Raw genomic sequence first — 72,089 nt, 5'->3', positions numbered from 1 at the left:
ATTATTCAATTTGATCTTTTCATTAAGGGTATTTGGTACACACATTAGTGAACAAATGAAATAGCTTTTTAAAATTTATTTTTAATTTATGGACCACTTTATTGTAGAATGATTGATACATAAAAGCTGTACATGTTAAAGAATAAACTTGATGAGCCTTAGGGTCAAGTGGACACCAAGGATCCCCATCTCCATAATCCACGCCATAAATCTACTCATCCCATTGAAATGCTTCCTCTGTTTTTGTAACACTTATTATCATCCTTTGAGCAAAGTTTTAAGTACACAGTGCAGGACAGTTAACTGCGATTGTTGTCCTGTAAAGGATAGGGAGCTGACAAGGATAGCAGTGACAGCCACGTGGGGCCACTGGCTTGGCATGTTTGTAACCAAGCTGTAGTTGACACTTTTTGCTGCTGCTGCTAAGGGTACCATCTGTGTTTTGTGGAATGCTTGGATAAAGAAACAAATGAATGGAGCAGCTTTGCTTGGCATTGGAAATGCTGTGTCCCTAGCTACAGAAAACCTTGAGTCAGATTTGAGTCATAATTCTTGAGGTTTCCTCTCTTCACACCCAAGCTTTTAAATAGTAGACAAACAATGCCAAATCGGTGAGGAAGTGCTGCATGAAGCACAGGAACTGAACAAGAAAAGTACAGAGAAGAGAAAAATGGAAGAAGGGGACAATAATTAAGGTTGGCTAATTTAAGGGACAGAAAAGAATTTGAACAAGATGATGATGTTAGTGTTTGAAAAACACTAACTAGATGTAAGGATGTAGCTCAGTAGCAGAGCGCCCTCTTGGTTTGTACAAAGACCCCAATCCAATGCCCAGCACTGCAGTAATTCTATCATACGAACAGAAGCAAAGAAAAAAAATGTACATGAAGGAGAGTGGGTTGGACATTCCTAACTGGAGTCACAGTCTGAGCCAAACACGGGGATGTATGCCCTATAGACCAAAGGAGGATGTGAGCTTCAGAGCAGAGTTCAGAGGCTGAGTACAAGTTAAAAGTCAGGAAAGGCAATTTGGAGAATCTGGGGGACTATTATGAATTTTAAGCTAGAAGACAGTGTGATTTTTGTTTTAACTTGTTTTAACGATAAAAATAAAGTGAAAGTGTTAGGAATATTTCCTATGTGAGCGCTCTGATGATGCAAAAATTCCTAATCAAGCCAAATCAAAACAAGCCAAATTAAGAAATATCCAGGTATAATGAGAGATCTGCGCTCTCGGATGCCAGGAAGCCGCAGGAACGCAACCCCCGGGTGGGGTCAGGACCACTCCCCAGGGTACTTAAGTGATCCCCCCAAAAGACTGTAGCTGATCTTCTGATTCTGTCTTAATTCTTGGGGATCCTGATAAACGGTTGGATAATTCAGCACAAGGGACCATCTTGAGTGATGATGACATATTTCCCCGGTATGGCCAACTCTTTCACATTTTAAAATCTTCATGGTGGGCGGGCGAGGCTCCTCCACTCTATTTTGGGCAAAAATTCTGCTTTCTTATCATTTTCCTTTGACTTGGGTTTTTTATTTTTTTATTTTTGACACCTGATATACGTTTTGTTAGGAAGAGAAGGATGTACCATCCCCGTCTGGGGAAAACAGGCTTTGGATACACATGCTGCTGCTGCAGCATTTTCCGGAAGCTTCTGTTGGTGCTGCTTGGTTTTAACTGTGCAATGGTTTCTTCGTAGGGGAGTGTTCTAACAATGAGCATGCCAGCGACAGCCCGTTGGAGCTGAAAACACCAGCCCACTTGCCAGTGCCCCCTCCAGCCTTCTCTGAAGCCATCCTGTGGACTTTGTCAGACTCACAGCCAGAGACATGCTAAACCTGGATTCTGTTTGCATGAAGGGGCTTTGTCCAGCAGCAGGCTCCCTAAGAGAGGGTTTATTTTGCTTTCTGTTATTACAAAACAAAAATGTCAGAAATGTTTCAGTCACATTCAGAGGTTGGGGAGAACTTGTCATGAATGCAAAGAGGAAATTAATATTCTACTCACGGACTGCAAGCAGTTTATTCTGAAGTTCATTCTGAGGAGGTAATGACTAGGAAAATGACAAAGAAAACTGTTACTGACCATTAGTGAGCAATCACCCTGTCATATTACGGAGATAATTTAGATAAATGTGGGGTTTCGCTGTCTCCCGGGGAGACAAGCTGCTGACGTCTTTGATAATGGCAACCTACTTAAGGCTGCTTTTGACAAAAGCATCGCTTTATCACACAGATGTGAAACAGACATGCCCATGCCTGCTTTTTGGACACAGTAACAGCACCCACCCCTTTTCCCTCCCCCAAGTTTTTCAAGAAGGCTGTCAATCATGCTCCCAGGGACAGGAGCTGCACCGCCCCCAGGAAGGCTTTACATCCGCCTGTTTGGAAACAGAAGGTAGTTAACACATGACTGCCGTGCATACCATATTTTTGTTCAATTGACTTCTATTATTTTAGCAGCTGCTAATTACACACTGTGGAAATTTGGAGGTCGGGAACAGGCTCTCTGTTCCATCTGGGCACTCGGTTTTCCAGAATGGACTGTGCCCCAGTCTGATGTTAGGACTTAGGGTACCTCATGAAGAGGACGATAGTCTCATCCAAATGAGAGGGCTAGCTGGAAAGAGTTTTCAAGGAGGAAGATGAATTTCCTTCAGGTATTCACATTTTTTTTTCCTCTCCTACATGTGCAGCGTCGAGAATCAAATCCAGGGTGTTCTACACACTGGCAAGTACCCTACCACTGCTTTCCAAGCCAGCCCCTATTTTATCTTTGATGTCTCCGGTGCCGTCTATGTCATTTAATTCCAAGAGAAAAATGGGAGCTGCTATGCTCATTTGCAGCAGGGATAATGGGTGTGCGAGTTCTGAGACTATTTTATCTTGAGAAAATATGGAGCAAGGATGACTATCTGCATCACAGTTTAAGCAGCCCCAAGAAATGACTCGGTGTAGTAGTCAAACGGGCTAAGGCTGGGAGAACGGGTGAGAGCCTCCACCTTTACGTCAGACGCGAGGCTCAGCGCTGGACGCGCAGTGCTGTAGTTGCACAGGTGGGTATGGAACTGGCCTTCATCAGAGGTAAAGGGATGATAGCATCAAAATTTTCAGACTGTTGTGACAATGTCGTAGGTAAAGAACATGAAGCTGCAGTGTGATGATTATGATTAGTAACGACAATTCTAAGAGCTACAGACCTCGTTTTGAAATGACCAAACAATATGTTATATTTATTTGAGCGAAAGCAGGCAGGTTCTCTTTTGCTCCTCGTCCAAATGGACAGTAAAACGGTATGTATAAACGACACAGTAGGCTAAGAAAATTGAGTTTAAATGCTCTGCAGCACAGTTTGGTGGTCACCAGAGACAAGAACAACTTACTGTTATATCTAAAAATAGCTAGAAGAAAAGATTTTTATTGCTCCCAACACAAGGAAAGGACCAGTGGTTTGAGGTAATGAATATGCTAATTATCCCGATTTGATGGCTGTGCATTGTTTTCATGTTTAAAAAAGCTGCTGTGCATCCCGAGTGAGTATAGTCATTATGTACCAATTAATGAAGAAGCCTAATTGTCACCTATTGTTTTGCACAATTTGCTTTTTAATATGCTCTTATTTTAATGTGACTAATTAATTAGGGACTTCCCAAGGAGATGAGTGGCCTCACACAGGGACCTGGAAAAGAACAGGGTTTGGTATGGTCAGCCCACTCACTACAAAGGTAAGCTCTATGGCCATAAAAAGGAAATAATTTCTTAGTGACAATTCAATGTCCACTTTTACAAACTACTAACAAACAATAAATTAAATAAAAAATGAGGAATTTCCATAGTCCAGCATGTTTGAAGTAGAGATCTCATTTACACAGAAAATATTATATATTCATAGTTTAGTGCTATTCCTGGTTTCAGGCTCTCTCTGCTTCCTTTTCTACCAAGATATAAGAAGGCAAGGAATCCAAGCATCATGCTTTTGCTGACATAGAGTCAGGCATAGCTATGGATTCTCCACCATGATGAATTGTATCTCAATGAAACTCAAGCTGAAATAAAGCATACCTCCTTTTAGTTGCTTCTTGACAAGTGCTTGGTCCCAGTAAGGAGAAAAGTAACTAATATAGAAAATTGGTTCTGGGAAGTGGGGGCATTGCTGTTGCCATGAGTAACCTGATTGCATGGTTCTTAGGCTTTTTTTGAACTAGTTGATATGGGGAATGTGGAAGAGTTTGGGACTATGGACTAGAGGACCCCAGAATGTTTTAAGTGCACACAGCTCAATAGACTATTCTGGTGCAAGTTTGGAAGACCAGAATGCCACTAAAATGGAGAAAATAAAAGGACTGTGCTAATGAGGCTTCAGCTGAGAACAAGGATGACACCGGGAATCAGACTAGTGGTCATTCCTGGAAAAGAATATGGCTTCGCTTGCTATTGAACTGTGTGAAGCTAAAGTCAAATGGTCAAAGGAATGGACTTCGTTGATTATGAGAGAAAATTTGGTCAAGGCAGAATAATATCCAAGCTGTGACATGGTCACTACTCTCTTCTTTTAATGGAATTTACCGAGACAGAGGGAAGTTGGGAAGAAAAGACGGCAGAAAAGAGGAATGGGAGATCATAAATATATGAAAATTGTGCATAGAAAGAGCATGAGCATAGTTAAGGTTGCAGACAAGGTAGATTTAGTGGGGATGCTTGTGGAAAATTTAGAGATATTGAGAGAAAACAGAGTGCTTTGCCCTAGGACAATAGGAAAGTTGCCCTTAGAGTAAGAACTACCAATAGGGATAAGTAACAACATACAGCCATTTGAAAAGTTTTCTTATAAAAGGAGAAAGCCTGAGCAAAGAGATCCTCCAGAATATTCTACTTGGGCAGAGCTGTCTAGGGCAATGTTTTCTCAGATTCAGGTAGGCAAGTAGCCAGAGGCCATGCAGCTGGATTCCAGGTTAAGTCTATACCTCCTGCTATCCGCAGAACGTGGGAGCATCATCCACACAGTTCTTGTTCTGCAGGTGTACAGGATGCAAAAATGAGAGGGTCACTGAGGTCTATACCAAGCGCTCAGAAAGCCAATGTGTCTGTACAGAGATTCTGAGCAGGTATTACATGTGGCTACAAAGGTGAAACCCAAGTTACCATGGAGACCTAGGATATTGAAGATGCCATCAATGCAGGGTACTCCCTGAGGTGAGCTTCTGGTAATAACTCAACATGGCCCAAGATAAAGGCCACCATTACTGCTTGTAACAGAACGGAAGGAATGGGGCCACCCAAGCCTACCAGACCCAAATGCCATCCTGAATCCCAAATGTCAATAGGAAACTTGAGGAAGTAATCTTTACCTTGCTGGGTTTTGACCTTGTTTTAGTGACATCTTTATTTGCTGTGCTCCTTTCTCTCCATTTTGAAATAGAAATACTTGCCCCAAGTCCTTGCGTGTTAGAAGCACCTGACTTGTTTTGTTTTACTTTCAGAAGGACTCGCAGTTGACAGGTTGAAGGGTTGAGGTTCAGAAGATATTATGAACTGAAGCAGAGTTAGGCCTATAAAATCTCAGAGGACTCCTAGACAGTGAAACACAATTAATAATAACTCACAGAGAGAAATTGGGGTTCAACCTGAATGTTCGAAAAGCAAACCAGACAGTCACTGGCTCTTAACCCTACCTCAGTTTGAAATGGCAAACCTGCCTCCAGGAATCTTCGAATAAGACTGTGACTAAGAACTGTTTCCTCCTGTTTTATAATGCTCTCTAGGGCTGGGATTAAAGGTGTGCATCACTGGGATTAAAGGCTTGCACCTCCTGGTTTCTATGACAACTAATGTAGCTACTGGGATTAAAGGTGTGTGTCACCACTGCCTAGTCTGTAAAGTTGACCAGTGGGGCCGTTTTACTCTCTGATCTTCAGGCAAGCTTTATCTGTTAAGATACAGATGAAAGGCTACTACAAGACAGACGAAATGCAATTTTCACTCTGAGATGGCCTCAAGACCATAGGGTTCTGGGCAAAGCATTAGTGGTTTGAATGTGAAATTTCCCCATGGGCTCATATTTTTGCATGCTTTTTCCCCTGTTAGTGGCTCTGTTTGGGAAGGCTGGGTAGCCTTTAGCAAGTGGGATCTAGCTGAAGGAAGTGCATTGCTGGCGTAGGAGGGGTTGAGGCTTATAGCTCAGCCCTGCTTCCAGCCCCAGTTTCTATATCCTGTTCAGTAGGTTGGGAAGAGATGAAGAATCCCAGCTGGATGCTTCCACAGCTTTGGAGCTACTTGCTGCCATGCTGTGGTAGGCCCAATAGACTGCGTCCTCTCAAAACATGAGTCAAAATAAATAATTTGCGATTGCTTCTTACCAGGCAAGTTGGTCACAGTGAAAAAGAGATAATATAGGTATTATGATTGACAGTTATTGTCTGTTTCAAAATACCTAATGAGATTTTGAATGCTCCCCAAAGAAATGATAGAAGTTGGGTGTCATAATATGCCAGGTATACTGATGGCAAACCGAGCATGTACAGGAATCTCACACTCAGCCCCCTAAATGTGAGCAATGACTATGTATGTATATGTCCATTAAAATTTTTAAATAAAATTAAATTTAAAAGCATATAATGCAAATTTCACCAATCGTGGTGCCACAGGTTTATTTTTTTCCTGTGGTTTTTGTTTGTTTGCGTCTGCTTTCTAAAGGCAGTCTTGATCTCTTCTCAAGGTCGCTCTGAGGACAACTTCCTGACAACATTACTAGGCTAGAAAAGTACCCTACGGGCTCTAGTTCATTATCAGGATTGATGGCTTATTCAGTGATTTCCAACTCTGTCCCAGCTGCATTAAGACCAGCACTTAATTTTTATGAAAATAATGAAATCACAACACAATAAAAAGAATTCCACAAGCATTCTGTGAAGGCAGCAACACTGCTGAAACGGAATGATCGACCTGCACAATTGTCACCTAAAATGATCCCCGGTCACTGGTGAATGGAAGATTAATTCTTTTATGACAGCCTCAAAACACCAATGGCTCCCACCTTACTAAGAATAAGAGGTAAGCTTCCTGCAGTAGGCCATGAGATCTATGTCCTTTTTCTTTTACGTCTCTGAAAAAATCAACTCTTCTCTGCCTTGTTCACCTCTGCCACACGTATTCCTCCCTCTCTTCAGGGTAAAGAGCATGTGTGCTCCTACCTGTCAGCCTTTTTATTAACCATCCCCACCCCTCTTCCTAGAATGGTTTATGTCAGATACCCAAGTGCCCAGAGTCCCACTCCATCCTTCCAGATTTTTCTTTTCTTCTTCTTCAAGTGATACCTTTACAACCAGAGCTCCTCCAATTCTCCACCTAGAGGTTTAAATCCATACCCTCTGATCCTCTACCCCATCTGATATCTATTGACCTAGTGGATTTTTTCCTCCTACAGAGTTTTTCATTTTCCTGTATACTATATAAATTCTTCCATTATTATGTTAATTGTTAATGACTAGTCTCCTACTTCTGTTATGCATGTTCCAAAAACATAACTATCTTGATTGTGTATTTTCCCAGTACATTTCACTCCCACGTGTGGGACAGGAGATTAAGGTCTTGTGAACTTTCCCGCTCCTTTGTATGTCTTAGGATAACTTTGAACTTCAGATAATTCTATCCCCTCTCCTCTCTTCCCTTCTCCTCCCCCTCCCTCTCCTTAGTGCTGGGATTATAGGTATCTACATTATACTCAGTTTGTGATACTGGGATTTGAACCCAGGGTTTCTTTATACTCTGCAAGCATTCTACTAACTGAGATAGGTGTGTGTGTGTGTGTGTGTGTGTGTTAGTGTACACATATATTCTCAACCCTCAGTTGTCTTCCATGCACTTGGCAAACAGTAACCATTCAATACATTGTTTTTAAATGAATAAATGAAATATCTCTATGGCCTTTTGACAAGCACATCCTATACTTATTTTAGGTTTCTGGAACCCTGACCTCTAGTGCACCATATCCCTGTTCTCTAAGCCTGTTAGGCAGACATGGAAGACAGATCATAGTGCACAGCCAGTATTACTCTGCTTCTCCTATTTCATTGCTAATACAGAAATTAAGGAAAAACAAACTAAATTACCACTCACAGATGGAAATCATTAGGCCCACAGTTTTTAAAGATATCCCATAATTCTCAGTTGCTTGGTTGTGATCTGTCTTATGTCTTGGATCTTGTTTTTTTCCAGCAGAGAAAATCTTCCTTTATGGAAAATTTTTTTTAACTCTTAAGATGTAGAAAATAGCAATGACTGGATGTTGCTCAGCATTTCGATTGTAGCTCTCATTTCAACATTATTCCAGACAAAAATTCCCATTAAAAGATTTATTTATTTATTTATTTTTGTATTTTTTTTCAAGACAGGGTTTCTCCGTAGCTTTTGGTTCCTGTCCTGGAACTAGAGACCAGGCTGGCCTCGAACTCACAGAGATCTGCCTGCCTCTGCCTCCCAAGTGCTGGGATTAAAGGCGTGTGCCACCACCGCCCGGCTAAAAGATATATTAAAATATTAAAATATTTCTGTTGGTTGCAGTGGTCCACACTTGTGATTTCAGCCTCCAGAGGCAGAACTGTGAGGATTGTGAGTCAGACCAGCTGGGGCTGCATGACATGATCTTAGAGAAGCAAGGATGGATTTCTCATCTTCATTTTAACCCAGATGTGATGGAGGCAGAACTCAGCATCAGCATCAGCCTTCATGCCCATCACTTTGAGTTAACAGCTCTTGCCTCACCTTGAGCTCCTAGCCCACATTCATCCCAAGGCAGTAGCCCCACAAGTTTTGAGCAGCGAAATCTGCCCTCTCAGGTGAGTAAAGCCTGCCTTGAATGTTTGTTTTGTTTATTTTCCTTTTTCTCATCAACAGCATGAGGAAGGGAAAATGATATCAAAAAAGCAGTTGGCTTTTCCTGGAGCTTTCTAATTTCAGTATGTGTTTTTAGGAGGAAAAAGCTGTCATATAAACCCATCGTAAGCAATAAGAATAATAGAGATGAGATTGTAGCCAAGGTGGATGGCTTCGAGTACGTATAGTCTTTACTCCCTTAGATTCGGCACTTTATAGAAACCTTTTAGTGAAATTGCAAAGCTTTCATGTTGCCCTCCCTTATTTGTCTGTATATGAAAGAAGAGAGAAGAAAATTATGAGTAGCTATGAGATATTGACTTTTCAGTCTCTGGGTTTCTGGAGAGGTTTTTCTCTCCCTCTCTCTTTCATGTATTTTATTTGCCTGTACTCTTCATATTTCACCTAATTTGCTGGAAGTGGCTACTCAGAGAATGATGGGAAGACTAGGAAGGCCGAAAGCACTCTTCTTATCAATGAAATGGAAATGAAGATGAGCCCCATTATCTGTGCAATAGCCCCTGGGAAGATCTGGCTCTTGGCTGAGTGGTAACAGCTGGGTGGGCAGGACTCTGAAAGAAGTAGAGGTCACACCACATGTGGCTCTTGAAGGCTAGCACAAAAATGGGCAACGAGTGCCTTCAGCTGTTGCCTTGGCATGTGGTAGGGAAGCCACCCAGCTGCTCAGATTGAAAAGGGAGCTTGAAATCAGTCAACTCATATATATACAGATGGGAGGGTCTTGTTCTTCAGGAAGAGTGATTGGGACCCATTCCTCCCATTTTCCAGTGACATCTGAAAGCCCTTGTGATCAATAAGAATCTTGCCAGTGAGCCTGGGACGTGTTGTTCTCCCATCATGAGTCTATTCCTCAGTGGACTGCTTTTTTTTTTTGCCAGGGTAGGAATCTTACTGCACTTGAATTAGAGCCAGTTTCAAAGATTGACTTCAAACCATTTTGTTTGTTATCATTCCTTCTCAGAGAGTTGTTAATGATCCACTCTCTTGCCATGTCACTGCACAGCCAGTAAAGGATGTTGCACATGAGGAAGTCTCTGATTATGTCTCTTGAGTCATTATTGTACAGCATCATCTGCTTATCCTGTAGCGGAAGCCACAAAGTTTCGATTGAATCTGTCACTAGATAAAGTCTTCCGTCAATCTCCAAAGTCCTGCAGGTGTTTCCTTTTCTACCCCAGTATTCAAGCAGGTCACATAGTGCCTGAACACAAACATCTCACAGATGGTGTCAGGGGACAAGAATCATGACAAAAATTCTTCATTCAAGGTGATAGGAAAGTCTAGTGGTCATACCTTTGGCTGGCCACAACGTCTGAGGATAGAGGTTTAAGGAGCTGTAGTATCTTTGAAGAATATCATAGCTAACATCATATGATACTTACTGTAGGAGGGAAACAATGGAAGCTGAATTCAATTATCAATTCGCTGTTGAGAAAATGAAGGTTGGAGGAACAAGATCCAGATGGTATGTATTGGAGCCAAGTGAAGATGTGGACACCAAACGCTTTGGTTCTGTTTCTTCTTCAGAATGGTGTTGGCCCTTAGTGTGCACTATCCTTACAGAGAAATCAGCTTCGTTATTCTGCATTGTAGGAGAATTCTCAGGTAGGGACAGAGCTACATTATCCACCAGTACCTAGTCACACACCAAGACCTGATAGTATGGATCTGCTGGAGAACTCTTCACACAAACAACCACACATTAGAAAATAAGGCTCTTAGGGAGGAAAGAATTAGGCCTCATAACAGACAACTAAGAAAATAATAGTTCTAATAAGTAAGTAAACTTTCTGTTCACCGGTGACCATTGTTTTGCTCAATTTCTATGAATTTGTCCTTGAGTCTCAAGAAGGCAATTAAATTCCTCTAACAATTAACTGAAGGGCAAATTTTCAGGTAGAAATACTTCTCTACTTTACCCCACATTGTCACTGGCCTGTCATAAGCCAAGGGCCTTGGGTAGAAAGCACCATTACGCATTATCTTGTAGGCTACCCAGACCTAAATAATAACACAGAAACTATGTTAATTACAACACTCTTTGGCCAATAGCTTAATCGTATTTCTAACTAACATTTCCATCTTAAATTAACCCATTCCTATTGTTTTATATTTTATCATGAGGCTCATGGTTTACTGGTAAGGTTCCACAGCATCTGTCTCCTTCAGCAGCTACATGGTTTCTCTCTGACTCCACCTACTCTCTCGCAACATTCAGTTTAGTTTTCCCGCCTGGTTCTATTCTGCCCTGCCTTGGGCCAAATCAGCTTTATTCATTAACCAATAAAAGCAACACATCTACAGAAGGATTTCCCACACCATTATCTGGTCTTAGTTTATAGGAATGCTACCACATGGAGTTTTTTGGTGCACAACCCATGCAGCCAAGCTGTGCAAAGGTCCTTGTGTAGGATACTTAACTTGACCCACTGATGGACTAGAGAACAGGCATAGAAAGGAAGGCATCAAACATGTTTCAGTCCCTACTGATGGAGAAACCTTGGTAAGCTCCTCATCTCTAAAGGGAGAGGTTGACAATCCATTCTCTGGAGCTAAGACTGTATGACAGCTACTCTTTCTGTCTTTCACACGAATGAGGGAGAGGTGAGTACACAGGAAATGGATCTTCTGGCAACTTTTTTTCCACCCTTTCCTGGAACTTTCTAATCACAAATTTTATTGTTTTTCAGGGAAACAATCCCTAAGAAGGTGCACCATTTTGCACATTGGCCACAACAGCCAAGCAAATGGCTCATCTGCCACCACTAACAGACTCCTGATGAGCACCCAGGGACCCAGGGAGTCACGAGCTGAGGCTGAGTCAGCCTGTCTCCTTCTAAATACAGTCTGGTCGTGTCTGCAGCCTGACATGAGCCCTCCCCGTGGCTTCAGAGGAGTGATCTCTGCAGGAGATGAGCACCAGGGAGCTGCCTGGTTGATCACAGGCTGCATCCACATCAAGAAACAGTGAGCAGGTGTTTCCGAGTTGACATCGCCTGACCTGTTGTCTGGTGGCTTCTCCAATGTGGCCTCACAGCAGTATAGCTCGGTGAGGAAATGCCACAGGCGTCTAGTGCACGATGGAAATGAGTCATGTTCTCAGAGACGGATTTGGGATATTAAGAGGAAGAAAGACGAGGCGAATCCTTTCATATTTTCAACCAGGAGATTCTAGAATGCGTAGAAAGCAAATTAGATTTTATGAACCCAGAATAAAAGGATAATAGTACAAAAAGAAGGCCAAAAGGAAAACAAAACTCAAAAAGGAAAACAAAAACAAACTCTCATTTATTAATTACCATCAAAGGGAAAAGTTTACATAAATAAATATCAGTAAATGGAAAGTATTGTACTCCAGGGCAAACGGGTTTGTCAGAGCAGATGGAGCAGTACTTGGCACAGATTGTGTATGTGAATGCTGGCTCCAGGTCATGACCTTAGACAAGCCACTAACGCTCTCTGATTCTACTTCCTCATCTGTAGTATGGGACAATTATATTCCTTACCTGTTTCAAGTGCTATGTGAAGTAATCTAATTAGCTCACCATAGATTAAAAAGTGATAATAGGCAAGCAGCAAGTTAGCTTTTATTACTACTACTATTTTTCAGAAATATGATCTGTAAGAAATATGACTCAGATATTTTTCTTAAACAGAATGACGAATTTGTTCAAAAATAATCTATAAAATAATGGTTTACTTTCTGATTTATGTCAAATAACAGACTTTCATGTATTTTAAACTTCATAGTTCCTCCTAGATTTTCCATTTCCTCACATTTATTTGAAATTATATTTAAAAATACTAATACAATATTTAATACATATATTAGTTTTTATATTTGAGAGTCGCATACATACATACATACAATAAAATGTGGTCATATCTTCTCCTATTTCCTTCTTCCAACTCCATGTACTTAATAAGTTCCTCCCATTTTCTTTTTCTTTTTTTTCTCTCTTTTTTTTTTTTTTTTTTTTTTTTTTTTTTTTTTGGTTTTTCGAGGCAGGGTTTCTCTGTAGCTTTGGTTCCTGTCCTGGAACTAGCTCTTGTAAACCAGGCTGGCCTCGAACTCACAGAGATCCGCCATCCTCTGCCTCCCGAGTGCTGGGATTAAAGGCGTGTGCCACCACCGCCCGGCAGTTCCTTCCATTTTCATCTCTCTCTCTCTCTCTCTCTCTCTCTCTCTCTCTCTCTCCTCCCCCCCCCCACTAAGTCCTTAGTAGTTAGTGCTATCCATATGTGCATGGGTATGGGGCCATCCACTGGAGCATGAGAAACCTATTGTTGGGATCTTTTTGTACACTGCGTGAAGATGTTACTGTTTAACCTCATCTGTATAAGGCACCTTCTACTGGTTTACTAAAGAGTTTAATAGCCAATACCACTGCAGGAGAGTATAGATGGGACTTTTAGGCAGAGATAGCAACTCTGGAAAAGAATTGGAAAAACAAAAGATTTGCCTGCCATCTGCAGAGGAAATTGGACATACGGTACTGAGAAGAGATAATGAGCCATGTGGCAGATTAATATAAACAGGTTAATTTAAGTTTTAAGAGATAGTTGGGAACAAGCCTAATCTAAGGTCAAGCTTTCATAATTAATAAAAAATTGTTTGTGTTATCATTTGGGAACTGGTGGTCCAAAGAAAGACCTGCTACAACCTAGTAGTGGCTGCATCCTCAATAAAGTATGGTTATCATTCCCATTCCACTGCCAATAGTTCTGTAGTAAGGGTTGACTCTTGGGAATTCACCTACCCCAACTATGTGGGGAGTTTGCCTGGTCTCATGCAGGTCTTGAGCCGATAATAGTGACTGCTGGGAGGTCATTACTGTGATAGTCTTGTCATGTCACATCCATAAGCATTTCCCAGCAATCTTTCCCATCCTCACTTCTCACATTCTTACACCCTTCTCCTCTGTGCCCAGAGCCTTGATGGTGGTGGTGGGCTAATACAGCCGTCCCACGTAGGGTGGAGCTCTTCTTCTTGGCACTTGACATTTATATCTCTCCATTGACTGCTGCCTACTGCAAGTCCAATCTACTGATCAGTGCTGAGAGCAGCTGATCTATAGGTATCAGCTTAAAATGTGTTTTTAAATTGTGTTTTAGGAACTTGTACAATTGCTCTTCATTGTTATTTGTTCTAAATGATCTTGATGGTTTAGCTTTGTTATATTGTCAACAGAGCAAAAAAGAAGGCTACAAGTCAGTGTCACGAGTGTCTGCATAAAAGCTTTAAATAAAATAATAAGTGCAGACATATTGGATGCTATAATTCCTCTCAAATTAAAAACATTTTAATGATTTTCTAAAAATATCTGTATGAATTGAATTTCTTAAATCTCAGGTTTCATAGTCCATCTATGTAAATTAATAAACATTTTGGTGAGAAACATCTTGCTAACAGTATATGTTGGAAATTCTTTTTAAGTTCAGACTTTAAAAGCAGAGTTGCTGTAATCCCTGCCAGGAAAGATGAAGTGATCTTTACAGCAGAGATTCAAAGTCTACTCACACGCATTTCCCCAAGTACAGGCATATGATGAAGTGTTGGTTTTATCATGATTAGGGGTATAGAGAGGTCATTCTCTTCAGGAATCATTATTTTCAGCATTTTTGTTTTTAATATATAAATATATTCAGTACAAATCCTCAGTTCTTTGTCACAGTGAAGAATTTTCTATTTTGATGAATTATTTTTTGGAAGTGTTCATAATATGTAGTCTCTACAATATTCCAGGAAAATTATGTACTTCGTAGCATCCCAAAATATTCTTTTAATTACCTCAGCATGTTTGAAGTTTTCTTTTAATAGCTCTTCTTTTTTCGTTGTTAGATTGATGTGTTGTTTGGTTGCTTTACAGAATTAGTACTTTTTCTGTCTTCTATGTTACAAGTGGCACGAAAACATGCTGGAAACTGGTCATCCATACTAAATATTTATTTTTATTTTTTTAATAAGCAATTTTTTTTTTTGGTTTTTCGAGACAGGGTTTCTCTGTAGCTTTGGAGCCTGTCCTGGAACTCCCTTTGTAGACCAGGCTGGCCTCGAACTCACAGAGATCCACCTGCCTCTGCCTCCCGAGTGCTGGAATTAAAGGCGTGCGCCACCAACGCCCGGCAAATAAGCAATTTTTAAAATGCTTATTTATTTTGTATACAATATTATGTCTGGGTATATACCTATAGGCCAGAAGAGGGCACCAGACCTCATTACAGATGGTTGTGAGCCACCATGTGGTTGCTGGGAATTGAACTCAGGACCTATGGAAGAGCAGGCAATGCTCTTAACCAGTGAGCCATCTCTCCAGCCAGCCCCGAAATATTTATCTTTAAAATACATGTCTCTCTCATTTTTTAAACTCTTGTATGTTTTTCTCCTTGAGTTGTTTTTTGGGGAGGCAGGGCTTTTCTGAACCATCACATCTCCATATCATTGGAAATACAGAGGAAATGTTCTAAGGTTTGCACTAAGCTTATACTCCGTACCCGGAGCTAGCCTCCCTTAAATTGAGCTACCATTTATCTCTCTACATAGTCAGGTCATATAAACATACCACGTTCATGAAAGCATACATGGGCCATCACTGGCTGAGTGCTTATTCTTGACTTAGTAGATGCTGAGCAGCTCTCATAATTATAGGAACCAAGTAGCTGGCACAGCCAGAATCATATGCCAGGTTAAGATAATGTTCAACCTATAAAGTAGAGAATACTTGGTGCTGTAAAGTACAGAGCACTTGGAGGCCTCCTCAGCACCTCTATAGCAGATGTCGACATCCACTCTCTCAAGTGTAATGTCTGCATGTGGGCATACACTGCTATGGAAAAATGAATTAATACTCTGAACAGTTTGTTTATATTTATGCAACAACTATGTAAGTTATCTGTACATTAAAGCAAATGCTTGTCAAAGATTTTTAAATAATTTATGGCTCCTTATCTCTTTCAATCTCCTCTCCACCTAACTGAATCTCAGTGTATGCAAGTTACTAGTAATTTTGACATTTTTCATTGCTTTAGCCTTTAGTAGTATAGATCATAAACATCTATTCATATAGACAAAATAATTTCTATCAGAGCTTCAAATAAAATAACCTGCAAGTCAGTAAACATTAGCCAAAGGCCATTTTCCCCAAATACTTTCTGCCTCAAAAGAAATGTTTGGTTATAGGTCTTGCTACACAAAAATTCAGTCCACTATTTTTTTTCAAAACTATTCTTTACATAATGTCTTATAAATTCAGTTATAGACAAATGTCCTGGAAATTTTACCAATAAAAAAATTAATGATGATAAAGAATTAGGTGTTAACTATATGAGTCAAGCCCTTGGGAGGAGGCATGGGGTCTGCCGAGTCTCCGACTTAGTCTTTGCTTTCTCTGATCAGTGCACATCTGATGTAAACAGCAAGCCTCATGCAGATTTCATCCTCAAAAGTCAATATCCAAGGGCATATTTTTGAATTAATCAAACCTGTTTCTGAGAGATAAGCTAAATTGGTTCTTTAGAAGGAGCATGTGAAATGAAAACTCATGCATTTGTCATTATATTTAGCCTCCAGTAATAGCCTTACATAACCCCAAAGTGGACTTAAAGGCTGAAGAAATCTCAGCTTCAGGGTTGAAGCACGTCTAAGAATTCTTACAAGAATATGCACCACAGTTTTCTGAAGTCATATGTTACAGTCAGTATGTTTCTGATTGTTTTGTGCATTTGCATAATTAAAATTATGGCATGGAAACTCGGTTCCATCAATCCCTATTTTTAAAGTACCCCTTCGTATGATGGAAAGAGATAAGGTGTATGAACTACACAGCCTGTCTCTACAGGGAGTAAAGTCTTACCAAGAAGAAAGGTTGATTTAGAGACATGTAAATAGTCTCTAATGAATACAAACATGAAAAATGCTCAATACTCATGATTCCCCAAATCTGGGTTATTCCATATACACTCTTTGCTTTGGTCATATTCTGAAACTTAGCTCCTAGAAATACAACTCCTGCTTGCAGAAACCTCACAGAGGGTGAGTAGTTTAGTTTATTAACAAAGCCCTTGCCCTAGCCTATCCTAACATTTCAGAGGCCCTGGGTTCAATCCCCGTCCCTGCAGGGGAGGAAAAAGGAGAAAAGGAAGGAGAAGGAGAGAAAGGGGGAGAGAGGAGGAAGAAAGGAAAAACGAAATAAGAAAGTAACAAGATTTCATTTCTTCATCTTTGTCCAGTGGGAATTCACCGTAATTTTTAATTTGGGAGTAATTTTAATGAATCTCTAAATCGCCTATTAAGAAGAAACGTCTATGAAAATGGGGCAACAGCTGGAGCCATTTAAATAGGGAATAAATTTCCGTTAGAAATATGCCGAGGTCTTGAGTCCCAATGGAATTCCTACCTGGTAGGTACCAGAGATTTCAAAGCTGTCACTTTTTTGAAGGAAGAAAATTGTGCATCAATTTTGGTAAACCCAACAGAATTTCACACACATTAGACTCTCAATATTCCCTTCTTGCTTGGTTTTAAAATGGTGAGCTTGTCCACCTTGTAAGTCTTAAAATACAAACCAATTGGCATAGCACAAATTGGGATGAAGCTTCCAAATGAACAAAAATCTCAATTTGAAACAGCAACCTGCATTACCTCCATGATTGCTTTTGGTAGTCGGCCACACCATAATCATCAAATGGGAAAAGAGCAGGGCAGCAGTGATGGATGGTAGCTTGCACATTGCTGTCTCCAAATGTGAAAAAGGGCTTGGTCTCCAGCCTGTGGCACCACTAGGACAGTCTGTGCAAGCACAAGAAGTCACTGTGATTAAGTCCTTGAGTCCTCAAATGCCTTGTGGGAGCCCTTAGCTAATCCTTCCTCTCTGCTTTCCCCTCCCAACTAGATGAGGTGGGCTGTTTCTGGCCACTCCCTGCTGCTTCCTGGTGTGACGTTACTAGAAGAACAAAGGCAACAGTCCTTAGTGAGCATAGTCTGAAACTTCTGAAATCATGAGCAAGAATAGATTTTTCTCCCTTCCAAGTGGATTTTCTGAGGAATTTCTTCCCACAGCAATAGAAAGATGGCTGACATACTGCTGTACTCTTTTTGGTTACTTATACATAAAATATGGAGGTATATATGTGTACATAGCTGGTGTCATTGCTATTGGGATGTTAATCTCCAGAGTTATAGACTCTTGTGTATAGAACCTGTGGTTGGTAATCAAATAAATGTCATTGTAAAATTAATCATTGAAATACCACTGGTAAATTCCAATATCTTACTGTTGGAAAAACAATACATGTCCTGACGAGAGAGCAAGCTGTGCCTCACAGAGTGGAAATGACTCCAGAGTCTCATTTATCAAGAGAAATCGAGAGATCAATTAACGGTTGCACATACAAATGGATTCCTAACTGCTTCGAGGTGAGTGCAGACAGCCCCTCTCTGATCCTGCAAACTAAGGATCAGAACATCAGGAGCAGATTTTCTGGTGCGACATCTCTGCAAGCACGAGCTGCCCTTACATAATCAGAGCAGCCCTCTCACAAAGAAACCCAGGCAACCCCTCTGCCGATGAGTCAGTAGTACCTGCAAAACCCACAAGCAATTGCCCACCTGGCTGCCTGGAGATTCAGAAAGAGCATCATTACAGGATTCATTGGAGGTTGCTATGGTTTCTGACTGCACTTTTCTCTTCTCGCTATAGTTGGGTGATTTTAGTTAATCAATGGCTAGTCAGGGGGTAATCATTTTCTCTTCAGAAAACACAAGGGAAAGAATGAAGTAGCCTGGAGTCTCTGGCTCGGTGTCACTGAGGCCAATTCTTTTGTGAAAGCAGAAGACTGACATATTTGATATTCAATGCAAAGGAGGAAAGGAAAGTCACGAGAAAACTGCAAGCAGTTTGCGTTTGGAGGTCACCTTTAGAGACTGTCAGCAGGGTCACCTGCACAAATGACTTCTTAGGCCATGTTATTTTTTTTAAGTTCCTTATCTCAAAACGATATGAAGGAGAAACAGTCCCTATCTAGAAAGAATCTTGCAATATTATTACCTTATGGATATAAGGTATCTAAATATTGAGATTCTATAGTGAGGGATTAATGTTATTCTGTCTAAAGTTAACTGTTGTAGTCTTCTGTATACTTTTTTTTTTACACTTGAATTTATTACTGAGAATAAAAGATACTAGGGACTGGAGAGATGATTCTGACATTAAGAGCATTAGCTACGTTTGCAGAAGACCATGGTGGTTGAGCCATATGACAGTTCACAAACACCTGTAACTCCATTTCCAGGCTACCTGGTGTCCTCTGCTGGCCTGTACGGGCACTGGGCACACACGTGGCACACATACATGCAAGTAAATACTTATAGACACAAAATAAAAATGACGTTTATAAAAAACAAATTTATAAATCACCAAGTTATAATAAAAACAATGAGAACTAATCCTAGTAAAAGAGCAGAAAATACAGAATTATAAGCAAACCATGCATTTGGCATAGTTTAAGGATCTCACACTCATTAGATTGCTGATAAGTTTTGGACAGAGGTTGAGTAGGAGGGTTATGAAAATGCAAACTTTGGCCCTCTTCATAGATTCTTCTCCATCACCTCTCACTTCAGACAATGGGAGCAATGTGTGCAAGGAGACAAAACACAGAGCTCTTGGCTGTTGTTATAGTTTGAATCTAAACTGTCTCCCACAGGCCTCTGTTTTGAATAATTTCTCCTCGGCTGGCTGATTGGTGTCACTAAGGTGCTAGGAGCAAGCGTGGTTTCTGCGCTTTCTGCCCTCACAGGCTCCACCACCACACACCGAGCCCCTCTACTCTGCCCTTCCCGTTATGATGCACTGAGAACTAAGTCAGTCTCCTTCTCTGTTGGCTGTCCTGTCCCTGCCACACAAGAGTAGCTACTGTGGAGTTGCTCAGGGCTTCTTGATGTCAACATCAAAGAGCAACTGTGGGCGAATCACGGGGAGGCTGCCTAGTGCTTTGTGTTCCGGGAAGCTGTGCTTTGCGCGTGGAAATTATCAGCCACTGGATGATCTGGAGAATCTGAGAAAACAACAGAAAATTGGATTTCTATTTTTAAATGCGTTGCTTTGTATAGAAAAGTCACATCACCCCCAACTGATTTTGGTTTAAAAAGATGTGTTTACATCATTCAGTATGACATTTGTTCCTTGTATAAACACGCCCCTAAGGAGCAGCTCTCTACAAGAGCTGTGGTCCTTGCTTGCACACTGAGAAGCGCCAAGCCTTTGTGTGTGCTGCTGGGAATACAAGTGAAACAATGGTTATGTAAGATTTACAGCAGTGACATTTGAAAAGATGGATCTGGGGTATTAATTTTTTCTTAATTCCTATTTAAGGCAAAAAGTAAAGTATATGTAATTAGGATAGTCAGAGATTTCACAAATACCCAGAGGGTTTTGTTGTTGTTGTCTTACTGATAAATAAATATTGCTTCTTATACTACTGGGTATGAATTTAACCATGTGCTTCTTACATACTTCCTATATATGTATAAAATTATTCGCAGGTAATAATTATAATGTTGAAATTCCCAGTGTTGCTCTCCTGGTGTGCCATCTGAGGACAATCCACAACCCAGAGATTATGCATCCGCAGGAAGCAGTAGTTTGCACCATTGTTCTCTGGAAATCAGCCGGCTCGACTTTATAGTCCAGAGGTTTGGTTTGCATTTAGTAAGTTCTCCATAGCTCAGTCATAGGAAACATCTTCATATCTGGTTACTGAGTGATGTCAATGAGAAAGCAGCTGCAAACTGTGTCCCAACGCATAGAAACCAGTACAAAATGATTCATTTTTAAATGGTAATCAATACAATTCTTTATGGTAAATGAGATTTCTGAAATTGATTATAAATCAAACTAAAATGAGTTGATCCTCTGTCCTGTCATAGAGAAGGCCCCACACTGTCCTGTCCTGTCATGAAGAGTGCCCCACACTGTCCTGTCATGGAGAGTGCCCCACACTGTCCTGCTATGGGAGAGTGCCCCGCCCCACACTGTCCTGCCATGCACCATATGTATAAAAGCTTTGGTTTTTTTGTCATGGGCTTCTATCACTATAACCAAATCTTTGTGGCACTTTATTAAAACTGAACTTTTAAAAACTTCCAAGTGCTAGGTCTCTACTATTTTTATTCCTTTGGCCTTTCTCAAATTGTAACGACTAACATAGAAGTTCTGTGACTGGGTCTAGTCTTTCTCGGCAGTTAAGAACATGTTTCTGTTCTTGCAGATGACCTGGTTTCTGCTTCCAGGATGACTAATAACCACTCATTAACATTCAGGGAATTCATACCCTCTTCTGAACTCTGTGCATACCAGGCATGTACATGGTGCACATACATACATTCAGGAAAATTGTTCATACACACAAAGTAAAATTAATAACTTTAAAGGAATTAAATTTTTTTCCATGACAACAGACACGTGTATTATCCAGTTTATAAAAGGCAGATATTATCATATCAAAAAGAAATGAACTTGTTAGGAACAAAGGATATTCTTGGCACCAGTTAGCATGTTTATAAGCCTGCTTAGTAATATATATTTAAATATATAATACATATATTTATATCAACAAATATAAGATGAGCAGATAATATATGTATTACATAGCAGTGAGTCCTATGAAAGAAAAATGAGACAAGGAAGAAGAAACAAAGTTTTTGTGTAACATACAAAAAAAGTAAGAAGAGTAGCTAATGCCAAGGACTGACAAGAGAGAGTGTGGAGCTAGGAAATAGCATAGACTTGGGGCACAAAATGATACTGCCTTTTAGCTCACTTATGCCAGATGTCTGAGAGGGAGAAGCAATTTTCTGCTGATACCATTTCTGCTTTTTATAATCTGACAAAATTGCATGGGAGTCTAAAGATCTTCATGGACTCAGCTTGAAAAATATTTTAGCCACGCAATGTGATGATGGACTGAAATATCACACTGAGTGAATAAGATTCTGGTAATATATTGGCATCTTTTGATCTCATTTGTCATGTTGTATTTACCATCCTTCAATATAGTCTAACACTGGCATTGTAGATAATATTGATAAGGAATTATTGACAATTATATCATATATAATAGTAATTATTATAATTAATAATAACTAATATTGATAAGAAAACCCATGAAAATTAAGTTAAAAGACCTATCCTGAAGTAACTCTAAATATTGGGATTGTTCATGTTGATTCTATTGCTGTATATACCAAGGAGAGATGCTTGGACAAGAAGGGTTAATTAGTTATAAAAAAGCTATAGCAAAGACCAGAGCAAACTCTATTATGCAAGAAAGCATTTATCTTATCTTTAGATCTTAACAGATCTTAGAATTTCCCTAGTTATAAGCATATATTTGCTATGCTGGAGCCTCTCAGACTGAGCAGAAACTGGAAGCTATCGACCATGCTGCTACCTCTACCTTTGTAATTACAGGATAGTGACTTTGATCTACATGGTATCAGACTAACCTTTCAACTCCCAGGGAAAGAAAGGAGCTGGAAATTAAATTCAGCCCTGTAGCCCAATGGATAACAATCATGCCACTATTATATGCTCCCCCCCCCAAAAAAAAACCTCTGAACTTTAAGGCTCAGGGGACCTCCCTGTAAATGAATCAGGTGATCCGTGAAAATGTGCTATGTTCAATTCCCTAGGAAGATAGCAGAGCTCTGTGTTTGGGCTCTCCTTGTCTTCAAACTGTCTCCTGACTTTCATTCTAGCAGTCTAGATTTGTATCCTTCATAACGAGACAATCATTTTAACTGTGATTATTCAATAGACATGAAAAGTCATGGGGACCCCTAAATTTGTAGCCAGAAATTAGTCTGGGTTTTTACTGCTGTGATAAAACACCGTGCCCAAGAGCAACTTGGAGGAAAAAAGGGATTTCTTTTATTCCTCAGTTCCACATCACACTTTATCACCAAGAAGCCAGGGCTGAAACTGAAGCAGGACCTGGAGGTAAGAACTGATGCAGAGGCCATGGAGGAGAGCTGCTTACTGGCTTACTCCTCATGGCTTGTTCGGCTTACTTTCTTACAATCCAGGATCAGTAGCCTGGCGTAGCACCACTACAATGGGCCGGGCCTTTCCACATTAATTGCTAATTAAGGAAATATCCTCACAGACTTGACCACAGGCATCTGATGGGGGTATTTTCTCAGTTGAGAGTCCTCTTCCCAGCTATGTCTAGGTTTGTTGTCGAGTTGACAAAAACCAACCAGCACAACCAAAGACTTCAAATCTTACAATTGGTGCAGGAAATTAAGGCAGTCATGCTGATAATGCTGTCCTTCAATTGTGTAGTATATGCTAACTCTGGATGGCCAGCAATAAAATTTTGTTATGCCATTGAAAATAGACTGAGTAAATCTTGTGCCCATATGCAAGGTAGAAGATGCAATTCTGAGGCCCAGAAACAGACCATGCCTGAAGTTCACAATGAAACTAGAGGGCTACTCTGACTAGATCTGAGTTGACTTGGGCCCGGTTGATGTCAGTCCTTCCTTGTGCTCCCACTCAGCCCCTCTCCACCATCATGGAAAAGTCAGTGTACTCATGGGTTTCTAGCTGCCAGAATCCCCACAGGATCTTGGTTCTAAGCACATCTCAGTGTGACTGCTTTCTTCCCTCAGATGAAGACAGCCAGCACTCAGAACTCCGCCTTGCTGTGCTCATAAGAACCCTTGTGTTTTCAGATCTGTTCTTCTCCATGGTAGGGAGGAGCTTTGCTTCTGTGCCCTGATGATACTGTTCCATTCAATGCTGAGCTACACATGGCATCATTTTCATCCATATGGCCCCAGTGGAAACATCCCTGGCTTCCTAATTTGTACATTTGCCTAATTATCTCACCTGTCCTGCTCTCAGCCACCCTTCCAATAATCTCCTCTACTGTATTTTTGGTTTTTTGTTTTGTTTTGTTTTTATTGTATTTTATTTTTTTATGAGCTCTGCCTTCCATTTGACGTTTTCCTAGCGGACTCTTTATATTACACAGTGGCGGGGTAAGATACTGTTTAGCTTTTTCCTGGAAGAGAACAAAAATGTTTGTGGTTTCTTCTTTCTCTCCAGTCTGGAAGAACAATGGAGAAATGTCTCTGGAAGACATCTCTCAAATGTCTTTCATTTAAGGTCCATTTAGAGATCTTTAAGGAAGAAAGACTACCACCATCAAATTTTCCAGTTAAAGCCCCTGAAATCTAAGGCCACTAGAAATAGTTTCCTTTCCCACTCCGAGTCCTTCAGCAGGGGAAGTTTCTATTCAGAGGATAAGAGGAAAAGGTTATGCCAGGTCATCTAACTGCACTCTGTCTACAGAAAATCCATGGTTTTATACAGTGATAACTAGTTCACATAAAATATTTCTAGTCAAGATAAGTGTGGTAAATATGTGGATCAATAAATAAATAACAAAAATCTGAAGCCGGGCGGTGGTGGTGCACGCCTTTAATACCAGCACTTGGGAGGCAGAGGCAGGCGGATCTCTGTGAGTTAGAGACCAGCCTAGTCTACAAGAGCTAGTTCCAGGACAGGCTCCAAAATCACAGAGAAAACCTGTCTTGAAAAAACAAAAACAAACAAACAAACAAAAAAAATCTGTTAGGAGTTTGCTGCATTGCTTTCCTTATGGCTGTGTAAGGTAAAGAAGACACCATTCAACTCTCTGCTTACATTCTCTGATTCTTTTATGTCTAATTACCATGAATCTAGTCAAATGCTGAAGCAATTTCAAGTGTTTCCAGATATGCAGATTTATTTTGGTTTCCATAATTAAACATATATCTTAAGTAAAAATATATTAATATAAGGTGTTTCAAGCATTACAATCTATAAATGATTTTAACAATTTAAAATAATTCATGACAATATTATGTACATCTCTAAGTATGAAAATTTGTCAACATCAGTAGAATACTCTAGAAATCCTAGAACGGCTTTTCTTTATACAATATGAAGTCAGTGCTTCGACTCTGACAGAAAATAATATAACGCCACTGATATAGCAGTTAGCTATTACCAGTTTCTTTCTTTGAAACATTCATTTCCCAGTCTTTAATCATAAGGTCTTCTATCTTCCTGAAAACAACCATCACCACAAACCCAGCTTCCTACAATCAAATGATTTTCAATAAGAGTGTCAGGAATCCACAAAGGGAGAAGATACTTTCTCCAATGATGTTGAGAAAACTGAATTTTCATGAGCAGAAGATTGAACAAAGAGACTTTTCTTACACTGTAATGTAAGAAATTCATTGAAAGTGCACTAAAGACGTAAACATAACAACTAAAACTATAAAACTACTAAAGAAAATGTAAGGGAAAGCTTCTTGAAATAGCTTTGGCAATGACTTTTTGGCTATGACAGCAAAGCATAAACTATAAAACAAATGTGGGTAAGTGGGGTTGAATTAAACTGAAGAGTTTCAGAAGAGCGAAGTGAACACCAACAAAATGAAAAGAAACTATGGAACAGGAGAAAATACATTAAAACCATATGTCTTAGAAAGGATTAATATGCAAAATATATTAGAAACCCTTATCACTACACACACACACAACACACACACACAGAGGCACACATGCAAAGAATTGAATATGCATTTCTCCAAAGATGACATACAAATGGCCAACAGTTATATAAGTGTAAAAAGAGCTCAACATCACTCATCAGGAAATGTTAGCATGGCTGTTATAAAAATGATGAAAAGTGACTCTTGAGAAGGATGAGAAAATAGAACCCTTGCACACTGTTGATGGAAATGTAAATTAGTGCAACCATTACAGAAAATAGTATGAGGCTCTTTGAAAAACAGAACCAATATTAATTCTGAGTGTATTTTCAAAGGAATGAGGATCTGGATCTAGTCAAGATGCCTGTCCGTACTTTCATCTGCAGTGGCATTTTCCATGGTTGCTGGGAGAGGCTTATAAGCAAATGGATAAATAAAGAAAATATGGTGCGGCACAGGCCAGGGAAGGGAGTAGACTTACTGCAGACATCTCCTCCAAATCAATTCCCCAGTCTCAGCCTCCAGTTCTGCAGCAGACCACCTCCTGCAGCCCCCACCCCGCTCTCTCCACACCCCATTCCCAGCAGATCTCAGGGATTTTTTCTTTCACCCTCCCTCCCTAGTCATCCCTTTGCCTCAGGCCCCCAACTTCAGCAGATATTCCCTTGGAACCTGGCATCCACGCTAGCCAGAGAAGCAAGCAGGCCAACAAGGCAGGGAGGCTAGCTTCAGCTCTTCACTCTCCCTCCTCTTCTCTAGCTAATCTATGTCTCATGCCCCACGCTGGAGCAGGCTACCCGATACAGTCTCTTCTCACTCTGCTCGCCCCCATTCCCAAAGGACTTAGCAAATTCTGATGGAAAGCCCTGCTTTCCTCCCACCTGTTGACCCACTCAAAACACCCATTCTAGACCATCCCCACTCTTAAATATCAGCTCCCTATGCCTAGACACACATTGTACCTGGAATACTCAGAGGCCACAGCTAGCAGGACCCCAGAAACTATCCATACCAGGACCACACTCTCCTCAGAATTAAAGAAGGCAACAAAAATCAAGGTTAAAAAAAATACACACCTTGTTGTAATTATAAATCTGTTGGCCTCCCCTGTCACCTGGGTATTCAGTCCTTTTAAGAGACAAACTCCATCCACCCACAATCTCCCCCTTCACACCAGGGCAAACTGATCCCAAACCTCCTCTCCATCTTCTCTCTCTCTCTCTCTCTCTCTCTCTCTCTCTCTCTCCCTTCCTCCCTCCCTCTCTCTCTCTCCCTTTCTCTCTCTCTCTCTTCCTCCCCTCCATAACCCCTTACCCTTATACCCAATACCCACTAAATAAACTCTATACCCAAGCTCTCTCTGCATGGCGTATCTGTCTGTCTTCCACCTGCCAGGAGACCTGCTGGGGTCGCTGCCATGAATCATAACACAGCCAAAAGAATGAAGACCAGATATTAGCACCTAGAATCACAATCATTTCAAATCCTGATGCCTAGATGCCAGCATAAAATCACAGTCAATAATGGCCAGGAAGTATGTACCTACTAAACCCAGCAACCCTACTATAATAGGTTCTGAAAAATACAAAAGAACTGAGGAACAAGAAAAGACTTTAAACAGCCTTTATGAATGTGATCTTAACAGGTCCTTAAAGAGAAAATGAATAAATTCCTTTCACTGTAAATACAAACAGTGGAAGGAAATGAATAAAACATTTTAAAACCCTGAAAGTGGAAATCAAGTCAATAAATAAGACCCAAACTGAGAGAAATCTGGAAATAAAAAATTTAGGAACTTAAACAGGAACCTCAGAGGCAAGCATCACCAACAGAATAGATGAGATGAAAGAGAGAGTTTCAGGCATTGAAGATAATATAGAAAAAAATAGGTACATTGGTCAAAGAAAATGATAGATCTAAAAAATCATAAACCTATGAGACATCTGGAAAATTTGGGATACTATGAAAAGACTAATTCTATTAAGTAATAGAACTAGAGGAAGGAGAAAAAACCTAGACCAACGACATGGAAAATATTTTCAACAGAATCATAGAAGAAAATTTACCTAACCTAAAGAAGGAGATGTTATTAAGGTACAAGAAGCATACAGAACACCAAACAGACTGGACATAAAATAAACTCATCTCAGCACATAATAATCAAACACTAAGTTTACAGAACAAAGAAAGAATATTAAAAGCTGTAAATGAAAAAAAAATGAGGTAACATATAAAGACAGACCTATTAGATTAACACCTGAGTTCTCACTACAAACTCCAAAAAAAAAAAAACAAAAAAAAAACAAAAAAACATAAATGCCATGCAATCTAGTGAACCCACCAGTCATTTCCCATTTCTAAGGCTCAAACATTTTTTATTGTTATTCATTCATAATAGAAAGATATTCCAAGACAAAACCAAATTAAGCAATATCTATCTGAAAATCCAGCCCTACAGAAAGCACTTGAAGAAAAACTTCAACTTGCAGAGGATAATCATGCCAAAAAACCACCAAGAATAAAAAATCCCAGACCAGAAATTAAAGGAGGTAAATAAAAACCAACAAAAAGTCACCCAAGAGCAAAAATATAGGATTCAACGACATTCCCTGCTCATGGATAACTCTCAAACCAATGGTTTCATTCCCCAATTAAAAAAAAAACAAACAAACAAACACAGACTAACAGAGTAACTACTAAACTGAATCTATCTTTTCTCTGCATCAAAGAAACACACATTAATATCAAGGACATGCATCACCTCAGGAAAAACAGGTGATAAAAGATATCCTAAGGATCTACAAAAACAAGCTGGTATAGACATTTTAATATGATAGACTTCAAACCAAAGCTAATCAGAAGAGATAGGTGTAGGAGGGAGGTTGTTAGTTCCTGGCCACCCGACTAGCTTAGACCTGAAGACCGAAAAACCAGAAACTGTATTAATTAAATCACTGCTTGACCTATTAGCTCTAGCTTCTTATTGGCTAACTCTAACATCTTAATTTTACCTGTTTCCATTAATCTGTGCATCACCACAAGGTTATGGCCTACCAGCAAAGTTTCATCACATCTCTCTCCGGAGTCAGCTCCGTGACTTCTCCTCTAACTCTGCCCTTCTTCCTCCCAGCATACAGCCTAGCTTTCCCCGCTTAGTTCTGTTCTACCCTTACTATAGGCTCAAAGCAGTTCTTTATTCATTAACCAATAAAAGCAACACATAGACAGAAGGACCTCCCACACCAGCTAGAGAAGGATTCTACATACTGATCAAAGGAAAAATCAACCAAGAAGACATGTCAATTCTTACACCTATACAACAAGTACAGGGCCACTCAATTGTATAAAAGAAACACTTCTACAGCTTAAATCATGCATGTATCTTCACACACTGATATTAGAAAACTTCAATAGACCACACTCTTACCAACAGACAGGTCATCCAGACAAAAGCTAAACACAGAAATGCTGGAGCTCACTGATGTTATAGTTCAAAACTGACCACATAATTAAACACAAAGCAAGTCTCAACAGATACAAGAAAATTGTATCAGATTGCCACAGATTAAAGCTGGCTATCAACAGCATGAAAAACAACAGAAAACTTACAAATTCATGGAAAATGAACAACTCATGACTGGACGTAAAATGGGCCAAGGCAGAAATTAAGAAAGACTGTCTAGAATTGAATGAAAATAAATATACAACATACCCAAACTTATGGGAAACTTGTGGTGGTTCTAAGAAAAAAGTTCATAGCACCAAGTGCCTATATTAAAAAAAGAAAAAGCAAAAGGGATAGAGGAACTTCATACTAGCTACTTAACAGAACACCTAAAAGTTCTAGAATAAAAAGAAGAAATCACACCCAAAAAGAGTAGGCAGCATGAAATAGTCCAACTCAGCGCTGAAATCAATAAGACAGAAACAAACAGAATAATAAGAATCAATGAAAAAAAAGATGATTTTTTTTCTTTGAGAAAATCAGTAAGATTGACAAACTCTTATCCAAATTAACTAAAAGACAGAGAGAAATATCCAAATCAACAAAATCAGAAATAAAGAGGGGGACATAACAAGAGGCACTGAGGGAATACAAAGAACCATAAGTGTTAGTATTTAAGCATTTGTACTGGCCTGCCCTTGAGGTCCTGACAGGACACGTCCTCAGCTACTGTCACTAAGAGCACCAGCTGTGCACATTTGATACGTTCCCTTTTAAATAGTGGTCCTTGCCCACCTCCTGTCTCTCTCTCTCTCTCTCTCTCTCTCTCTCTCTCTCTCTCTCTCCTTCTCTGTCTTTGTCTGTCTGTCTCTTTGTCTTTATCTGTATGTATCTCTCTGCCTCCCTCTCTTCTTCTTCTCCTGTCCCCAGAAGCCTGTCTTCCCTCCCAATTTTTCCATTCACTTTCCCCAGTAAAAAACCTCTCCACCTGAGCTCTGTCACATGGCCTCTTTCTCTCACGTGCTTCTTCATTTTTAAATTACAACAATAAGGACATTCTTTAAAAATCTATACTCCAATAAATTGGAAAATTAAAAATGGACTTTTTCAATACATATCACCTACCAAAGGTAAACCAAATCAGATAAGCACTTCGAACCCTTGTGAAATAGAAGCAGTCATTAAAAGTCTATCAACCAAAAAAAGCCAATAGCCTGGTGGTTTTAGTGCAGAAGTCTACCAGACTTTCAAAGAGGTAATGCAAATACTCCTTAAATTAATTCACAAACTAGAAATAGAAGAAACATTGCCCAATTTATTTTACAAATAACCTTATGTCTAGACCATGTACAGACCCAACAAAGAAAGAGAATTATAGAGCATTTCCCCTTTGAACATATGCTGTGTGATATTTTGATTGTGTCTTGACAAATAAAGTTTGCTTGGAGCCAGAGAAGCAGGGCAGCAGCCACCAATGACTTCCTACATAGATGTAAAGTTTCTCAACCAAATACAGAGTTCAAGAACACATCAAAATATAATCCACCCTCATCAACTAAGCCCATCCCGGAGACGCAAGAATGTTCAACATATGTAAATCAATACATGTAATCCATTATATAAATAATCTGAAAAAACAAAATTCACACAATCATCTCATTAGATGCAGAAGAGGTCTTTGACAAAATCCAACCCCACATCATGATAAAAAGTCCTGGAGAGATTATTGCATGCTGTTTAGCTGTAAAAGTTGCTCTTGTATTAGATTATGAAGTAAGATCCAGTAAATTGGAAGGACTGACATTTATATCACACAGCATATGTTTTATAACCAATGTTTTATAAACTTAAAGCAATAATTTTCTAAATAATTATTATGAAGAAAAAATGTACAATAGTAACAAGAGGTGGGATTGGGGAGGGCAGTGGGAAGTGAATTAATTATGTTTACTCAAAAATAATTATATGTAAAAGTATATGCACGTACATATATAATAAAGTTCCTCTACTTTGGGTGACAATGCCCCCCAAAAGCCACAGACTAATGAAAACCCCCATTCCAAGCATGGGAAGTCCTGCTTCAAGTTGTTGGTCAGGGAAGTACAAAAGCAAATGTAGGTTATTGCCATTGGCTCTGGTACCTGCCAGAGCATATAGGTGAGTTCCTATTGCTGAAGACAGCAGATATTTCAGGCACAGAACTTGAAAGAACTGGCCTGGAATTGACCTGAAAGTCCCCTCCACAAGGACTAGCTCTCAGTTTCTGAAGGTGCTATAGCACCTTGTATGCAATCTGCCAAAGGCAATCCATAGCCCTTCTCAGCTGTAAAACCTACAAACCACAATGACGAGTATGACTGATATCACCAAGCATACAATAGTCACCCTTATATTTTGGAGCAACCAGCAGCTACCTAATTAGACTTAAGTCCCACTTTATTAGAAGGAATTGATATTTGGTACTGTAAACTTAGCCAACTACCAGAGGCTGCTGAGCTCATGGGTCTTAGAGGAGAATCTACTACTGCTACATTCCCAAACCAGTGTAATTCTAACTACATTACAAATGCTTACCATTGTCTCCACAGACAAGGGTGTATCTCACCCTTCGTCAAAGGGTGCTTCACCTTAGCAGCAGGTGAAGAATATTTCAGAAACCCACAACTGGTAAAACTGAGAGAACAACTGACCTTGGGGTACCTAGACCCTACTGATACATCTACAACTCCACCCCAAACCCTAAGCTCAGGGACTGTCAAAAGAAGAGGCAGAAAGATTCTAAGAACCAGCAATACCAGGATGTTTACTGTGAGATAGTGTCTTCTAGGTATGGCTGGAGAGCTGCACCCATGAAATCTCAGAAATATCATCACCTAGACAAGTCTCATACAATTACAATGCCAGTTGACATAACAATGTGGATGAGAGAAATTTCGCAAGACCCTATCTGTAAATGCAGAGCTATGGGCTACTGATGGCTACCAAGAGAGGGAGATTTCATCTTAGGGGTGAAAGCCTGATAAATGATCCAAGTGGTCAACCTTAAACACATACACATAAAAGCAACACTCAATTATATCAGCAGGTTGTACTCACATACATGCGTGTGCATATATAATAGAGAAGAGATCATGAATTTGAGAAGGGAGTGTGGTGGGAAGGGGTTGAGTGAGACACAGAGAGGGATAGAAGTGACTTAAATGCAATACTCATATATGTAATTTTATTACACACACATACATGAACAAAGTGTAATGATGTATGTTTGAAGACATATTTAGTTTCATCAAGATCATCTCAGGATGTACTAGATCCTTGGGGCACTAAACTTCCATCCATTGGAAGTCATTCTAACAAGTATGTTCTAATAGTCTGTGAGGGAGCACTCAGGAAAAGTGACTGTAAGCACAAAGTAGGGAAAGCAGTTTAAAAGGGCGCTCTTATGTTCTTATGAGATCAAGCCACATCCACCGTAGAATTCTCTGCTTTAATGTTATAGGAATGATAAAAGTTTAGTAACAAGTGTTTATGAAGTATACCGCAAAATCAAGTCATATATATGTATATTCATAAAATTGTCATATATACATATACTCAATATTAATTTATTACAAAATAGTTTGTAAAATATATCTTGTTAAATTCTATCACTCTTGCTTGAAAAGAAACACCTAACAAAATTCGAATGATATTTCCTTCTAATTTATAATGAGTATTTAAAATTATAGACATTGCCACAGGTAATTTTCTAGGAAAATTACACAGATTTTTAATTTTGGGTCCATTTTAATAGAATATGGTGATCTCATTTGAATCTGAACCTGAGACGTACGTACGTGTGTGTGTGTGTTTTGAATCATTAACATGTAATATATAATATAAATGTAATTTAATGTATATGTGTATAAGAAGAATCTCAGTAGTATCTCTAATGACAGGTCTTATTATAGAAATTAAATGCCACTTTTTCCTTGTTTCATTTATGTTTGTCAAGCAGTTCCAGTTATGTCAATCTGTCTTCCTCTTCTCCATTGAAACTCTTCATGGTGTGTGAATGTCAGCAAGGAACGTTTTGTGGCTTGTATGAACACTGTGAATGCGTAAAAGATGAAACCAACTCTTTCAAAAGCAGCTTGAAATTTCAAAAACCCTGTGAAACTGAAGAGAATGCCCTGCAGGGAAGAGTGGTCCTTCTTAGTATTCAGTCAGCTGTGGCTTACCCACTGACGCACCAACCGTCTCGCTGGAACCCCGGGCTGACAGCCCCACTGGCACGCTGTGTCAACTAGCCAAAGGTCCTCCACAAATCATCTGTGCCCTCATTTCACATCGAAAGCCCATGCATCTGGCACTGTTATGCTTGGCTGGTGCTAGCTTGTGGCATATGAACAGCTGAAGAATAAATTTAGGGACATTATTAACCATGACCAGAATGGCTGCTCTATTTCACAAGTTTGGAATAACAGCTCCTGCCGCCCTGAAGTGCAGTCATTTTCATATTCTAGGATGTTCGTTTCAGCGAAGATGTTACTAGCACGCTCATAAACAACTCATAAGACAGACATTGGGAGTATGGGAGTGTGTGTGCCTATTTTCTACTGCATGAACATGGTTCATTTCTCCCCAAATTTAAATGTGCAGTGGTTTGTGATGATGTGAAGTTAAAACCCTCTAAGAACCGGTTTGAACCAGAGGCTTTCCAGGTGCTGATACCATTTACATCCTGAGGCAGCTAGAGACACAAACCCTCAGTTGTGCTCCCAAAGGGGGCATTGCAGAAAAGGATATTAACTCATGAAACCAAGCTTTGTCTAGGGTTAAGCAAACAGGAACTGTGCCTCCAAGGAGAAGGTCATTCTCTACTGAACTTTGCACATGAATTTATAGTTTTGCACTATGTTGATGTATATTACAAAATATGTTTTGGAGGTGAAATATATCTGTGGCCTATTTTGGAAATTTATACCTCTACTGCTGATGTTATTCATTTTCCAAATTACCCTATCTCTGTTCAATCTCTCTGTACCCTGAGAGTCTTTTTGGGACTCTCAGCCTTCTCCGTGCTGGGATTATAATCATAAACCAACATCTTTATTTCCAGAAATGCTTATTTTAACTGTGTATGATATATCAAGATGGGAATAGTTAAAGATGAATCAGTCAGACATGTATTTCAAATCACCATATTTCTCTAATTTGTTAGATATGGTTCATGAAATTATGGATCTTAAAAACAACACTTATTCTACCTTTGCATAAAAACTGTACTTAAAAGATGGCTATAAAATGTGTCAAATATTATTTACGAGAGAACATGTTTTCTCCAAAGAGCTCAGTGTAGAGATTTGAGTGTGAATGAATAAATGACAAATCATTTCTGTTTACTCAATTATTTACTGACAAGATCTAGGCAGATTCCATTACTTGGGCTGTTAGTGGTGCCATTATAGGCATGGTCATACATCTTTATTGTATGCCCACTTCATTCTCTTCAGGCATACATATAGGAAGGGTATACCAGGATCATATGGTACTTCTAGTTTTGGTAAAATTATGCATATGAATAGGGTATCCTGCAATGAATGTTTAAATCGGGGAGAGATATGGAATTGAAATAATATAATAAAACAATTAATTTAATATATATATAATCATATAACTATAAATATGTAATATATTTACACATGTATATATTCATATATGTGTATATGTTCATATATGTATATATTCACTATTTTGTCTCATCACAGTGCTAGACGTGAGGTTGCTCAGGCATGAAGCTAGCATCAAATTTCTCAGTGGAAAAGGGTTTGGTAGCCTTCTCACTAGCAGATAAGAAGGCATGAGTTTTAATGATGTGATACAAAAGAAACACTAAATTGATGTTACATTTTGAGAATCTTTGTCTATGTACAAATTGTATTTTAGGCTAACCTTCACTTAATTTGTACAAATTATAATCTGGAACTAGAAATAAATGTCTCAATTATAAATATGTTTATGACACCGGTATACATTAGTTTCATCTAACCTGCCAAGTAGCCATGACCTACGGCACACAGTAGGATTATGGGATTATTTTCGGTGTTTTCATTTCATCTGTGGTTATGAGACTGAACCCAGGCAAGTACTCTCCCCCTGAGCAGTTATTTTAGAACAGGAACTTGCCATAGAGAAGTGAGACCCTCTACCTGCAATTCTTCTGCTCCAGCCTCCCAGTGCTGAGAATGTAGAGACATGCCTTCGTCATGCTTAAAACACTTCAATTCCTTAACTTGTAGCTTTATTCATGAGCTTACTTTTCATGTAAAAATAGTAAAAATGTATTATTTTCAACACTAGGCAATAATTCCTTTCTAAACATTCTAAATTGGTGAGCTATCCAGATTACAGAATCAGCCCTGCTTGTACACTTAACCAACAAACATTGCTTACTTATTGTAACTTTCAAAATAACTGCACTTCCAAATATTAATATTTAAAATACAATATATGGGAGATGTCTTAGTAGGGCTTATATTGCTGTGAAGAGACACCACAGAAACTCATATAAAGGGATACATTTAATTTGGTGGCTTAAAGTTTCGAGGTTTAATCCATTATCATCATGGTGGAGCGTGGCAGCGTGCAGGCAGACACGGTGCTGGAGAAGTACTTGAGAGTGGAGAAGGAATTACATTTTGATTCTGCAGGTATCAGGAAGTGATTCAAGTGTCACATTGAGTGAAACTTGGGCAAAGGAGACCTCAAAGCAACCCCCACATTGGTACACTTTCAACAAGGCCACGTCTACTTCAACAAAGTCACACCTCCTAATAGTGCCACTCCCTGTCAGCTTACAGGGACCAATTACATTCAAACTACCACATGGGATAAAAACATTGAATATACTGGAGAAATTGAATCTTCCCAATCAAGAGTATCAAGAAACTGTAAGTATTTGGTCTGGGAGAACCTTGTCAATCCACTCTGTAATTATTTGGACATCAACTATCACTTCTTACACATTGTTCCCATCTCTCACTTCATACACAGTGGAGATAGGATCCTGTTACTCCTAATATTTCTGGAGTTTTCTTGACATGAAAGTGTTTTAATTTTAAAAAATTAAATCATAATTGCACCATGTCCACCTCTGTCTCTTCCCTCCATTCCCTCCCATATGCCCTGTCCAAACCCCTTGCTCTCTGTCAAATCATGGCCTTTTCCCTTAATTGTTATTGCATAATATATAAATATAATACACAGAATTTAGTTAATACTGCTTGTATGTATATAGTTTCAGGGATGATCACTAAATATTGGACAACCAATTAGATAGTTCCCTCCTGGGGAAGACTAATTCTCTCCCTCTTTGTCAAGGAGTTTGTCAAGTTCTTTGTCAAGGAGTGGGGTCTCATGAGATTCTCACTTTCCACAATAAAATGTTTATTGGTGTTGTGCTTTTTCAAATCTTGTTTAGGCAACCATTTTGAGGAATCAGGGGTGTAGCTTCCCTGTCATGTCTAGAGCAAGCCAATGACCAGATTGAAAAGATATCCCTAAAGACACAATACTGTCACTCATATCCAGATGTTAACCAATGCTAATCTGACTTTAGACCCCTCAGCAGGAGGAAAAAGCCTGGCACTGAAAAACTCACTATCCAGGACTAATGACATTATAGATCTTAGAGGAAAACCCACTGCTACCATCTTACTAAAGAAGAATAAACCCTAACATCATTCTAAATAAATTCTTATCCTTATGCCCTCAAGTATGTATAGCCCTCATTCATCAAGGAAACTTGTTTTTGGAGTAGACAAAGACTTACAGAAAACCACAACTTCTCAACATAGAGGCAGCAACTGACCAGAGGGTGTCAGCCCCGATGGAGGCTTCTACAGGTCAACTCCCACACTGAAGGCTCAGGAAGCATCACCAAAGAAGGGGTGGGAAGAGTGTAAAAGCCCAAGGACCAGGACATCCACTGTGGGATTGTCTTCTTGTAATTTAATGCTTTTACAAAAGCTACTGTTGTAATAAGAGCGGCAGGGCTGTGTCCCCGGCACCCAGCCACTCGCATGGCTTACTTATGCCCCGAAATAATTACATGGAAACTGTATTCTTTTAATCACTGCCTGGCCCATTAGTTCCAGCCTCTTATTGGCTAGCTCTTACATATTGATCTAACCCATTTCTAATATTCTGTGTAGCACAACGAGCTGGCTTACCAGGAAAGATCTTAACCTGCGTCTGTCTGGAGTGGGAGAATCATGGCGACTCCTTACTCGGCTTCTTTCTCCCAGCATTCTGTCTGTTTACTCCACCCACCTAAGGGCTGGCCTATAAATGGGCCAAGGCAGTTTCTTTATTAAATGAAAGTAACTCCTCCATCATTTCCCCTTTTTCTGTTTAAACAAAAAAGAAAGGCTTTCACTTTAACATAGTAAGATTACATATAGCAAAACAGTTATCAAGCAAGAATTACAGTTATAATATTTATATCTATTTTATCACAACTAAGGAAAACTATAACTATCTATCCATTCTTCAACTCCATCAAAGACTCCAGAAGGATATAATATTACCTAAGCAAACATGTTTGTGTGTGTGAGGTTGTCCATGTGTACATGTTCACTGCATGCATTTGTAGAGGCCAGGGATTAACATTGGGTGTCTTCCTCTATTGTTCCCCACCTTACATTCTGAGGCAGGTACCCCACTGGGACCCAGGCCTTATCTCTTGGACTGGTTCAGCCACTCAGCTTGTTCCGAGGATCATCTCAGAATGCTCCCCATATGCTTGCCACCCCAGCACTTAGGTGGGTTCTGGGGAATTTGAACACTGCTCTTCAGGGTTTTGGCTTGGCATGCACCTTGTCTGCTACGCCATCTCCGCAGTCAGACTCAATCTCACAGTCCCCTTGAATTGGACAAATAGTTAACAGGAACAAAGCCAGAATTCTAGATTCCATACTTTTGGCAACACCAACAATCTCTCCCCAAACCCCATATTCCAAATATTCAACGCGCTGGAATCACACTGGACCAGAGGCAGTTTTCTGCCTGAGCAGGAAGACACTGACTGGAAAATATGACACAGTAAGAGATGAAGTGAGACTAAGATTCAGATTGATCATTGGATCTGAGCCCGTTTCCAATAAGAGCTGTTTGGTGTTGCAGCAATAAAATCATAAGTAGTTGATATTCAAATGTACTTTAGGTTTACATTCTTCAGTGCTATGATGATTAACATTTATCAATTGACAGCTTGCCGGGATCTGGATTTCCAGAGGAGTCAAGTCTTTGGGCATCCCTACAAAGGACCTTGAGTAGTCTAACTGAGGTGGGACAGCCCACCTATTGTGGGTAGAGTCATTTCCTGAGCTGAGGTCCAAGACAGAATAAACCATGAACTTAACTGAATTCACTTAGTTATCCTTAGAACTATCTGGCATAGTTTGTGTTCCCTTTTTGTGACAGGGTCTTTCTATATGGCCCAGACTGGCCTGGAACTGTCAATCTTCCTGCTCTATGTGCTGAGGTTACAATCATTCACCAGCAGACCCAGCAAAGATTACTTATTTAGCTTGTAACTAAACACATTTTCTAATTTATTTATATAATGTGGATGGAGGTTCCTTTGTCTCTAAAGGTAAGGCTAAGTTGTGCAATTGTTAGTTATATCAGTGTGCACTCACACTGTAGGCATAGCAGTCTGCTCTTCGTCAGGTTTGAATTCATCTCAGAAATATGATCAAGCAGACCATGTAGGGTTTGTGTTTAATATCACATTTTATATCATGTAAATGAGAAGCCAAAACACTTGATTAATTTCTCGGAATTCAAGTAAGTCTGCATTTGGATCTGCCAAAATTCAGAACAAAGTTCTCTTCCACCCACTAGGTAAGCCAGTGTTTTTAATTATGAGTTTTGCTGCTGAAGGGTCTATTCTCACAATAGAATAGGAAAAAACCTATCCATTCCAAATCATGACTTGCTGACCTCTCCACACTTGGGCCTCTTGAATTAGTCAAGTAATTCTGAACTTGACTAAAGAATAGAGCACACTGCTCTTGAGTAATCCTGCAGAGGTCCAGGTCCTGTAAACCTGTGCTCACGTGTTCTCAGTAATCCCAGTGCTTCCCTGCCCACATTTGGCCTCATAGTCACAATTTACTTGATATTTTTGCAATAAAGAATCTTCAAACTCATTACTCTGAGCCTTCAACTAGACCTTGTCTCTCGTCTTTATCAATGATTAATGATCCACATGAGCTTGCCTTTGACTCCTTTCATTTTTTTCACTCATCATATTTTATAATACACATAGCCTTAGGCAATAAAGGCTTATCCAAGGAAAAATTATTGGCTATTCATCTTCTGACCACCCATAAATCTTCTGCATGTTTCTAGCTGCTGTTTTATTTGCTTTTAACTGTCTTCCTAACACCTATCCCTTAGCCCTGCCACACCCTCACCCAATCTTTTCCTTCTCTGGAGTCTGAACTTAGCCAGTTTGCTCATTTTGGTATTACTGGGAATGTGTAAGGACATAATCAGGACTTATTTGAATATCTGTAGCACAGGGCAAGGTAAGCACAAATGTGTCCTTTCATTTCAAAGCTTCCCTTCAGCTACACTTATCGATTTGAAGTGTAGAAATAGTCTAGGAGTAATGCCAGTTAGTCATTGTAGTTCTGTCCAGAATCCTTATGTTTCTCCATGGATTAAATTCACGGGTTTATTTCAGATCCACAACACTGTACCAAAAAGTGCAAATACATAAAAGCACAAAGCACAAGCAAACAAATGGTAACCACAGATTCCTATGTGTTTCATGTAGAGCATTCCTGCCTTCGCACTAGGCAGACCTGAAAATTGCTATTAGTAGCATTCCTGACCCCAAAGCTTGCTACAGCTCCCTCTTGTTTACTTGTGTGGTTTGACCTCTGACCTCTTATCTGGTACATTGTTTTATCAGTAGTATTATTGATAATCACTTATTCATTTTGATCGTTAATATTGTCAATTTGACAGGATCTAGAATCATCTAAAAGGCAAAAATCTGTACTTGTCTGTGAGGGAGTTTCTAGATTTGGTTAGTTGAAATTGGAAGGGTCACTGTTAATGTGAGTACCCCCATCCATGGGCTATGTGTAGTCCCAGACTAAAGAAAAAGGAGAGAAGCAGGCTGGGGAGGCAGCTCGGTGGAGAAAGTGCTTGAAGCCTAGAACCTGCTTAAAAGCCCAATGCAGTAGCACAAATGACTGTAACTCCAATGCACCTTGACCAGAATATGGACAGGAGAATCATGGGTAGCTCTGGCCCAGGTAGAATGGCATTCCTAGCAGTGAACAAGATAGACGTTTTCTCAAAGAAGGTAGACAATGAGGACCAACACCCTTTGTCCTCTGACCTCCATGCAGATGTAATAGCATATGTGAACACACACATGCACAAGAAGAGAGTCGATTGCCAGCATTAATCTCTATTTGAGCAGTGCCCCTACACTCCTGTGACCATGACCTCCCCACCACTACGAATGCATCTCCGTACAGTTTTTGCTACTTCTTTGATCACAAAATGAGAAAAGTAACAATACACATATTAACTGTATAAATTTCTGGTCATCTTTTCTTCACCTCCCCCCTTTCCACATATAAGAGAAAACATGTGATACTTGTCTTCCTGCATCTGACTTGCTTCACTTAACACTCATTTTTCCTGGCCAAACAATACTCTATTATATGGACCCATGTCACATAAAGCTTCTGTTAAATGACTTGATTATGCTTTCACATGTTTGTCTTTTATTAAGAAAGTATCAGATTTTGTGACTTAATAGTGTATTACTATATCCCCATGTTATATCTCTTGAATCTGTTTTCTCTTTCGGTTTTGAGATTATAATATAATTACATCCTTTTCCCTTCCTTTTCCTCCCTCCAAACTCTTCCACGTATCCCTCTTTGCTCTGTTTCAAATTCACATCCTCTTCCTTTTATTAATTGTTCTTAGATGCATATGCATGCATACATGTATCTACATACATATATATTTATAAACATAATCTTCTAAGTCTATGTAATGTTTTATATTTTTTTCACGGTTAACTATCTGGTAGTGGATAACTAGTTGGCAAGCAGGGGAAGACTACTTTTTCTACTCTCAGTACTCTTTAGTTGCCTTTAGTTCTTTATATAGGGTTGAGGCCTCATGGGTGTTCCATCATCTAGTTAGATACAACATATGGATACCATTGCAGAAAACAACAACCAATCAAAATGCACAGTTGTAGATCCCAGTCCCAGTGGATACACCAACAAACCTCTCCCACACCTGAGGCTCAGGAAACATTTCTAATGGGGGGAGAAGGCAGAAAGATTGTAAGAGGCAGAAGATCAGGGAGTTTGTTGTGATATTTTGTCTTGGTAACATCAGAAACTATACCATAAGTTTTGGCAAACATCACTGTCTAAACATGAGCTGAATCTAAGTTTTAAAAATTCCTCTTCTAGTAACTCATGATTTATTCTTGCTTAGAAAGCACTGGACCAGTGTGGATTTGAATTTCGTTTGAATTAAACAAAATTTAATTTTGTTTTCAGGCGGTTTAAGAAACACATTTCTGACATTATAAGTAAAGTTCAGGTTTGTTTATAACACTTTCAGAATTGCTTCTGAATGATAGAACCCACATTGGCATTATATGAAGGTTCTCCTTTGCCTGAGCTTTGGATGCATAGACAAGAGCAATTGCACAAGTGTGGAGTCAAACAATTTAACAAATTAAGTAGCTACTTGAAAAACAGAAAATGAAACAGAAAGCCGTTCAAGGCTTAGTGAGGATCTGAAGGCCTGATAAGAAGGTTGAGCAAGGAAACTAGGGATGGTGATCACTCATGCCACAGTAACAATACAACTGTGCCAGGTGGTACTAAGAGGCTAAAGAGGATCTGGTTATGGGCATTGGCCAGGGACCAGAAAGAGAGCATTGTGCGTGGCTTGTTATTTCTTCTATGAGAACAAGATCCCTAGCAAAGACATTTCAATTAGAGTATGGCTTTTATGCATTATTTTGTTAACCTCTGTCCATGCAACCAAGACAAAAAAGATATCTTACCTTATGATAAATGCAATAAAACCAACACTTTTTTAATTTTCCAAATAGAAAATTATATCATGAATCCCTTTCCAAACCTTTTCTATAACATGCCCTCAGTGGTTTGGGTTCTATCTGTCATTTTGCTGAGAATCATGGCAAAAAGCACACAGATCTTGCAAGTGGACTTCAGTCCTCCATCCATTTCAGATTGCTAATTAATTACCCAACTTGCTTCAACTATTGAAGCTTCATTTGTCCACTCCCCCAATAAATGAAAACAAACTTAGTCATTTAATTTCACAGAAGCATCTTGTTCTGGTGTCCTCAATTCCCTCCGGTTCTTACACTCTTCCCACTCCTCTTCCACAGGTTCTCTGAAGGGAAGAATTTGATGAAGAGATCCCATTTAGAACAGTCTGTTGCAAGGTCTCTCTCTGCATAACGTATGGCTTGGGTCTCTGTATTTGTTCCCATCTACTACAGGAGGAAGCTTTACTTATGATGACTGAATAAGGCACAAATCTGTGAGTATAGTAGAATGTTATTAGGAGTCTCCTTCTTTTCTTCTTTCCTTCCTTCCTTCCTTCCTTCCTTCCTTCCTTCCTTCCTTCCTTCCTTTATTTATTCTAGAAGACCACTGGTGTTTGGTTTTACCATAGGTCTTTGGAATATCTAGTCTCTGGTTGTTGGTCATCTAAGCTGTGTCAGGTATGGTTTCCATCTTGTGGAGTGGGCCTTAAGTCAAATCAGACATTGCTTGGTTATTCCTACATACTTTGTGCCAACATTGCCCTCGCATATTTGTGGCAGGTCAGCACTAGAGATCAAAGGGTTTGTATCCTGGTTGGTGTTTACATTTCTCTTTTGGTATACTGCAGAGTACTTTCCTGTACCAAAGATACTAGAAAGTAGGGGAGAAGGTTTTGTGTAGACACCAGCTAGGCCTCTTCATATTCAATGAGTTGTGTGGGTGCTATCTTCAGCAATAGAGTCTTACTGTCAATGTGTGGAGAGCAACCCTTTGTCTTGACAACAGCCTGGGTTGTTTGGGAATTTCCATGGAACCCCTTCAGCAAACAACTCAATTTGATGTAACCCAATCCTGGTACTAAAAGCTTCATTTTATGTTAAGATATTGTCAGTTGCGACTCAATCTCCCCCATTATTTGGACAATTCATTAGGATACCTTTATATATTTTAGGAAGTTTCCACTGCTGTAGGTTTCCGTACAACTTTTCAAATATCCTTCAATTCTAGCTGTCTCTTCAAGTCCCCCTAAATCAACTCAGGGTCATATGAACTCACAGAGATAGGAACACAATGCGCAGGGCCTGTGTGGGTCTGCACCAGGTCAGCTGTGTATGTATTACACATTGAAGTTTAGTTTAATAATGGGCTTTCTAAGTGTGTGAATGAGTGGATCTGTGAGTTTTGTATTTTCTCTTGGGCTCTTTTCCAACTTTAGTGTGATGTTTTTTGTTTTATCTTATATTTTATTTTGTTAAGGTGGGTTTAAAAAAATTATCTCTTAAAACTCAGCTTTTCTAATGAAAGACAGAAACAGAGTGGATTCAGATGGGAAGGGATACAGAGAGGAACCTGAGGGAGTAAAGGGAGAATAAAGTATCATTGGGATATATATTATGGGAAAAAAATCTATTTTCAATAAAAGGGAAAAATTCTTATTGAACATAGAAAAATGTTTCTGTAGATTTTAAAGAGAGTTGCTGAATAAAATAAAATTAAGCACCAGTTAAGCTCAAAATGTGAAAAAATAAATTCATAGGAACATTTAAGGAAACATGCAATTCATTCAGTAAACAATATCTGTGTTAATACCAAATATCTATATCACAAACCCTTGACATTATGCATAGTGGTCTGAATCTTCTTATTGTCTAGTGTAAAAAGTCACCAATAATATGCATGGTTAATGGCATGAAAACTATGCTAGAGGGAGAACAGATAGTTCCACGGGGAGCGAGTTAGAGGGCAGAACACTGACAAGCAAAAGTAGATTCCAGAATAGCACTGAATCCAAGACCTGAAACAATGCCAACTGATCTTTACAACCTAAGAGCAAAGGTCTGGAAAGCAAAGCCACAGGTACAGAATCCTCTTGGTGGAACATGCAAGCTGAAAGACATGTTGCTAGAGGTAAGGAAAATATCTTGAAATAAAACTGCAAAAGTACAAGATAATTCCTATAGTTTGCCTAAATGGTACTACATATTCTTTGCATGAATAGAAACACATCCAAAACAGTACACAATTGACTGAGGACCTACAGCTACTGGATGCTGACTCTGTATGCAGGAACCAGGGCTATCCGGCTCTAGTGTCCTGACTATCCCCAACATGTTCCCTTGCAATCACTTTCTCAGTCATAGAAGGTAAAGTCTGTACTTGTGGGAGGATCTCTTGTCATTAGAGATGAGACTAGATGCCAATGTGAGATTTGATTTCATGTGGGAGGACAACTCTCATTGGAGCAGAAACTCTATAGAGCCCTGTTCTTAGTGTCGAGAGCTCACATAGTAAATGGATTGTTGAGGCTAGTGATCCACAAAAAATCTTCTAGAATAAAAGGTAAGGAAAATATGAGAGATTTTAATGACTCCATTTTCCTGGAACTGGGGATAAAGTCTACCATGTCTGTTATTTCACGTCATTTGATTAGGATCAAATGTCATCATGCTGACTCCAAGTTCATGCAGCATCTAAGTGGGCTTCCCCACCTGAGGACCTGGCCAGTTGTCCTCTCCTTTCATCTGGTATCAAAATGTATCTGAGAAAGGAGCTACTTGAAACCCTCCCCTTGTGGGTTTGAGATAAAGCTGGTGGAACAAGAGAGCTGAGCACTACTGTGATGGTACAAGCAGTAGATTCCAATAAGGTGAGTTTGATGGGTCAGTGGAGTAAGACTGCCTTGAAATGGTAACTTAAGAAATGTTTGTTGCCGGGCGGTGGTGGCACATGCTTTTAGTGCCAGCACTCGGGAGGCAGAGGCAGACGGATCTCTGTGAGTTCGAGGCCAGCCTGGTCTGCAAGAGCTGGTTCCAGGATAGGCTCCAAAGCTATAGAAAAACCCTGTTTTGAAAAACCAAAAAAAAAAAAGAAAGAAAAAGAAAGAAAGAAGGAAGGAAGGAAGGAAGGAAGGAAGAAAGAGAAAGAAAGAAAGAAAGAAAGAAAGAAAGGCGTTTCTTAAGGACAGAACACAACATAGAACATGCACAAACAGAAATAAAATTACCTCCCTAAAAAAGAAATGAGAAAATGGCTGGGTAAACATATGAAATTAGGATGAGTGATATATATTCAAGGCCTTGTTTGTAGTAGCAGCTCCTGTGTGCCAGAAGACAAGGGGTTCAGATGAGAAAGAGAAGCCTTATCACATAACATTGTGATGATGGACATGTTGTCATCAGGAAAGGAAATTATATCTCATTGAAATGCGTTTCTGAATATATCAGATGTGTCCTTGTGGGAGCTCATTTTCCTTTCTGTTAGTGATGCATAATTGTCTTGTCTTTATTTTACAAACTTATTCTTCCATAGGTTTCTAAGAAAGCAGCTTTAAAATGACTATTGTTTCTCTTACTCACAAAAATAGAAATAATTACACTCCATGTAGAAAGTCCAAATATAAGATAACACATCACAATAATCTGCATTTCTGTTGATTGACTAGAAATTTATGGTAGAAAAGTCTCTTAAAATAAAAACGGCTCTCGATGTTTTTCAGTTGGCAGGATTCAGTGAGCCCATATTCCTCTGCGGGATATAATTAGATGTCCTGGGCTCTTCCTAGCCTTTCTTTAATTTCTTTCTTTCACATTCAAAATGTGCTCCACCCATGAGTTACATGCCAGCACCATGAGGGAACATTTTTATTTAGAGCAAGGGATTTTTATTATAGGAATGAAGGGGCATGTCAGATGCCAAATCACCCAAGATCTTATGAAACTATTATTTCTTCATGACCTGAAAACTTTGTGTTTCAATTTCTCATCAGACTGACAGGAACTTTTTTCAGTAAGTTGGCAATTTGAAGTGCAGAGTTCTTAAGGTTATTGGAATAATGGAGAAGAATGTAAAGAGTAAGTTTTTCCTAAGAGGTGAGCTATTCCATGTGCCAAAGAAAGACGCTGGCCTGAGAAGAAGAAATGAGAGACATTGGAAAGAATTCAGGACACCGGACACCCCAAGTAGACTGAAGATCAGCATGTTTCATTTTATCTCTATACTGAGATACCTGAGGTAATTATCTGAAAGAGAAAAGGGCCGTCAGTCAACAGTTGTGAGTGTTCCAGTTCACAAGTAGATGGTCCCTTTGTTTTACACCTCTGTTCTGGGTACCAGACTACAATGATGAGGAACACGTGGCAAAGTAAACTGCTCAGCTCAGTGAGGCAAGGACAAAGAGCAAGATCCCACAGTCCCCATGCAGACAGGGCCCCAATAACCTAAGGACTTCTGTATGGCCTAAAAAAGAACCTGCCACAAAGTAAGTGATACAGCAATAGGAAGGGAATAAGGAAAGGAAAGGGAAAGGAAGATTAAAGGGGGAGGGAAGGAAAGGAAATCTTCACCAGATCCAGATTTCCTTGATGGAGAAGCAACTAACTGTTGCTTGGACAACTTCTGCTGAGACAGTCATAGCGTGTAAATACAAGTAAAGAAGTCAAGGAATTCATCCTAACTCTGCCCGGTTTGGGGTAGAGACCCAGGAGATTTTAACCTTAGGTGAGGTCTGAAGTGGAAGACTGTCTGAGTGATTTCAAGACTGTATCTCCCCTCTTGCTTCCTTAGGTTCAGGGATGGCAGATGCTGTGGCCCAGGGCTGGATTGCTACAGGCTGAGAGCCACATAGACACAGCTTACCATGATCTCACAAAACTTTGCTGAAACTATAAGGAAGGGGTGAAGGCTGAGGTAAGAATTGCCTAGAAAGCAAAGATCACACTAGAATTTGGACACTACACAATGGTCCTTTCAGAAGCAGTTCCCTTGTTGGGCAGATTGATCTTGCCCCTCTTCCAGCTAGAGGACTAGAGTTGCAAAAGGCTTAGAATAACAGAAACAATTTCAAATCTCCTTTGTAATCTACTTTTTTTCTATTTTCCCCAAATGTCGCAAATGCTTGTCAGATTCTTGAGCCTGAATAGTCTTCAGCCACATTTTATGACTTCAGAAGAAATGAGACCCCAATCACCATCCCTCTCAGTTTGATTTGAGAGATATCAAAGGTAGGAATGGGATGAAGCAGCCAAGAGATGAGGCCAGTCGGGTCTAGCATCTCTGGTCCTTGTGAAATCAAGCCTATACATTTCTGATGAAATGGAAAATTTTTGTTTTAGTCTCTTACCAGGGACTCCCCCCACATATGGGTAGCCATTTGATGTATGGATCTATAATTATTTTAGTAGAGGCAAAAAGAGAAAGCAAGAAATGGCTTGATAAAACCAACTATGTTTGTCACTATCAAAGATCTGTTAGAAGTTTTGATGTCCTCACTACCTTTGAACTCTACATTGTCTTGATTCAAAGACAGGTTAAGATTTTGCTTTACCAGACTTCCATACTTTTAACACTTCAAGCACCCTATGCAAGAAAGCAATAAACAAGGGAATGGAAGTAGGTTTTGCCTCTGAGACAGATAATATAATGAGTCACTGTTTAAATGAGTCCGTGGAGCTTTACAAAGTCTTTTAAAGGACCATTTAATTGTGTACACTGCATTCTTAAGTTTATAGTGTCTGAGAGAAATGGCTGTTGTGAAATGGCAGGAGGTAAATGTGTTCACATGATATTGAAAGGAGAACAATAGCTCAAATTGTGAGGAGGAAATTGGTATTGGATTCTGCAATAAGTTGCAGGCACTTTTCTGTGCTGAGAACAGTGTGTCAGCAGTGAGAATGGCAAGTGCAATTGAGGGGATGAGGGCGGATCCTTTTCCTTTGGAGGGACACGTCTTGACTAGAACACCCTGGGTACAGAATCAATAGGAACGGCCTATCCTCACCTGCTTTCTTCTCTGTATCTTTGTTTCACCAAAAGGGAACTGTTTTTTTCAACTCGTAGACAAACTACAGGGGGAAGAAAGAGGAATTGTGGATTTATGATGGCAATTTCTTCTTTCCCCCTATTTAGAAAAAAAAACCATTTTTTTTGCACACAAACATATCCTAATTGTGGTTTCCCCTCCCTCTACTCTTTCCAGCCCCCCCCCCCCACCTACTTCATATCTGGACCCATTCCTCTTCTGTCTCTCACAATTAAACAAACAGGCTTCTAAAGCAATATCATTACTAAAACTAAGCTGGAAACCATAATATATACTAAAAGGACCTACAGGGTTAAAAAGAGAAAAAATGTACTCAAAATAAAAATTAAAAATTGGATTAATTTTTAAAGCCCTGACACACTGTTATGAGATAAGGAACATCCAAAGATGCCTCTGAGTTTGTTTTCTGTTTGCCATCTACTTTTGGGCATGCAGCTACCCTTAAGAGCAGTTTGCCAGTGAGATTGCCTTGGGGAAAACTAAGTTTTCATTTGCAAGTGGTTATCAACTGGAGATAGCTTCTGGGTTAGGAATGGGGTATGTGTCTACTTCTCCTTTCAGCTCTAGTACCCCATCTGGTACAGTCCCTCTGCATGCTGCCTCAGTCTTTGTGAGCTCATATGTGGGCCGTGTTTCTTTGATATCTTCCATTTCTCTGGCTCTTACATTCTTTCAATCTTCTCTTCTGCAGGGTTTCCTGAGCACTGAGGGGAGGGATTTGATAGCGACATCCCACTTAAGCCTAAGTATAACAAGGTCTCTCTCATGTCTGGCTATGGGTCTCTGTATTTGTTTTTATCTGCTGCAAGAGGAAGCTTCTCTAATGATGGCTGAACATAGCACTGATCTATGGGTATAGCAGAATGTCATTTGGAGTCATTTTATTGCTGGATTCTTTTAGTAGGATAGGTTTTCCCCTAGGTTTATGGCCTATCTAGTGTTGAGGGAATAGGTTGCATAAAATAATGTGGTAGATTGGTGTATGTACTTGTAAACTATTTTAGTAACTATTAGTTTTAGAAAATTTACATTGATAGATTATTATATATTGATATATATAAGACTATTTTTGTATTCTTGTCTAAGATAATTTGTATATTGATACAAAATCAGAAGTAGAGATATATAGTGCAACATGACAAAAAATATTCTTAATTGTATCAATATACAAAGTATCTTAAGCAGAAGTAAAAACATACATACAATATGAAAATGATAATTTTACATTTCTGTATAAAATATTATAAACAGAAATGGAAGATATACATTATGACAAATATAATTTTGAATAAGATTGTATATTGTTTCCATTTTGAGATCATTGTCCTTATGCTGCACACATGTTTGTAGATTGTTTATTTTTATAATGTAAACCTTTAGTCCTCGAGCTATATAGGCTACTAAGAATTACAGGTTAATAGTCACCCATGCTTGTCGTACTTATGTTAGTTTTGTCCTTGAGATCTACAAGATATATTCTGTATAGATAGTTAATCTTCAAATACTTTAAAGACCCACAAAATATGGTATTTAAATGTTTTAATAACTTATAATTCTTTTGAAGTGAAACATAACTGTTCCTGGCAGCACTGATCTACTCCCGAGAAAATGTTAGGCACTGAAGACACTCCATATGGAGTTTTTTTCTTGATAAAACTGGCCTATTGGGCAAAGAACTGTCCTTGTCTTGAATGATGACAGTAAGCACACAGTCAAATCTGGAAAAAAACAGATTACAAGGATAAGTGACTACAGAACCTTACCAAGACAGGGTAGGACAGTCTTTCCAATACTCCTGCTTCTGAAAATGGTCTGTCAGATATTCTAGGCCTATAGCCAAAGTTGATTGTCCCAATGTTGGATGACTGTCCAGGCAGCCAATTGTCTCTGTCATTTCTTGCATATTTTGGAGGTCACTTGCTGGCACTTACTGCTTACTGTAATATTTTAGGCAATATTATTTTCCTTCTCAGGTCTTGAAGGGGTTAAAGATTAGATAGTCACAGTCACCATCCTTTCATATCTTAGATAAAGCATTTTAGGTACAAAACTTAGATCCTTCAGGATAGGACAGCTATCAGAATAATCTCTATTATTTGCCAATTACCTATAGCCTAAACATTTAGTATTGTTTCTTGCTCAATGCTGTTCTTGCTTGTTATAGTTTCATTTTTGTGTATGTTATTACTATTTCTTTCTTCTGGACAATACTTGATAATTGTTCTTATGATATATAGTTTTATGTTAGGATTAGAGCCTTCTTATTTAAGCAAAAAGAGGAGGTGTTGTGAGAATTCATTCTGCCCATAGCTTTGGAGTAGCAGCCTTTAAAGTGTGACTTCTTGTTTGTGGACAGTCACCCAAAGTTATTCTGTAGCATTGGGGCATCCATCTTCAGCGTACTGGCCCATAGTATCTGGAAGACTTTTCCATAAAGCAGGAAATTTCAAAGACAGTTCCACCTATATTGGCAGTTTGTCAGTCACTTTCTTCTGTGTCCTGTAGAATGTCTAGCAGACTCTTTCATGAAGCAGGAAACCTGAAGGACCATCTCACCTTTAGGAAAGTTCAGCAGTCATTTTTCTGTGGGTTCTGCATAGCCAGTTCATCAAGCAGTACAGGCAAGAGCAGTTTCTTGCCTAAATGGCTAACCAACTCTATAAGGAGCCTCTTTGATGTCCATCTTCCTCTTGAAGTAATTGATGCTGCAGATGTGTCTCATTATCATGAAAAGTTCTAAGTTTTTAAAACATTTTAGTTGCCATATTTTGAAGGTCTTTGAAAGACTTGAAGAATACCTTATCCATCTGAAATATATTTCTAGGTATCTAGAAAACCTAACTAACATGACCAAAAGCTTTATTATCTCTCATCCTCTTCTCACCTAGCATCCCCACATGATCCTTTCATTCCAGCTCCCCCATCCATTCATAAATACATATTTTATTTTATTTTCCTAGGAAGATTTATCTGTCCCCTTCTAGTATCTTACTCTATGCATAACCTCTGTGGTTCTATGGATTGTAGCTTGGTTAGCATTAATTTAACAACTAATATCAGCATTAAGCAGAAACATACCATATTTGTTTTTCTGGGTCTGAGTTACCTCACTCAGGACGATTTTTTTCTAATTCCATCCATTTACCTGTTAGTTTCGTGATTTTATTCTTTTTACTGACTGAGCAATGTTCCTTTCTGTAAATGTACCATGCTTTCTTTATCCATCCATCTCTTGATGGACAACTATATTGTTTTGTATTTCTACCTACTATTAACAGAGCAGCAGTGAACATGGATGAGTAAGTGCCTCTGAGGTAGGATGAGGCATTCCTTGGATTGATACCCAAGAGCGGTAAAGCTAGATCTTGAGGAGGATTGATTTCCATCTTTCTAAAGAACCACCACACTGATTTCCATAGTGGTGGTACAAGTTTTAAGTCCCACCAGCAATGGATAAGTTTTCCCCTTACTCTACATCCTTACCAACATGACCTGTCACTGTTTTGTTGATCTTAGTCATTCATTCTGACTTTTCATTGTTCTTAGCCATTCTGACTGGTATAAGATGAAACCATGAAGTAGTTTTGATTAACATCTCCTCGATGACTAAGAAGGTTGAAGGTTTCTTTGAGTGAATCTTAGTTATTTGAGTTCCCTTTGAAAATTCTCTGTTTAGATCTGTACCCATTTTTTAATTGGGTTGTTTTCTTGGCATCTAGTTTTCTGAGTTCCCTGTATATTTTGAATATTAGTTCTCTATCAGACATAGAGTTGGTAAAAATCTTTTCCCACTCTGTAGGCTGCCTCTTTGTCTGAATGGGAATGTTCTTTGCCTTGCAGAAGCTTTTCCATTTCATAAGGTCCCATTTGTCAGTTGTTGATCTTATCACCTGTGTTAATAGTTATTATGTTAAGAATGCCTTTTGCTGTGCCAATGAGTTCAAGGCTGTTCCCCACTTTCACTTCTATCAGGTTCAGTGTATCTGGCTTTATGTTGAGGTCTTTAACCCAGTGAAGTTGAGTATAGTGACTTTTTGTTTGTGTTTTAACAAATAAAGTTTGCCTGAAGACCAGAGTGTAGAGCTAAGCTACTAGAGGTCATGCAGTTTTACCTCACACTTTTAATCCCAGTACTTGAAAGTTACACACCTTTAATACCAGCACTAGGGAAGTGGAGACAGGAATGAATATGGCTGGTCAGAGAAAGTAAGATAAGGTAGGAGGAGGCAGGAGCTCAGTTGCAGTGTGAAGTTTGGTGGAGACAGTTGCAGTCTGGAGATGCAGTCTGGAGGTACAGTCTGAAGTAGTCAGTCAGAGGATGAAGTCTGAGGAGACAGTATGAGGATAGGATCACCCCCTCAGTCTGGGCATTGGTAAAGGGAAAAAGTCTCTGTAGTGGCTGGCCACTCTGCTTCTCTGATCTCTCAGCTTTCACCCTCTGAGTATTTACTGTGAACAGTTAAAATTTGTGTTACAGTTGAGTTTTGTGGAGGGTGGTAAATATGGATCTATTTGCATTTTTCTACATGTACCCAGTGTGACCTACCTCATTTGTTGAAGATGCTGTATTTTTTCCAGTGTGTTTTTCCAGTCTGTTCCTTTATCAAAAATCAGGTATCCATAGGTGTTTGAATTATGTCTGGGTCTTCAATTTTATTCCATTGAGTAACATGTCTGATTTTGTGTCCGGACCATGCTGTTTTTATTATTATAGCTCCGAGGAAAAATCTGATGTCAGGAAAGGTGGTACTTCCAATAGTTCTATTATTCATAATTGTTTTAGATATTCTGAGTATTTTGTATTTCTATGTAAAGCTGAATATTGTCTTTCAAGATCTGTGAAAAATTGTGTTGGAATTAGACAGGAATTGTATTGAATCTGGAGATTTGGTTTTGGTATGGTGGCCATTTTTGCTATATCAATCCTCCTGATCCATGAGCATGGGAGAGCTTTCCATCTTCTGCAACTTCTTTTCCTCAATGTCCTAAAAGTTTTTATCAAACAAGTATCTCACTTTCTTGGTTAGAGTTACCTGAAGATATTTTATATTATTTTAGGCTATTGTGAAGGGTATTGTTTCCCTGGTTTTTTTCTCGGTCCCTGATTTATTTCCCAGTTGTCATTTATATCTACTGATTTTTGTGATTTAATTTTGTATCCTACTACCTTGCTGAAAGTGCTTATCCGCTGCAGGAGTATTTCAGTGGAACTTTTAGGGTTACTTATGTATACTATAATGCTGTCTACAAACAAAGATACTTTGACTTCTCTCATTCCAATGACCGTGATTTTTAACCATAGATTTCATACCAGTCCTATTCCCAGAGCACCCTTAGCAGTCTCTGGAGGCATTTTGGTTGTCTCATCCAAAAGACATTGTTACCACCAGCACATTGTCCTAGCTGACTGTTATTGTTTTGATAAATGTCCAGACTCAAAACCACTTTGGGAGGAAAGGGTTTATTTACCAAACAGCTTACAGTACATCAAGAAGGGAAGTGAGGGCAGAAACTCAAAGCAGAAACCTGGGGGTGGGAATCGAAGCAGAGACCATGGAGGGATGCTGCTTATTGCCTTGCTCCAATGTCTTTCTCTTCTGCCTTTCGTAGACAATCCAGAATCACCTGCCATTGCATTGCATTGCTCACAGTGGGCTGGGCACTTCTACACCAAACATAAATTAAGAAAACATCCTCCCACACACAGACTTGCCCACAAGCTGATCTGATGGAGGCAGCTTCTCAATTGAGGCTCCTTCTTCTCTCTCTAGGTTATATCAAGTTGGCAAAAACCCAACCAACACACAAATAGATGTCAGGATACTGTGTAACAGCCTGCATTACATGGGACAACTTACCACTTGCACCCCAAAAGAGAAGCACACAGCACCATATTTCGGTGGTGTTGAGGTTGAAAAGTCCTGGTTTCAGATTAATACTGACTTTTACTTTTCCAGTCATTCATGGGAGTCCTATTTATAATGACTTCCAAGATTAAAACCAATGTATCAACATCCAGGTAACTAACACCTGCAATATCTATTTCTTGCAAATTTATGAGGAATATATTTACTCACTTAAATAAAAGGTCACATGTTGCTGCTACTTATTTCAGACAGTTTTCCAAGAAAATAAGCAACTCTATTTAAATAAAGTCATGATAGCAAATCTTTATAGTCAACTACAATTTCTGAAAGATAACAAAGCAGAAAAAAATAGTCAGGCACAACAAAAGATTAATATATTCAGTATCATTGCTGAGCATCTTGGATATATGTCAAGCCTCAGTGAGATGAATGTATTTTATTATCACAAGAATAGTAATGACCACAAAAAAATAGTGTCAGTCTCAGAGAAAATTGTCTCAATTCATGTAAGATCTTTTTGTCAAGATAAATAAAGATAGTTCTTTCTTGTTTACTAGTTTCTTTCTTCTGTATTTTTCATGATTTATTTTATTTAACACTTACAAGCATCCTTCAAACTACATAATTGTTATCTTTACTTGGGAAAATGTGCTGCCATTGGCAACAAAGAAAAAATTTCAAATAACGGAGGAAATCCAAATATCATACCTGTTTTCTTCCCACCCTTGGACCCCTTTGAATGTTTGATTATTGATAACTAGGACATAACTGAAGGGGTTTTGAAGGATTAGAACCTACAGCAGAGAAAGAAATCTATCTTATCATAACTTCAACAATCAATTTGGCACATAACTGGAGTTAAGGGAAAAGGGAATCTCAACTGAAAACTGTGTGGATCAGATTTACCTGTGGGCATGTATTTGAGGTATTTTCTTAATTTCTAAATTGATATAAAATGGACCAACCTACCGTGTGCAGTGCCATCACTAGGTAGGCAGGTCTGGGCTGTATCTGAAAGTAACTGAGCCAAGCAGAGGGGTCAAGCCAGTACGCAGAGTCCTCTATGTTCTTTGCTTCCGTTCTCTTTGTCCTCTTCCCCAGGTTTCTGTCTCAGCTCCTCCTCTGGTTTCCTTAAATGTTAGACTGTAAGCTAAAGCTGAAATAAACTCTTTCTTCAACAAAATGATTCTGAGAATAGTGTTTATCACAGCAACAGAAAGAAAACTAGAACAGCATCTTAGCAGAGAAGATGACTTTGACTTTGTTGCACTATAACAGACATTTTGTGTTTTCTCAGCTTACAGATGAGAAGCCTTTTTCTCCTCTGGCCACAAACAAAAGCTGAAGTTAGTGAAACTAAATGACCACAGTCCCTGGGAACCTGCTAGCTACAGAGGACAATGAGAGGTATATTCTGGAGATAGCTACAGAGAACAGAAAGCCAAATGCCATCAAGAAAGGGTACCCAGGGACAAGATGGCCAAGGAAAGTCATTTGAAAACTCCCTACCAAATGGGAGAAAAATGGCCACATGGGCATCATGAAAGACAAAAAGTGTGACTGTAGATTCAGGTATCCTTACGCTTTTGACTTTGAAGAGATGGAGGAGTAGAATACGAGGCTCCTGAACTCTGGCTTCACCTGCTCTGGGGAACATGCCAGTGTCATCATTTAGCGAATATGTAAACTTGGTGAGGTGATTGACTTTCTTGTGTCTTGGATTGTTCTCCTTTGCTCAGACTGTGTTTATCCCCTTTCATTTCGTTGATATACGGAGACTCATTTAGACCATCCGTAATAGTCCATCCAGCCTGTAATAGATCCAGGAATCACCCCTATGCCTTTTAACTAAATGTCTCAGTGTTTATTACTTGCCATAAAATGCTCCTAACAAAGACAGGCTGATCATTGACTCTACAGAAAGCGGCAGGTAGGAGAAGATGAGTGGAATGGAAAAAGAGAAAAAGAGAGGTGAAACAAACGGAGGAAAATTGGGGGAAAGGAGTAATATGAACATGGACAGAAGAAGTGGTTGGTGGTTAAAGACATAATATTTATGTATCTTAGTGATGGGGGAAATGGACCTTGTGAATTACAATATTTCTAATTGAAACAATAATTTCTAAGCTATAAATGTTATAATGAGTATAATTTTCTCAATTTATGTTAATAGTATAAAGTAAGACATGGCGTTGGCCATTAAGAGAACCTTTGTTGATTTACAAATGTGTAATTAATTTTAACTGGACCAAAATCAATTCAAAGACAAATAATGTTATTGAATTTACAATTCAGGAAAAAATGTTTCCAATAAGCCCAAGGCATTATTTTTTCTACAATTGCATTGGTATCCGCACTTGAACTATAAAACCGGGGCCATTGTTTAAAAATAAAGGTGGTTGAAGAAAAATGACAAATTCAATACTTGGTGTTGATTAGATCCTAGGCTGAAAGATAGCTAAAACTGATATTATTGGAATAAATAATACATACATAGTTTCAAGAATATCCCAAATATTATCAGATAATGTTATATCAAACCAAAAATAGTAATATTTTGGTTTGCTAATCAACAAGTTTACTCTCTGAAGCTACATACTGAAGAACTTAAAATTAATATCCCATGAACTCTGCAGATTCTATGCATCTTTTAAATGGTCCAATAAAAACAAAACAAATCAGATGTATATACACAGAAGGGTGCAAATGTGGCAAAATGCCAGTAATTGTTGAATTTAGGTTGATAATATGTGGCTGTTTTGGGGAATTTTTATTATATTTTCCAATTATTAAAATTGAATTTATTTATTTATTTTACATCCTGAAATCAGTTTTCCCTTTCTCCTATCCTCCCATTCTTTCCTCCCACCTACCCTCTGCTCTCACCCCACCCCCATCCACTCCTCCTGCATTTCTGTTCAGAAAATGGCAGGTCTTCCATGGGTATCAACAAAACATGGTATATCAAGTTACAGTATGACTAAGCACTCACTTGCTCTTGTATTAAGGCTGGCAAGGCAATCCACTATGAGAGATAGGTTAGGGACAGCCCCAGCTGCCACTGTTAGGAGTCCCGCAAGAAGGCCAAGCTACACAACTGTCATATATTTGTAGAGGGCCCAGGTCAGTCTCATGCAGGTTCCCTGGTTGTTGGTTCAGACTCTGAGCTTCTATGAGCCCAGGTTATTTGATTCTTTGGGCTTTCTTGTGATGTCCTTGACCCCTCTGTCTCCTACAATTCTTCCTCCCTCTTATCAGCAGGATTCCCAGAGGTTGGCCAAATATTTGGTTGGGGGTCTATGCACCCATTTACATCAGTAGCTGGATGAAGCTTCTCTGATGACAGTTAGGGTAGGTGCCAATCTATGGGCAGAATACCATTAGGCATTATTGCCTTGACTTTTTTTTCTCCAATCATGTTTGGTTCTATCCTAGGTCCCTGGGTCATCCAGCCTGTGGGTTCTGGCACTCCAGGCATGTCAGAGTTGGGTTCATTTTTATGACATGGGCTTAGAAAGAACCAGTCATTGGTTGGCCACTCCCACAATCTCTGAGCCACTCTTCATCCAGCATATCCCAATGACAGGACAGGGTGTCCCAATCCCTCCACTGAGATTCTTGACTGGTCACAGGAGATGGCCAGTTTGGGCACATATCTGGTATTGCTAGGAGTTTTAGTTTGGTCATCTCTGTAGATACATGGGAGTTTCTCTTGCACCAGTTTCTATCTGACTTGTCAAAGTCCCCCTTTCTGGTCATCTATTTCCACACTCTCCCCCTCCATCCACCAACCTGATTCCTCATGTTCCCATCTCTTACTACCTCCAATCTACCTACAAGATCTCTTCTGTTTCCCCTTCCAAGGGAGACCTGGTCTTCCCCCCTTGATCCCTCCTTGTTATCTAGTCTCTCTAGGTTTGAATTATAGCATGATTATCCTTTACTTAACAGCTAATATCCACTTATAAGTGAGTACATGCCATGCTTGTCCTTCTGGGTTACTTCACTCAGGATGATTTTCTTTTCTAGTTCCGTCCATTGGCCTTTAAATCCACTATGTTATTGTTTTTAATACCTGAGTAGTACTCCATTGCATAAATGTACAACTTTTTAAAATCTAGTCTTTGGTTTAGAGATATCTGGATTGTTTCCAGGTTCATTATACATAAAGCTGCTATTATTATAGTTGTATACATGTCCTTGTGGTATGATTGAGCATACTTTAGATATATACCCAAGAGTGATATAGCTGGCTACTGAGGTAGATTGATTCCCAGTTTCCTTATAAACCATTGTATTGATTTCCAAAGTAGTTGTACATATTTGCACTTCTTCCAGAAATGGAGGAGTCTTCCCCTTGTTCCACAGCCTCTCTAGCATAAGCTGTTACTTGTGTTTTGATCTTGGCCATTCTTACAGGTGTAAGATGGAATCTCAGAGTCATTTTGGTTTGCATTTTCCTGATGGCTAAAGTTGTTGAATATTTCTTTAAGTGTTTCTTAGCCATTTAATGTTTCTGTTGAGAATTCTGTTTAGATCTGTACCCCATTTTATTTATTTATTTATTTATTTATTTATTTATTTATTTAGAGGTCTATGTTTTTGATTTATTTTTTTCTGGAGATCAGCCTTCTGTCAGGTGTGGGGTTGGTGAAGACCTTTTTTCATTCTGTAGGTGTCATTTTGTCCTATAGACAGAGTCATTTGCTTTACAGAAGTTTTTCAGTTTTATGAGGTCCCATTTATTAACTGTTGATCTTTGTAGAAGGAGCTGCAGGCTGCTCTCCTCCTCCCAGCTCCAGGACACCGGCTAGCTTTACCCAAAATAATTATATGGAAACTGTATTCTTTTAAACACTACTTGGCCCATTAGTTCTAGCCTCTTATTGGCTAATACTCACATCTTGATTAACCCATATTTATTAATCTGTGTAGCACCACGAGGTGGTGTCTTACCGGGAAGGATCTTAACCTGCGTCCATCTTGGAGAAGAGAGCTATGTCGTGTGCCTCACTGCCTTCTTCCTCCCAGCATCCTGTTCTGTCTACTCCACCCACCTAATTTTCTGTCCTATCAAAGGGCCAAGGCAGTTTCTTTATTAACCAATGAACGTAACTCAATAGACAGATGACCCTCCTCCATCAGATCTTAATGTTTGTGCTGTTGATGTTTTACTCAGCAAGTTGTCTCCTGTGCCAATGTGTTAAAAGTTACTTCCTACTTTCTCTTTTATCAGGTTCAGTTTAACTGGATTTATGTTAAGGTCTTTGATCCATTTGGACTTGGTGATAACAAAATATTTTTTTTTGTTTGTTTTGTTTTGTTTTTCAAAACAGGGTTTCTCTGTGTAGCTTTTGTGCTTGTCCTGGAACTAGCTCTTATAGAACAGGCTGGCCTTGAACTCATAGAGATCTGTCTGCTTCTGCCTCCCAAGTGCTGGGATTAAATATGTATGCCACCATTGCCTGACCTCCTATAGGCTTTTATATCTTTTTAGTTGAAAAATTGGAAAAGCAGATCAACTTTTCTTTCTCACCTTCCAGTTCCCAAATAACTGACACAGAGACTCAGTGTTAATTATAAAATCTCAACCAATAGCTCAGGTTTAATACTAGCTAGCCTATACAACTTAAATTGAACCATTTATGTTAATCTACATTAGGTCACATGGTGTTACCTCTCTTTCATCTTGCACTTCCTGTTTCCTTTTTGAGTCTCACTGGTGATTTTTCTGACTTTGTCCACCTTCTTCCCAGTGTCCTTAGTCTGGTTCTCCCCCTAACATTATCATGTCCAGCTATTGGCCAGTCTTTATTAACCCAACCACAGTGGCATATATTCACACACTGTAAAGGAACATTCCACAGGGAAATATATAGTTTTGATGTTTATATATAGCCATGACTGTAGAGCAGCCAGTGGAGTGCTTGCTTAGGATATACAAGGGTTCTGAGTTTAGTCCCTAGAAACACACACACACACAAAGGTGTGATGAACAGAGAAGTACAGATAAAAGTGACTGGTTTAGTGAGGAAGCCACATTGTGAATAATGTAGCTGATGCAGATTCAAAACATCTAGATCTCTATGTCTGCAGAAAAGAGTAGTGTGTGCACTGTTGCACTGGTCAAGCAATTGGATGAATCTGTTGGAATCAAGCTGATAGTTTCTGAAATGATTAGACACATTGGAGAGGAATAGAAGTAGAAATGAGGAAAACTTTTCTTATCTTTTTATGAACCTATTTTATGGACTCAGAAATAAAATTGGTCATAAATGTGGGATAGGATCATCAAATTCACATTGTATGTTATTAGAGAGAAGCATCCCTCAGCACCGCTCACTCACCCTTCAGCACCAGAATGTGAAAGGAAATTACTGAAGAAGGCAAGAAGCCTTAATTTACCCCATACAAGGGTATTCCAGGATGCATACCTTCCACACCCATTCTCAACTAAGGATTCCTTCCAGCCAATCAGTTCTCTTCTGAACTACACTTTCACTCTTTACTCTCACACCATCCATACCTTCTATTGACTCTTCTTGGGGGGGGGATGTGCAAAGTGCATGGTAGCCCATCAAAAAATATCAAAGGTAAGCAGAGCAAGAGGCCTGGCAGTGAAGAGAGTTGAAATGTCTGTGAGCAATGTAAATAGACACTGAAGAGTTTAATGGCAATGATAATTTGATATTTGAAGCTAATGCAACTAAGACAAGCTACAGCTAAAGTACAGAACAAGGACTGGCATGTGGTGTGGTTGAAGTTATAGTACACCAAGATCCCAACATGGGACAAGAAGGATCCTGAATAAATGCAGTCATTGACAAAGGTGAAGGTTAAAATTCCAGAGGGATTGATCAAAAAAGACAACTCTTCTAAAACCAGTGCAAGGGGGTAGAAATGGGTTAGCAGAGCTTAAGAATCAAGGAAAGAAAATAAAAAAGAAGCATTTTATTAAGATCACAAACATCTAAAAGCATAGATGGTAACCACTGTTTATAGCTGTTTTCGGAGACTTGGGGCATTGGGTGTTGCTCACTATTCTATATCTAGTCCACACTGTTCTTGGCAAAAAGAAAGTGCTCACTGAGTCTCTGTGGATAAAAAGGATGAATGAGTGGATGTACCAAGAGTCTGAGGAATAAATAAAACAAAGTTTTAATGTAAAATTCTTCCACTAAATTAAATTTATGTGTCCAAAACTGTTTTAAAAAACAATGAAAGAAGTTTTTGTTGAGGAACTAGTGTGATGGTTAGGTTTTTTGTCAACTTGATGCAAGCTAGGGTCATCTGGGAAGAAGGAACCTCAACTGAGAAAATGCTCCCATCAGATTAGCTTATGGACAAATCCTGGACAGGTAGGTTGTCTAGGGTAGTACAAGAAAGAAAAATAAGCAAGCAATGGAAATCAACCCAGTAATCAGTATTCCTCCACAGCTTCTGCTTCAATTCTTGCCTCCAGGTTCCTGCTTTGAGTTCCTGCCATGACTCCCCTTCATACTGGATTACAGCTGTGAGCCAAAACAAACTCTTTCCTCCCTGTGTTGTTTCTGATAAAAGTATTTAGTACAGCAATAGAAACCAATCTAAGACAACAAACATCTTTAAAGCAATGCATAATCTTAATTTTTTGTGTAAAAATAACATTTATATGGTTTCTAATTTTTAGCTTTTATAAAGACCAAGACATTTACATTGTTATATATGTAATATCATCATTTACACAAAGAAGGAGCCTACAGATTGAGAAAAGATTTTTAACAACTATGCACCCAATAGAGGGCTAATATTCAAACTATATAAAAAACTCAAAAACTAAATATCAAGAAAGCAAATAACCCAATTAAAAATGGTATAAAGATTTAAACAGAATCCTCAAAAGGGGCAATTCAAATGGCTAAGAAGCATTTAAAGAAATATTTAACATCCTACGCATCAGAGAAATTCAAATCAAAACTATTTTGAGATTTCATCTTACACTCATAAGAATGACTAAGATCAGTAAAGGAAATGACAGCTCATTCTGGCAGGATGTGAAGGGAATGAGCACTCATGCATTGCTGGCAGGAGTGCAAAGTTGCACAGTCACTATAGAAATCAATGTGTTGGTTCCTCAAGAAGATGAGAAATAATCCACCTCTAGATACAGCTATATCACTCTTAGGCGTGTATCCAAAGAATGCCCCATCCTATCACAGAGACACTTGCTCAACCATGTTCACTTTTGGCCTATGCATAATAGCCAGGAATTAGAAACAACCTAGATGTCCATCAACAGATGAACAAATAAAGACAATGTGGTACATTTATACATTGACGTATTAGTCAGTTCCTAAAAAATGAAATCTTGATATTCACAGATAATTGAAGAGAACTAGAAAAAGTCATCCTGAGTGAAGTAACCCAGACTACAAAGGACAAATATGGTATACATTCACTTACATGCTGTGAAGTCAATGATAACCAAGTTATAATCCATAGAACCATAGAAGTTAGGTATAAAGTAAAGGATTAGTTAGATATCCCTAGAAAAGAGAAATAGAATAGATAGTTATGGATGGATTGGGGAAACTGCTTTGGAGAATCAGTTTGAAAGGGAATTGGAAGGGGTGAATAAAGGATGGAATATGGAAAGACTTGGCTAAAATTAAGGACCATTTAAGGGGTAACATGGAGCCCTAATACAATAAAAAAGTTTTAACAAATGCATATTTGTGTGTGTGTGCTATCTAAAGGAAATTGTCTATATCTATAGATGATGGTTTCAGATAGATAGATAGATAGATAGATAGATAGATAGATAGATAGATAGACAGACAGACAGACAGACAGACTTTATAAAGGAAACTGTCAAATAACAGGGTAGGCTAGGTTCCCCCTGGACATCTCCTACCACTAAATGAAGCTTCCAGTACCAGGAATAGGTTACATCTAATTGAATTGTTGGCTTAAGGGATTCCATGGGAACTCCCCTAAGGACCCAGGCTGTTGCCAAGAATGTAGATTGCTCTCCACAAACAACAGCAAGGACCTACTTCTAAAGACAACACCTACACAACCCATTAAAACACGGAGAAATTAAACTGGAGTTTACTTAGAGCCTTTACCTCTACTGGCTAGTGTTCTCAGTACCAGAAGATACCCTGCATGCTACCAAAGGAGAAATGTAAACACCAACCCAGCTACACACATTTTGATCTACAATACTTTTTGTCCTACAAGACGTGCAAAGGCAATAGTGGCACAAAGTTTGTGAAAGTAACCAACCAATGTCTGATTTGACTTAAGGCCTGTTCCACAAAATGGAATCCATACATGACACTGTGAACATAAGACTAGATAACTCTAAGACCAAAGAAAAACCAAAGACTATTGTTCTACTAAAAGAACATAACAATAAAGTGACTCTGTATGACATTACATTCTGCTATACTCATAGATCAGTGTTTCTTCCTGCAGCAGACGGGAACAAATACAGAGATCCACAGCCAGACAATATACAGATAGTGAGAAATCTTGGAAAAGTCAGCCCTAAAAAGGATGTTTCCATAAATTCTCTCACCTCAGTGCTCAGAAAACCCTGTGGAAGAGAAGCAGAAAGAATGTAAGAGCCAGAAGGGATGGAGGACACCAAGGAAACAAGAATGGATACACATGTGACCCCAGAGAAACTGAGGCATTGTGTACAGGCATGCAAGGTCCTTCGGTACATATTATGGCTTCCAATGCAGTGTTTTTATTCTTGAATGTCTGAATGAGTGAGTCTCTGCATCTATATCTATTTCTTGTGCCTTTTCTTAGTCTCTTTCCCTTCTGTTTGTTTACTTTGTACTATTTTGATGTACTAGTTTTTGTTTTGTTTTATTTTATATTATCTCTTAGAATTCTGTTTGTTTTTAATGAGAGACAGAAGAGGAGTCGATCTGAATGGAAGTGGAGGCAGGGAGGAACTAGGAGGAACAGAAGGAGGGGATATCCTAATCAGAATATATTATATGAAAAAAAATCTATTTTTAATAAGAGGGGAAAAGATACCATTCTTAAGTAATAGTTTTCTTAATTAGTTCTTCATTTTCAGTAAGCTTATTTTTAAGTATTTTGTGGATTACTAAAACAAGGGCCAGGGGTCAGTCTTCTCCCAAATATATTTCTTAGTTACTAATATATGTTCCTATTCTCCATACATCTTAGAGGCATCACCAAATCTCAGATAAAAGTATAAAAAAATGATGGGGAAACATAAATTCAGTGAAATTATTCCCAGATGTGAAAGGAGATACATTTTATAATAAAACATATTCAATTATGGATAAGTAGCATATTTTTTTAAAAAAAAAATAGCTATGTAAAAGTTGAGTCTGAAATTCCCACATAAACATACATGTGAGCACTCAATACCCAGGTAATGATGCTGCTTTTGGAGGATGTAATACCCACCTTTTAGTGCTAGGTGGAAGAAATAGCCACTAAGGATGGACATATAGCAGCTTCAGCTTCTTCTTTCTGTACTGTGGCTATTCACAGTCCACCAACCAGAATTCTGCTTCCAGTGAACCACACCGTTACTGCCATAATGGACTGTACCCTCTGCAACTATGAGTCAAAATTAACCTCCTTCCTCCCCTTAAATTTCTTGGGCATTTTGCCCTAGGCATCAAGAAACAACGCAGCCTATAATCGAGAATAATTTTGCAAGAGTAGAAAAAATACTGAAAGTTCCAGAAAACTCTCAACCAAGAAATAAAGGCCTTTCTGACTTCATATATCCTCATCAATGAGATCTGAGCTGGATGATGAGGAAAAAAGCCTTAGTCTGTGAGGGAATGACTGTGAGTCACTTACAATCAAGTGTAAGGGCCAAATACAGGCATGTACTGACATATACGACTGAAAAGGTTGAAACTGAATGTACTTGGAAGTGCAATGAAGACAAGCTATAGGAATTTTGACAAAATAAACTTTGTTCTATACATCTTCTCTCGGCTAAGAAAAATTAAAATAAATGTATGAAAGTTTAAACTGGAAAAATCATCATGATAAGAATAAAAGATTATCTTTGGAAAATGCATTTACAATTTTTCTAAAGAATTTTAATGAAGATGGGAAAATAGGTGTTGCATAGCAAAAAACACAGCGGGATATGAAATGCCATATAGAAACATGGAAAACAATAAGGCTAATGCACTTACACACCCTGTGCAACAACTGATTGCAATAAATATTTTAAAGTAAAGGTCTGGGTAAAAGAGTCTACCATGTGACACATCATTTCCAAGGCCACTGTAACAAATGAAAATGTGATGGACAGGGTGGCAAGATGGGGGATGAAATGTTTTCTTGATTTTTTTCTTATTTTTAATTATTCTTTTTTCATTTTCTTTTTCAGATTAGGGGGAAGCTACTAGGGTGGAGGGCAGACATGGAAAGACTAGAAAATTAGTGGAATTAGAGTGATGATGAGACATTCCCAAGAATCAATAAAATTATGTTAATATGAAAACATAATGTCCTCAAAATAAAACTTTCCATCAGTAAAGGGGTTAATGAGATGAACACAAGAAATACAAATTTGAGCAATCAATATTTTTAAAAATGTTTGACATCTTTAGCCATGAGGAAATATAAGTTAAAACCAGATTGCGTTATCACACCTCAGTCAGAATGGTGACAGCCATCAAAAATAACAATAAAGACTTGGGAATAATGAACCCCTACTCACTGCTAGTAGGAGTATAATCCAGCATAGGCAATATGAAGAACAATATGGAAAGTAGGAAGGATAACTCTAAAAGTAGAAAGGTTCAGAACAGGGAAAGGAGGAGAGGAGAAGCAACAAAAACAAATTTCTCTCAAAAATTGTCCCAATTAAATAAAAGATCTGGTGTGATTATAAGAATATCTTAAAACTCTACATCACTTTAACAAAGTAATTTAAGTAATTTTAAAAACTGAAGAGGTAATCCTGAAGTAATATTCATCAGAAACCGAGAGTGACACTCTTATAGTCTCAGCTGCTCAGGAGGCTGAGGCAGGAGGATCACCTGAATTCTGAGCTACATTATGTCATGTGATGCTCCAAACCCAGCATTAATCTGGTGAGGTCTGTGGAACAATGGACCATCAGTGTGCCTAAGGGATAGTGGACCAGCCCAGGTCAGAAGGGAGTAATTGGTCCTGGGAGAGAGCAAGTCCTGATGGCTAAGAGAGGATATTTTTAAAGAGAAAGTAGGTTTAGTGCAGTAGACATGACAAGGATACTGTTTTGTCTCAGTGATAGGATGGCAATATGTAAAAAGAAGATTGTAAAGATTAAAAACAACCAAGAAATGCAAACAAAAACTAAACAAGAAAAATGTGAACTAAAATTGGTTATGTGAACTATAGAGCTGAGACAGAATCAAAATTTCATTTGACCTTGACCTTGATATGTGGTGCGGTGCGTTCGCTCTTGATAGACCTTGACGTTTAGGGACGAAATCATACTGTTCACTTCTTATGAGATCAGGTTCTGCACTGGAGAAGCTGGTGTAAAAATTAATCATCGTTTTCTTGACACTGTCTTCAGAGTTTGAACAATAGTGCTGAAAAAAAATGACTTTTTGTCAGTTTGAGGACTGCCTTCAAAATTGTCTGTAGTGAAATGAGCCCTTTTATCCTGACCTTGGTAGAATTCTTTCACTATCCTCTCTTTGGCAGAGAATATGAAATAAGGACCAGACCTGGAGGATGGGTAAGGAATTTGGTCAGAAAGGTGTTAAAAAAATAGTTGGAAAAATAGCAAGAAAAAATGAAGAGTAATGTGGGTTCTCCACAGGAGAATTATATTAAAAATGGAATGCATATGAGAAAATTTAGGCAAAAGAGCCTATATACAAGATAATGAGATTAATGAAAATCCTCAACAATAGTTAAAACAACATCAATAATAATAATAACTTCTTTTAGTTATTGTTTATTATTTATTGCAGTAAATGTTTCACATGTGTTGGGTTGTTTTGTTCTTATCATAATACCATAGTATAAGCATCATTATAAATGCTTTATGGGAGAAAATTTGAGCCTCTATTAGGGATGGACAAAATCAGTTGTAGCTAAGGTAGTGTGGCTCCACAATCATATTTTTAATGACTTATACTGTAAAGTTTACAGAATGCAGGAATTCTGAATTGCCATAGAGTCTGTCCAGTGAGACTGCTCTTCTCTGAACTGCCACTGTATAGAGATTCGGGAAACAAAGAGCCATCAAGCTACACAAGGACAAGGTGGCTGGGTTATGAAATTATAGGCAGATGGATGGAATCCAGGACCATTTCAGAAGAATTACATAGGATTTCATGGTGACTAAAATCAAATAAAAAAAAAATGAGTCAACGGTGACTCAGAAAGATAGGCTTTTCTGTGTAGAAAATGGTGGTGTCACTGACAGCTAGTGGAAATGAATCAGTAATTGAGTTGGTGGGTGGAAGGTGATGATGATTTTAGCTTTAATAATCCAAGAAGAAAGTGCTACAGACGTTTAGTAATACTGCAAGAAGACTGAACATGGGGCAGCAGGAGTTTCTGGAAATAGTAGCAGAGACGAAACTATTTAGTCATTACTTTTTATTTCGTCCTTAGTCAGTGACAAACTGAGTTAATGCTTAACCCATGCTTCAGCCATGGAGAAACCAAAATCTTCTTTGGACCAAATGACATTCATTTTAAAGTCTTTTGTTGTGTTGTTTTGTTTTTATAGTTCTCAAAACTGGAGTCATATGATGTTTTGTCTTGCCTTCCTTTGTCTGAGAGTCTAAATGTTAAAAAAAAATGTAATTCTTTTTGAGATTCATGTTTCAAATGGTATATGTACATGTATATTCCTCAGAATGTAAAATATTTCATTTTCTTTCCTATTAGAATACAGAAACAATAGCTATTTAAAAATAATATTTAATCACAAGTTTTGAAATAAGTTTTTCTCCTCCAGTATCTAGGAAACTAAATAAATAGGTACAGATATAGTTTTGAATTAAGAAATCATAATTATAATGTTTAAATTAAGTAAGAAAACACTAAATGAAAGTAAACAATAATTTCATTATTTTTCAGTTAACATTAGTTTAAAAACATTTTAATCTGGATTTTAAAAATTCTTTCCTAGGATAGTATTAAACTGCTGGTAAGCCCATGAAGGGTTGTCCTCTAGCTACATGGTACCTACTGCCTCCCTGAGCAACCCTGCCTTCATCCTCAGCACTGACAGTGGTGCATCTCAGCTTAGTGAACGTTAAGCTTTCCTTGAAGGTTCATTACCTTAGTTCATACAGAGATGAATCTGAGCTTGGGAAGTTTGTAACAATGGATTAGGCATAGTCCTAGCTAGCTCTTACATCTTAAAGTAACCCATTTCTATCAATCTATGTATCGCCACGTGGCTGACCTGTAATGTCCTGGAATCTGTCTCCTTTCTCAGATACATGATATCTCCCTTAGCTCCACCTACTCTTTCTCTATATCTCCTTTTGAATTTCCCACCTGGCTTTACTCTGCTAAGTCATTGGCAGAAACAGCTTTATTCATTAACCAATAAAAGCAACCCATCTACAGAAGGGCATCCAACACAATACATACGTTTTTACTGTCCTATCCCTCCCCCTACTCTCCAGGACTGCTTTCTTGCTTCCTGGCCTCTACAGACACTTGCTCCAGGTTAAACACAGAAACCCAATAGTTCTAAGCTAGGATGAGAGATATTTGATGTTAGAGGCTAGAGCATTTTACCATGCTCAGTAAAATATTTTCCAGCTTCATCCCTTCACTTGCAAACTTTATAATTTCATTCTTCTCATACATGATTCCATTGTTCATAAATGGTTTATGTTATATATTCTTTGTTTACGGCAATCTAGGGAAATTCTTATCTTATACAGAATCATAATCCTAAGGTGCTACATGTACTTTTTGTTTCTCTTTTTCCAAAATGCCATGAATCAAAGCTGCTATGGGAATATAATATTGGACATTGTCTCCCACCACACCTGCTTCCTAACTTCCTATACAGATGTCTAGACCCCAACACTGCTGGCTCTGGCCAGTGAAAGTGATTAGGAACGACAAAGCTGAGGGCATTCACTTGCTAGTGCAAAACCCATCGAATTCCCCTAAATCACTGTGGCAGGCAGCAGTACCGCTCATTTCAGAACCCAGAGAGAAAAGGGAAATCTGTAACCTGAAAAAGAAATTAAGCATTGTCTTAAGCTTCTGAGATTTTTTGATATTTTTATCACAGCTTATCATGGTCTACTACATTCGGTACAAATGTGTACAGCAGAGCACACTGCCCATTGATATAAGGATTCTCTGTCACTATTTTATACGGCATAGAACATAATTTGATTTCTTGTTCAGTTTGTCTCTCGTTGCTTTACTTTTCACTATTCAACAGTCTGATATTTCCACTTTTATTGTATTTCACGTATTCTTATGAGACTTTAGAAAATAGATAAGAGTGACAAAACAATGGGTTTGTGTGAACACCGAGAAAACGCGTATCTAAGAGTCAGTTATGCCAGATAAACTGAAATTATCTTTTGATGAGAAAGAATGCTTACGTAAGTCTAGAAGCTGCGTTTCCAGAGAGGATCACCAGAGGGCGCATGGAGCTTAATGCAGAGTGATGATGACTTTTGGCCACTGAGTATGGGGGTGAGGGGAGTACTCATCTTTTTGATTATGGCACTAAGATTTTTCTCAGAGTTTTCTTTGCCCGTTTTCTCAAATTTAGGATTTTTGAAATTATATTCATTGGCTTCCTTTTTCTTCAAGATCTATTCTAATTGTTTTTTTAAATTTTTGCCGATCTATATTACTTCATGCTAAAATCTCAAAATTCAAATCATCTAAACAGAAACTTCTGGGAGCTCAGACAAGATTTTTAAGATGCGGGGGATCACAGGGGCACATACTAATCGAGTGTCCTGTCACTGAGCTGCATCCCCCAGCACATAGGATTGCATTTCAATCCCAGCTCCCAGCCAAATGCTTTTCAATTTTTTATGACCACTGTTCTCAAAAGTGACATTTCTTGACTTCTAACCCCTGTGCTGGCTAGTCTTGTGTCAACTTGATGCAAGATAGAATTATCCTGAAGGAGGGGACCTCAATTGAGAAAATGGCTCCATAAGATCTGGCTGTGGGGCATTTCCTTATTTTGCGATTGACATGGGAAGGCCCATTGTGGGTGGTGCCATCCTGGGCTGGTGGCCTTGGCTTCTATAGCAAAGCAAGGTGACCAAGCCATGAAGAGCAAACCAGTAAGCAGCACCCCTCCATGCCTCTGCATCAGCTTCTGCCTATAGCCTCCCGCCCTGTTTGAGTTCCTGTCCTGACTTCCTTCAGTCATGAACAGTGATGTAAAAGTGTAAGCCAAGTAAATCCTTTCCTCCCTAAGTTTCTTTTTGGTATTGGTGCTTGATCGCAACAATAAAAACCCTAAGAAAAATTGGTACCAGGATTACAGGGTACTGCTGTGACAGACCTGCTCGGGTTGTTTTGGGGAGGAGTGGGGAAGGACTTTGGAACTTTGTGCAAGGAAAGACTGAATGTTCAATGGTTGGTGAGTTGTTCTGTAGGAACTTGAAAGATAAAAATGTTGAGAACAATGCAGATGATGGAGACTTCACTTCTGAAGCTTCAGAGGGAAGGTTAAAGACTCTAATGGAGCCATTTGTTATTCTGAATTAAGATGCTGTAGTTCAGATTAGCTGGTGCTAAAGAAGCAGCCGTGGTTAACAAGAGACTGGCACCACTGAAGTGAAGCCTTTGCTTTACTGTAACAATCGATGCTGGTCAGCTGGAGCTGAGAAGTCAGTGGTGATTGAGAAGAGAGCAGCATCAATGAGGTGGAATCTTCTGGAAAGTGTTTCCTCGGGGTCAGCACACACAAGGTGTGGCCGAGGTTGTATCTTGTCCTGGCAGCCAAACTTGGCAGTGTAAGAGTCACCCAGGTGGTACTGGTTTTGGAGGCATGAAGGGGTCATGGAGGGCAGCTGAGGCTTGGCACTGTGAGGGGCCAGAAGAGGCCATAAGTGAAGATGCAGCCTCAGACAGCTGAAAAGGTCTTGCAAAGAAGCTGACTTGGCACCATGAAGAGAACCTAAGATAGGCTATTGGAAAAGTGAAGCCCACTTGCTGCAGAAGACCCAATGTTTGGGAGATGCCAGTGCTATGGGATGACCAAGAGCTGTAGTGGAATGGAGCCAGCTAGAGCATAAAAGCCAAACTGTGTGGGCTGCCAGGGAAGTGAGGGCAAAGCCAGGGAAGTGACCCGAGCCCCTTGAAGGAGCCCCGATGGTGAAACCCAGCCATTGAATGCTAAGTTATTCATACTTGGGGAGTTTGCTTTTGCTCTGATTTGATTATGACTATGCCCTGGTTCTTCCCTCTTTAAGTTAGAAAGTATTTAATTTCTTTTTTATTTTACAGGATTCCACAGTTGAGAGACTTTGAATTTCAAAAGAACTTGGAATTTAAAGAGACTGGTATTTTAAAGAGACTGAATTATTTAAGTGTTTGAATTAAGACTGTGGGACTTTTAAAACATGGAATGTTTATATTGAATGTTGATGTTAATGTGTAATCTTGGAGAAGAACAAGAAAGAAATGGTTGTCTTAACTAAGTTGTGTTTGTGATTCAAGTTGAAAAGTGGTCAACTGTGCTGGCTAGTTATATGTCAAATTGACCCAAGCTAGAATTATCTGAAAGAAGAAAACTTCAATTGAGAAAATGCCTCCATAAGACCCAACTAAAAGACATTGTCTTAGAGATTGATGGGGGAGGGCCCAGCCCATTGTGAGTGGTGACATCCCTGGACTGGTGGTCTTAGGTTCTGTAACAAAGCAGACTGAGCAAGTCATGATGAACAAGTCAGTGAGCAGCACCCCTCCATGGCCTCTGCAAGTTGCTTTTTGGTCATTGTGTTTCATCTTAGCAACTGAACCCTTAAGACAAAGCCGTAAGCATCTCTAGGGAGATGGTCCTGTGTCAAATGAGAAAGCTGACTAAACATGAACCTATGCATGAGTCAGAGAACTGACTCAGCTAGCATCATTCCTCCACAATTTATATTTGAGTTCCTGTTTCAATTCCTGCCCTGCCTTTCCTCAGTGATGGACTGTGACCTGGAAGGTTAAGCCA

Source organism: Chionomys nivalis, chromosome 13 (genome assembly GCF_950005125.1).
Source record: "Chionomys nivalis chromosome 13, mChiNiv1.1, whole genome shotgun sequence".
Lineage (NCBI taxonomy): Eukaryota > Metazoa > Chordata > Mammalia > Rodentia > Cricetidae > Chionomys > Chionomys nivalis.
Note: the sequence above shows the minus strand (reverse complement) of the source record.